Source organism: Pyxicephalus adspersus, chromosome 4, assembly GCF_032062135.1.
Source record: "Pyxicephalus adspersus chromosome 4, UCB_Pads_2.0, whole genome shotgun sequence".
NCBI classification, from domain to species: domain Eukaryota; kingdom Metazoa; phylum Chordata; class Amphibia; order Anura; family Pyxicephalidae; genus Pyxicephalus; species Pyxicephalus adspersus.
This window is the reverse complement of record NC_092861.1, coordinates 11,368,497-11,440,585: the sequence shown is the minus strand read 5'-3', so window position 1 is coordinate 11,440,585 and position 72,089 is coordinate 11,368,497. Positions and strand designations below refer to the sequence as shown.

At 38.3% G+C, this 72,089-nt stretch overlaps 3 protein-coding genes and 1 long non-coding RNA gene across 8 annotated transcripts in view; all 4 read right to left on the bottom strand.

Moving 5' to 3' along the window:
- The window catches only part of LOC140328067 (cytochrome P450 2C14-like), a 48,072-nt gene extending 33,738 nt beyond the window's left edge, over positions 1-14,334 (bottom strand). The window contains exons 1-3 of the mRNA XM_072407392.1: positions 14,307-14,334; positions 1,956-2,138; positions 236-398 (exon numbers count right to left, since the gene is read on the bottom strand). Of these exons, the coding sequence (XP_072263493.1) occupies positions 236-398; positions 1,956-2,138; positions 14,307-14,309 (349 nt within the window). The 5' untranslated portion in view covers positions 14,310-14,334. The remainder of the gene's footprint in view (positions 1-235; positions 399-1,955; positions 2,139-14,306) is intronic.
- Positions 14,335-28,969: 14,635 nt separating this feature from the next.
- Positions 28,970-51,485, bottom strand: LOC140328072 (cytochrome P450 2C11-like). Of its 2 annotated transcripts, XM_072407398.1 has the most exons (10): positions 51,401-51,485; positions 47,787-47,969; positions 46,234-46,396; positions 44,089-44,238; positions 42,616-42,776; positions 41,661-41,837; positions 40,492-40,633; positions 33,623-33,807; positions 32,391-32,532; positions 28,970-29,667 (listed from the first exon to the last, which is right to left on the bottom strand). In XM_072407398.1, exons 2-10 carry the CDS (start codon positions 47,964-47,966, stop codon positions 29,489-29,491), a joined length of 1,479 nt encoding a protein of 492 aa, XP_072263499.1. In that variant the 5' UTR covers positions 47,967-47,969; positions 51,401-51,485; the 3' UTR covers positions 28,970-29,488. The 2 variants fall into 2 exon arrangements, with proteins under 2 accessions (XP_072263499.1, XP_072263498.1); XM_072407397.1 differs by lacking the exons at positions 46,234-46,396; positions 47,787-47,969; positions 51,401-51,485 and adding an exon at positions 45,247-45,405.
- Positions 51,486-62,868: 11,383 nt separating this feature from the next.
- LOC140328074 (cytochrome P450 2C5-like) overlaps positions 62,869-72,089 on the bottom strand; it is a 32,411-nt gene continuing 23,190 nt past the window's right edge. The window contains exon 10 of the mRNA XM_072407401.1: positions 62,869-63,720. Within this exon, the coding sequence (XP_072263502.1) occupies positions 63,542-63,720 (179 nt within the window). The 3' untranslated portion in view covers positions 62,869-63,541. The remainder of the gene's footprint in view (positions 63,721-72,089) is intronic.
- The window catches only part of LOC140328076 (uncharacterized), a 4,396-nt gene continuing 2,024 nt past the window's right edge, over positions 69,718-72,089 (bottom strand). For 2 of the 4 annotated variants that reach the window (XR_011920224.1, XR_011920225.1), the window contains exons 2-3: positions 71,876-72,068; positions 69,722-70,085 (exon numbers count right to left, since the gene is read on the bottom strand). This is a non-coding gene — a long non-coding RNA (uncharacterized lncRNA). Of the gene's footprint in view, positions 70,086-71,875; positions 72,069-72,089 lie in introns of all 4 variants that reach the window. The other 2 variants (XR_011920226.1, XR_011920227.1) reach the window with 2 other exon arrangements.

Below are 72,089 nucleotides of genomic sequence, written 5' to 3'. Positions count from 1 at the left end.
ACTAGCTCAAGTTCTAAACCTGATCCTGATGGTGCTGCCTCTTCTCAGGAGGGAGCGGGAAATTTGTCTTTTCCTTGAGCATTTCAGCCTGAATCCCCTAAAATCCTGAATCCTAAAATCCTAGTCTGCTGAACTTTTCACGTTTTTTTACATACAATATTTGTGTTTAAGAAATCATGAAAGTAAAAAAACAAGAAACATCAGAAAATGTCAAAATGTGAAACATTTATGTTACCATATCCTTTAGTGATTTCATGGAAGAGTGGAATAATCGGTCTTCCGGAAAACGCATCCGCGTGATTTACCAAAGCATCCTTTACTGTCTCATAGCCACAGAGGATCACCATTTTTTCCTCCCCTATCTGAATACTGTACACCGGACCATACTTTTTAGAGAGCTGTAATTGGATCAAAAGTCAGAGGTAATAAAAATTAAAATTTAAATGAGCAGCATTTTCAGAAAAAAAAGTCTATATAGATGATAGATGATCTACCTAGGTTTTATTAGGGAGAGATCTCTTAGCAGAAACTCCTATTGAAGAATAGAAAAGAAATCTCTGTTAGCCGATTTTGGCCCTTTTAAAGGCCAAAAGGCAAAATAAATTAAAAGAGCAAAAAGACATGGGAAGCCTTTGGGTTCCCCCAGAGGTTGTACTGTGAGTTCTGGATATAGTAATTATATCAGGGGCTTCCTGAAAATTTTTACAACGGTTCCCCCATGTTAAAAGGTTGAGAAACACTGAGCTAAAGACTATTAGCTGAAGTTTATTACATTAGATTTATTTAATATTTATTATTACTTATAAAAAAAGAGGCAAAATAGGTAATACCATACACATAAGGCTCTAATCCAGTGGTTGCCAATCAGTGGTCCATGGAACTGGTGGTCCACGAGAAAATTTTGGTGGTCCACAGATGTATTTGGACATTATTTGTATTTTTTTTATGTTTTATTATTAATAAAACAAAAATAACATTCTAATAAATTCTTATATTCTGAATGACAATTTTGGCCTTTATATTGCACCAAATACATGAAGTGTTCTAGAGAGGGAAAAACAAAGGAGCATGACAAAGCAGCGTGACATCAGTATAGTCCTAATTTTTATGAGGTAAATGTTGCCAAGCCGTATGCTTTGATATTGTTTCAACCATTACAACAGTCACCCTGATCCGTAAATACTGATTCCAATCCGATTGTTTTATTTTTTTATATCTCAGATGCTCTTTTAGGGAAGTATACCCTTAGCTGTGTATTTTCTTTAACTGTTATATTTATTGGTATCAATAGTTTGACTTTGATAATGAAATAAACCAATAATGAGTGAGCAAACAAATATTTTGTATTTCTTTAGTAAAAGATAATGCAACTAATGATAATAGTAACAATAGTAATACTTCATTTCACCATGAGCTGATCAATGAATCAGAGCCTTCACAGTCCTTGTCAGCACCATTAGGAAGATCATTATTTTACAAATAAATTCAACTTTGTTTATAAAAATTCATAATAATGGTCCGCAGGATTTAAAATTATGAATTTAGTGGTCCCTGAGGTCCAAAATGTTGGCAACCGCTGATGCTAAAGTAGATGGTGAACATCACTCCCATTGAAAACATTTGCACCTGGAGGATTCTCTACCAAATACCGTAGTATTTTTTAAATGTCAGATTTATTGCTTTTACAATAGAGCCTATAGAGTTAATTCATCAGATTCATGCACTAAAAGGTTTAGTGAGTAGAAAATAAATAGCAAATAATGCAAGTTAATGAAAACATATATATATATATATATATATATATGTGTGTATATGTTAAGCTACACACTTCAAATGTCTCTTGCTGGATCCTAAGAATCAGTGTATATTGATTTTAAAATGCTTTAAAAAGGAAAATGCTTGCATATAATTGCACGCTGGACTCCTGAATTAGCTTTTAGAGATTTCTGTATTACCTCATGAAAGGATTTATAGGGCTTCCTATGGTTCAGGATGTGCATATTTCCAATTAGAGGTAGAGGTGTGGGTCCAGGAGGGAAGTTCGGGGGCCTTCTATTCCATCCATGAAAGATAATGACCAGAAATACACAGAGGATGATGGATAGAACCATCGTAACTGGATCAGGGACATTCATTGTCTGAGCGAGACATAAAAAAAAAAAAACATGATGATCGGGTCATAAAGCAACGTTCTGAAATCCAATTTTATGTGAATTATTTTACCTGCCAACAATGCTGTTCAGTTTTTCATTAAGTCGGGCACTGTTGTTAGGTATGCTTCAGCTAAAATACCATACATACTGAATATTATGATACCATATAATAACCAATAAGTTATTTTATTATTAAAAATGGCTTTGGAATCTTCTCATGAATCTTGGTTTATATCTTGAATATGCTTGAGTCACAAAGCTGATCGCCCAGCTTTACTGGTGAAAGTGTATCCACTCCAACCTTGGACAGCTTTAATAATTCAGGCCCATTACTGGAGTTTGTCACACACTTTACAAAAGGACACAACATCATCTATTTAATGTACAGCGCTGCGTAATATGTTAGCGCTCTATAAATCCTGTTTATTATTATTATTATTATTAATAATAATAATAATAATAATAATAATAATCTACTGGTGGCCAGTATTAAAACACAAAAGATCATTTAACAAAAAATGACCAATCATAACATTTAGTGTTTTTAAAGTTAGAATTGACAGTCACATTTTGTGTCCTAGGTTTATTCTTGAGTCATTGTGTTTTTTTTATTTTATTCAGGTAAAATTAGGTACCTCAGGTGATATTTGGATCAATGTATATTCCAATACATTTGGTAAACCTTTAACAAGCCCAGATAATTTAAAATAATTATTTGATCAGGAAAAAACAAACATAGAGTATACCTTCAAAACCACATGCTAAAATGAAAACTAGATTTGACACAAGCAGGTAATCCTATACCTAAATGTTGACTTTAACTATAAAAGTCAAGCTTGACCCTGCTTCCATATGGTATTGCACAGCATTCCCACAAGCTAGTGATTGTCAGGAAGAATGTGTCAGAGCCCTCCCTTACAACCCCTTTAACCAATGAGAGCCCTGTATACCAGTGTTTACAGCAGATATCAGTTGTGGGGAGTTTGTTTATACTGTACTAAGTGGCCACACCTTACTTTACCCTTGATTCACAGAATAACATATTTACAAATTAAAAAATGCATGCTTTTTTTTACAAGGGTATGCTAAACATTAATTAAAAATTTTTTTAGCATCTTTAGGAGCTTTTTAGGAGCAATTAGTTTGAAATAATTGTAAAAAAAGAAACCCAAAAAGGACAGCTCAAGGTTCAATGGATTGGGTGTTTGCCAAAACAAACATAGAGTATACCTTCAAAACCACATGCTAAAATGAAAACTAGATTTGACACAAGCAGGTAATCCTATACCTAAATGTTGACTTTAACTATAAAAGTCAAGCTTGACCCTGCTTCCATATGGTATTGCACAGCATTCCCACAAGCTAGTGATTGTCAGGAAGAATGTGTCAGAGCCCTCCCTTACAACCCCTTTAACCAATGAGAGCCCTGTATACCAGTGTTTACAGCAGATATCAGTTGTGGGGAGTTTGTTTATACTGTACTAAGTGGCCACACCTTACTTTACCCTTGATTCACAGAATAACATATTTACAAATTAAAAAATGCATGCTTTTTTTTACAAGGGTATGCTAAACATTAATTAAAAATTTTTTTAGCATCTTTAGGAGCTTTTTAGGAGCAATTAGTTTGAAATAATTGTAAAAAAAGAAACCCAAAAAGGACAGCTCAAGGTTCAATGGATTGGGTGTTTGCCATGTCTTAAAGTTTAGCTGCAAATTGTTCATGAGAATGTCACTATAAAAAGGTCTTTCAGAATGACTCAGGAGCTGATCAGCTTCTAGAATCTCCTTCAGCTATACACAGCCTAACAATGGATGCTGGGGATGCCATAAAATACATAGGGCTTCACGACTAAAGGGAAGCAGGGGGTGCTGCTATCTTAGTTCCTTGGCTGCTGCAAATTACAACAGTGGACAGAATAAACAGTGTTTTATACTGCAAAGGCACATGGAGTGGCAGACAGATAAGCAACTTCTAACTCCAACTTTTTCCTAAAGCATTCTATAGAACTTGCTGAAACTACGTCCTGAGGGAGATAATTCCACATTTTCACAGATTTTACAGCATAGAACTCCTTCTGAAGATTAAAATTTTCTTCCAGATGCAAAGAATGCCCTCTAGTCCTTCGTAATGATGAAGTCTATAATCGGGAAAAGAGTTATCTAAATGGACCATTTATATATTTATACAAGGCTATCTTTTCTCCCCTAAACGTCTCTTCTCAAAGGAGAATACATTTGGTTCAGATAATCTTTCCTCCTAGCTAAGCTCCTCCATTCCTTTTATTAGTGTAAGTTTTTTTTTGTAACTATCAACAGTTCCTTTAGTTCTATTATCTTAAACAGTACAGTTCTTGTTTGCTTTTTTGCAAAATTTAATACTGACAGGAAATGCCTAGAAAATCTAGCACAAAGCAAGACATTTAAATAATCTGAAAAGTAAAACATATCAACTTGAGTGTGTTTATTATTCTAACAACAACCATTATAGAATGTTGTAACAGAAACTTCTTCATACTGGTCACTGCCTTTCTATGTTAAAAGGCACTGGGCCGGTACATGCCAGTGGGTAAGTTCTATTACCGTGAATCGGGCCAGAGTTCTAGTGAACTCATCTGCTGGTTTCCTGCAAAAAAGATCTTGAATACGCCTATACGCCAGGAGATCAGCTCCTGACTCATTCTACGCCTATTAAAGCAATTAACTTTCAGCTGCGTGATTCAGGAGGTGATGTTAAAGTCCATAGTGAGGTGAAAGCAATTGATTAGCTCACACCTGCTTCCTCTTCTGTGTGCACCGCCAGTCCATTTTACAGGTCAGTTTGAATCTTTAATGCTTGATTTTTTTTGTGTAAGTGCTACTTTTTATGTTACATGCTACTCATTTACAAACTTGCTTCTTTTATAGTTACATTTTTTGAACTTGTTGTTTTGATACTTTTTCTTTTGGTTGCAACACTGCAAACTAATTTCTATCAAGCTGGATATATGCTGAGTAGCACTTTTAAATATGTCATCACACAATAATATGACTATTTAAAAATATGTGAACAACATTTGTGACCTAATTTCATTCTAGTTTGACTTTAGAGCAATCAAATATTTTAGTAAAGGATTATAGGCAAACATGTTATAATACATCAAGGAACATTTAGTGATTTCACTTGTGTGTGTATGTCAAAATACATTTAAATGTATAGACATACATATGTATTTTCATTAGTACTATTTTAACTGGACTGGTTTGTGGGGGTGGGGGGTTTAAGGAAGTTTGCTTGGATGGTATGCATTGATGTGATTTTTTGTAATCCTCATGACTGTTAGTTTCATCTGTTGCTGCAATGTTTTTGTGTCTGGTTTGTAATGACAGTTTCTGTTGTTTAGCAATTCTTAAGCCATGTTTTGTCATTTTTCCACAAGTATTGAGTACAAATTTCTGCATGGTTTCCACTCCAAAATGCTACTTGACCCCTCTCGTTGCCTTTGTCCCATTGTCACATATTGGTATTTGAATGTATTATGTATATAGTCCTTTTCTGAATAAATTGTCATGAGAAACCAAAAAAAGCTTTTTCTTCTCTACTGAGAAGGAAAGAGGAGGACCAGACATGACAACCTCTTGGTCAGGTATTTGAAGCCCTGTTAAAAATTTCAGCAAAGGCCCGGCTGACCGCCACACAGCCCATGCATATGGGCAATTCTAGAAAGGGTGTATGGTTGATTCCTCAACCATACATCCAGACTGGGGACATACAGGAGAACTCACAAAACCCCTCCTATATAGAAAGGCATGCAGAGGCAGGCACTCATGGACACCCTGCCAAGCAATATCTTTTATTTATTTGATAAAAAAATTTTGTCCAGATTTGTGCTGACGTAACTGTGTCTGTAGTAAAAGTGGGTATAAGCACAATTTCCTCCTCTGTTTTGATGAGTTTCCTAATTTTGTTTGCATCCAATAGGGTTGTTTTGGTCCAGGTTTTGTAGGTTCCAGATAAGGACTCATTTTTCCAAAATTACGTACAGTTTTGGAAGAATGATGAGTGTTGTAACTGTGTGGGGTGGTTGGTACCATCCTCTCCTCCTAAACACATTTTTCGTCCCCCAGTGTCCTGCTGGTCCTTGCAGCTCCTCCAGACACGTCCTCTTCCTCCGATCTTATCCCGGCATGTGCAGAGATGATCTCCAGACATTGGTGCAGGTGGGAGGAGCGGCGGAAAATAAAAAAAACACAGTTATATTGCATGTTTAACTTTTTTTTTAACAGTATTTTGTGTTTTTTTTTTTTTTAAAGTTTATTATAAAATGTAATAAATTTAATAAATATTGTACATATTTTGGTGAGTTATGCCTAAGAATTATAGGCCTACAATGTAAAATGAATCTTTACTCTTACTCAAAATTTAACTCTTTTTGCATGGAAATACGGACAGAATTAGAACGCTAGGGGGGTTAAATAGTTAAATATTGCTGCCCTCTGTACAGAGCTTTTCCTACCCTTGACATTAAGGGAAAACATTTTAAACTCACCTATTTTTAGTGTGGTAGGACTCTGACAGACACTGGGTGCTGGACTGAAGGATTCCGCTTCTGAGCTAGTCAAAGGTAGAATTTCCACAGATGGAGGAACCTGTTGCCTCAGTACCGTCAACTCTTCAATGTGACCTGAATGAAGTTCCTGGTCACAAACCTCTGCCGATACCCCAACTGCAGAAGACTTTTTACTGCAGCTGCACTTTAATGTGGTTTCTTCCTTGTCTGAACTGGACCGAGACTCAGGCCTGGTCCTCCTTAGACCAGGTGCTGGGAGGTCAGTCCCTGCAGATGCCTCCACTGGTCTGGGTTACCCATATGGAACAACTTCAGGATTGCTTGGAGAGGCTTCCATCTCCTCCTCTTCATCCACCAGCTCCGACTGAAATGGTGCTGCAGGGGCTTCAGACACTGGGTCACCCTGAAGGTATGCAACTACTTCCACCATATGAGCAGTGACAGCACCCACACCCCCTGACCGCAGATCTTTGGCTGCTAGTGCAGTGGAGGCGACATCCACCAATGACCTCTTACTCTGTTGTGGACACCCTTTAAACAGATGAGCAGAAATACAGGTTACACACTGGTTTCACAGGACAGTTTTTAGTTTGATGACCAGTTTTGTTGCATCTTTTGCAGAGAGAAAATTCTGAGGTGCATAATCTTTATGTATGTGAATATGACCCACAATTTCTACAAAAAAGTGGCATCCCAGGGTAGAACAGTGAACCTCAATCCCGCCCCAGGTCAAAAGAGGAAGGAAGGTGTTTCAAGCCTCCAATCCCCCCATGGTCAGACATGAACTTGTCTCTATACTGAATTTTGCCATTCCATATATCACAGATATTGTAAACATTCTTGGGCTCAAATACAGAGGAACAGTAATTATAGAGGAAGGTTGTGATATCAGCTTCTTTACAAATGGATTATTAAAGTGGTTTGTTAATAACACTTCCTCGAGTACAAAAGTACAAACTCCCTGCCATCAAAGTCCTCATTTTCTAGCTGTTTTTTTCAGATTATTGTGTAGATTATTGCAAGCACAAATTCCAATAAGTGACAGTCCTAAGTAAAATGACTTTACCTTTGTTCTTGCAGGCAGTGGATATCCTTTTTGTTTACTTTCAGTTTTTCCACTAGTTTTTGCAAGAGGAAAGCTCCTCTTTCATTTTTTCGCCACCAGAATTCGGAAGGACTGGCAAACTTTCCCATCCTTATCACTTGCATATGAGATTATAGGCCCTCTCCTCTCCTCACAAGGTCTTCAGCTATGATGCAAAGTGATCTGAAAAAGTTAATCTACACAGAAATAAATCCTGGTAGTAACTCTTCACAAATTTTCAAATAGCCTGTCCCAATAGCCGCATGGGGGACTTGATGTACCCCCCAAGGCCGAGACAGGCTAATCCCTTGCTGATCCTCCATCACAGGTAAGCCCAGCAGATGCTATACCAGGCACTGGTGACTCGGAGCAGACAGACTTTAAAGTCCCAGCAGCAAATAGCAGTGCAGGGCTGAGTCAGGAGTTGATCAGCCACTAGAATCCCCTTCAGCTGTGCACAGCCTAACAAGAGATGCTGGGAATACTCGGAATGCCAACAATCCATCAGGCTACACGGCTAAAAAGAAGCAGGGGCTGCTGCTGTCTTAGTTCTCCTGGCTGCTACAAATGACATCTCCATACAGAACAAATAGTGTTTTATTTTGTAATGGCACATAGCACAGAGTCGTCGGCCAGATGCTGTCCTAACAGGAGGATTCAGAAATTCTGCTCCAAAAGTCCAGTGCTTACTCACTTTTCAAGACCTAAAACTAAGAAGACATATTTCCAGATCTTGGCGTAACAAAACTTCTAAAGCCTATTCACACCTGAGAAAGAAGTGACTTAGACTCCATTTTGTTGTAGCCTCCATTTTTAGCAGACCCATTAATGATAAATATATCAAGCAATCTGACTGCATTGTGGGGGAAGTGAACATTCTGTACAACTGATTGAGTTCCTTTTCTTTGTCTGAAGGGTTAATAGGAAAAAAATGGAATTACAAGTGGTGGGTTACAAGCTCCATCACTCGAACCTAAGCTGTTAGGAGATGTGTACACATGTGTGTGAAATGTTTACTTTGGTGTGTTGTGTATCTGTGTAAGTAATTGGTCTAAATGTCCTTAATGTTTTTCACTTTACTAGCCAGGTTGCTAAGATTGAGGTTGGGTCAATCATCACAACTATGGTTGTCTCGAGCAAGCAGTAACGTGACCTATGGCTGCATTTTGGTAAACGGTCCTGGGAGTCACATGTTAGATTATTATCAGTTTTGTAACACGTGTATGCACAAATGTCTTTAGATTCATTGTTTGTTTGGTCTGTCATGATAGTCTATATTAAGATGATAATGTTTTGGGTGATATTCTGTATAATAGTATAGGAAGGATTGCATCTGCTCTATTCATTTGTGAACACATTGGTGGTGAGTTGGTTGGTCTGTGGATGTCTGTGCATCTGTGTGTGTCTATTTGTTAGTGTGTGGAGTATTACCTTGTGATTACTATATACTTTAAGGGAGAGAGAAATTGTTGTAAAAGCCTTTAGTATTTCCCAGGAATTCCCAAATTGTGCCTGGTGAGCAAACTTGGGTAAAAGACTGTCTCCAGGAGGCAGGTTAGATACAGCAATATATGAACATATTAACAAAACAAATGCTTTGTTGAAAATATTTTCCAGGTTTGTTGGATCCCCAATGGAGACCTTTAATAAATCGGGCCCAGTGTGTGAGTGTGGGTATAGGAAATGGGGTGCATGAAGTGGGTCTAGGAGCCTTAAATATTCAGGCCCATTATGTCTTGTACTCCCAAAATATTTTAAACAATAAAGAAATATGTTAATGCTGGCCTTCTGTTGCTTCCAGTGTCTCCTGTGTTCCTGCATCTGCCGTAGCCCCTGTGTCACCGGTGGCTATTTGTTGGATCCCTGGTATTTGACTCCTGGCTTGTGACCTGACCTCTCTTGCTTGCAGCCTGCCTCGGCCGGGCCTTCCTTGACTACATTTCTGCTTTGTGATTTTGGTACTGTGTTTCATATTGCCCACCTTGGTGTGCCCATGGACTGCAACCTGGCAGTAAGCAGAAGTGCTGTATCCTCACCATCAAAGGATTTTTATTAAAACACTTTCTATGTTAAAATGGGAGAACAAAATGGGCGTGTCCATATCTGCCAAATTTTGGGAAAAAAACAATATCTAAAACCCAGAAGGTCACTAGTTCTGCCAATGACTGGGAATTGTTGAATAAAATAATGAATTATAGCCCATATTGCAATATAGGTGGCATTATACACTTTGCAGAATTTCTAAATTCCTTGCAAATTATTCTCCCAATTGCTGGAGACAATGTGGAAAAGTGGGTTCATTGTCACATATGTTCTGGTACTGTCCATCACTAAATCATGTTGTATAGTAATCTCAGAATCTCCCAATTGTTCCATCACTCCAATTAGCAATACTTCATATAGGTATTGATCTTTTCCATCCAAATACCTCTCGGGTGTTATTAGAGATACTTATCTATACTGTGCTTATGAACGAATGTTCTCAATTTTGAATAACGGAAGTCATAACTTTACATGTAGTTGGTCCAGATGGTTGAGAAATACAAGATGCAAACTCACTGGCCTTTGAAACGATGAATAGAATACGTATTTAATATATAACAAACTTACATGTTTTCTTTTTTTCTTTCCTTCTTTGCTTTAACCTTATTTTTCCAATCTAATATTCTTTCTTTGTTCATTTTTTTTTATCAATATCCTCATTTTGATATTTGATAAATGTGTAATATTTAATTATGGATAATATACTTTTTGTTGTTACAAAATTGTTTATTATAAAAAATGTAATAAAAATGAATAAAACAGAAAACTGGAAGTCTGACTGAAACATTTCCTTGTGGGAATCAAAGTCCTTGTGTTTCAATGGCAGTAATTGATTCCCACCATGGAATGTTTAAGGGAATGTCAGATTCACAGTTTTATGAATAGAGCCCTTTAAACAGTAAAGCTTTTTTTTAATAAGGATGAGTGAGAACCCATCTAATTATTTTTAGCTGTCTGTTTCCATCCAGGGGAGTTTCCCTCGTGTCTAGGAAATGCAACCAGAAATGAGAGCAAATCTCTCCAAATTTAGTCATAAAAAGAGGTTTTCCCATTGCAGGATATTCCCTTTCCTCCTTAAATTAGATGACAATGGTCACCTAGACAAATACAGGTAGTCCCTAGGTTAAGGATATCGGACTTATGAACAACTTCTAAATTCAAATGGGGCTTCCCTGCAAAACGGAGGCTGAAGGTGGGTGGTTTGCATGACTTGCAGGTGAAATCTTTTGCAAAACACACCTGAAGTTCTGGGTGATCTTAGGGGGTGCAGCCTCTTGTAACTTTTTAATGACCAAGACAAACTCTGCAGTTGTTTTTTTTTTTTTTTTTTGCATATCAAAGCACAGCTTGCTCCAGAGGTTAATGAATGTCTAGGCTCCATAAATTTTTTTTTTTTTAGTTTGTTTGTGATTAACTCACAGTGAGGATTTTCTACAGTAACTGACACCACAATGCCTAATAATATGATGAGACAAACATCTGTCCTAATTGCATTTATTAAAATAATGCACTTGTTTCGACTTACATACAGATTCAACTTAAGAACAAATGTACAGTCCCTATCTCGTATGTAACCCAGGGACTGCCTGTATATGGGTTAATCACTCTAGTGAGGGTGATATGGTATAAGAAAGGCACAGAGGGAGATTAAAAAAAAACAATATTAGATATTCTAACATTTGCTTATTGTAATAATAATTTTTTTCCTTTAAAAGTCTATCCAAAAACAAGTTTTGTTCAAATTGGGCTTTAAACCAAAGACATAGGCCACACTGTGTTTGGTATTTGCAGAATTTAAAGTGGCCCTGTCACCTTTCCAATGCTTGCTTTTATTTGTACAGATAACAGAGCACTTGGAGATCGGAGGGGTATTTGCTCCTTTTTCCTAGCTGCAATACTGTTATTCATGCCAGCTATCCTGTCCTTTGTGCCATTTTAACAGCTACAGCTCCTCTTTTTGTGAAAGGATATAACATATTTTCTTCTTGTCTTATGAAATCTTATTCTACAAGGATAATATATACACACAGTGAATATGTTCCATGCATCCAAAGGTCTAGCTATAGAAACAATTTCTGTAGAGATGTATAGGGCCAACAGATCTACAATCGGGGCTTCCAGTATTGTACAGCTATATATTCAGAAAAAAAAAAAAGAGACCTTAATTTTGTAAATGAAAAATTATTGTACTTTCCTTTCTAAGCAGCTGTGCATTTGGCCAACAATCTGATAACCGAGTCATTGGAGCACTGGCACTTTTTCCTAAAGATTGCTATTTCTATTGACAGTACTAAATAAAAGAGTAGAATGAAAACTGAGCTATTTCTCATAGCAATCACTTATTTTTATCGCCCTCAATTTTCTAACTGGTGGCTTACATCAGATCCTGGACCTCTCAACCATGTACAAACCCAGTAAACTCAAACTGAGTATATCACAAAAAAAACAAACACACAAAAAACATTCACTCAAAAGCACTTGCTAAAATAATAAGTAGATCCTGAGATATAGGCAGCTATAGTTATACAAACGTCTTGATCTTTACTGCCCCAGGAAACCCAAGACCATTACAGATTCCCTGTACATGATACCGATTTTTAAACACTATGGTAAATAAACATGTTTATTACACAGGCCTTCTGCTTTCCAGTGCTACACATGGGTTGAGTCTTACTGTTCCTTCTTGCAGCGTAATTCTATTTGGTTGATTTATTACAGGCATAGAAAATGTTCACTTTGTGTTTTGAACCAAGACAGACAAAATTTTTACAGACAGGTAATTTATTTTTAAGAAGAACTGTACAAATCAATAAAATAACCTGGAAAAGTTGAAAAAAATATGTTTATTGATAATGTAGTTGACATTCCAACAACAGTTTTGAACTTTGTACTTTATTCTGGTCAGTGCCTTTCTACTTGTTTGTTAAATAACAGCCTATTAATAAATATCTGTGGGGTCATCTAAACTGACCCACACTTATTAATAGATGTGTACAGGTAGTCTGTGGGTTACATACGGGATAGGAACTGTAGCTGGGTCTTACGTTGAATTTGTATGTAAGTTGGAACAAATGCTCATCTCAACATATTATTAGGCACTGTGGTGTCAGTTACTATAAAAAATACTGACTGTAAGCTATTCACAATCAAAGCAAAAAAAAAAAAAAAAACTTTATGGAGCCTAGACATTCATTAACCTAGTCATTACAGAGTTACAAGATGCTACAGATCAGCTCAGCTCTTAAGATCACCCACAACCTCAGCTGTATTAAGCAAAAGATTTCTTCTGCAAGTCATGCAAACTGCCCCCTATCAAGCCTCTGCCCTGCACAAGAACAAGCAGGGAAGCCCCATTCATATCTAGGAGTCGTCCGTATGTTGGATGTCCTCAACCCGGGTACCACCAGTAGTCCATACTTGGTTCTAATCCCATGTGTTTGAATACACAGGGACTAACAGGGGAAGCAAAGAAGGGATTTTTGTTAGCTCTCAGCCACCAGCTTTCTTACAATAGGAAAAGATATCTGCATGTTCGGTATCCGGCCTTGGTTTTTACTTTTTATCAAAGGAGAAACTCAAAAAAACTATGTTAACCAGTGTGGCACAGATGTATCTTGGCATGTTAGCCAAATTCCAAACTGTTTTGATTTGCATGGATCAGTTATTCGTCAACATATATGGAATAATAGAAAATAGACAATAAAACAACAATAAGCAAGAGATTAACAAGAAAAATGTAAAGGTATGAGTGTTAAGAACTTTACATGTAAAAAAAAAAAAACAACAATTTCCATCATAATATAGATTGGGGGTTTGTGGTGAATTACTAAATTATAGATCCTTGTGGTAAATTAGATCCTTTTCCAGGAACTGCATAGCTTGGAGCCTAGCCTCCAGGTGTGCATGATTGACATCTTGTACAAAATTCTTCCCCACTTGATGAGGGTCTTAAACATCCCTTATCACTTCCAGATCAATTTTCTAATGATGCATAAAGGGGACTTTTCTGTAGGAATGAAAGAGAGAAGTGTAAGTAGGTGGAGATGTGGCCACAGATTTGAAAGAGTCCTTTTGGTAAAGCAGTCCTCAATGTGTCAGTGTCCTTGTCTTAGCAATGAGATGAAATCAGTGAGAGTGGTCTCTGCTGGGTTAACATGTTTTTTTCCATGCCAACAACAGAGGTGGGAGTAATAGGACCATCCAATGATTGCAGGGTGAGGGCTGTCTCAGGAGCTATGTCCACATAGATTAGAAAGCTTGTAGACACTCAAGATGCCCTTGTTTTAGAAATTATTAATAATTCCCTAAGTACAGGTTTTATGAAATACCAACCCCCAGGTTATTATTCATCACAAAATAAGGAATTCACAGAGACCAAACTAGGCATGTCTGGGACTTATGGTTCACCAGAACAGGCTAAATATGGTTTCCAGGCTTTCCGCCTATGAGAATAGTTCTTGGTCTCAAAATGCTCACCATAACAATCCAGTTACCAACAACACAACCAATACTTTATACAGAATGGCACATTAGAAATATAACGCTTTTTAATACATGAGTTTCAAAATACAGCTCAAAGTTCAATCTGAGACATTCTTTAGCCTTATCTGAATTCACAGCACGTGTTGTGATTAGAGGGTCTGGATGTACCTTGGTTGTCAGATAAAGAAATACCTGATAAAGAAAATGTATGACCCTAGTCTGCTAGAGAGACAGTTTCCAGAAAAAGGCATTTTAAAAGAAGACAATTTTATATTTAAAGGTAAGATCAAGAATTAATATCATACTTCTTTTTCACTACAAGTGCACTGCTAAAAATCTTACCCTAGTACTTACCCCAGGCTCTTCACAGTGTATATTCACAATGCACAATAACTCCACAATGACTACCACACTAATGTAATGTGACCTGTGGATGTAGCAGGGTCCCCTGAAGTCCTGAAAGTTATTTCAAGGGGTTCCACCATGTTATAAAAATTGATAAAGGCAGCTCTAATGTTAAAGTCAAAGACAAAGCACAACAATTTAGTATACATATAACACACTAAAGAACCATCCAAATTCTAACTATTGAAAGATTCAGATGTAGACATTTATCTTGGAAGGCTCAGTAGATAACATCAGTTTAACCTCCTGGGCGTTTCACTGATGTCTAGATTTCTGTACCCTTTGTATTGAATCCAATACAAAATATTTGAATTTCCCGCTACGACCCCCATCGACGGGCGCATGCACGGACATCATCAGAAATCGCCGAGGGACACGTATGCGAACGCCGGGTGTTCTAATTCTTTCCAAACTTCCGTACTTCCATGCAAAAAGTGGTAATTTTTTTGCATGGAAATTTATTTTAGATTGTAGGCTATAATTCACCGAATTACTCAATAATTACTTATAATACACCAAATTACCGCATAACTCACCAAAATATGTGCAAAATTTTATATATTTAATAATAAATTTTTTTTTTATAAAACATAAAAAAACTTTAAAAAAAAGTGAATAATGTAATGTACCTGTACAGTAGTTTATATAATATATATATATATATATATATATATATATATATTAATTTTATATAAGGATTTCTTTGTATTGGACTCAATACAGCTTTTTTGTATTGAGTTCAATGAAAAGCGATTTGAATTTCCCACCCCGCCTCCTGCCCGCACCGACGCATGCAGTGACGTCACCGGGAAACCCCGGAGATCGTCACTGCACACGTCGGGAGAAGACAGAAGAGGACAGATGTGTCCGGAGGAGCTGCGGGGACAAGGTAAGTAGGCCTGAAGCCAATTTGGTGGAGGGCCTCATGACAGGGGGGAAGGGAAGGCATAGAGGCAGGAGTTAATAATAAATAAAAAAAAATAATAGGAAGAAAGTGCGGGAAAATTAAGGGATTGGATTGGTGGGGAAAAGGAAATAAAAGGGGGGTGACAGAGGGGGTAGACAGCAGTTTGAGTGAAGACTGAAAGCCTCCCACCCGCCTTCCCTAATTTATATGCAAAAAATATTTTGTTATAGCAGCTGGAGGGGGCATGTTATTGTTAAGTCCATGGAAGTTAGAGCTCGAAAAGGGGGAATTTACGGGGGGTTGGGACCCATAAGGGTACAGGTACTTCGGTTATGGGTTGCCTTGCATGACACTTGGTAGTTGTGGGGGCTAAATTGTGGAGGTAGATCCCGCTAATTGTCCCCGAGGCAGTGTACGGGCGGCTGGGGGCCGGGAAGCGGAGTGGAGATGCTTGGAAAAGAAGAGGTTGGAGTGGGGGCGTTCATGGACTAAAAGGGGGAGTGTTTGCCCACTGCTTGGCAGACCTAAAAGGTTCTTGTTTCTGGTTATGTAAGATGCTCTTTTATTATGTGTTATTGTTAAATAAAAGGGGCTGCTATGGCCAATTTTTAACAACAATCAGTGTCATGTTGTTTTTTTAGTGGTACAGGTGAAAGGTGGGTGGTAATATTTGGTCATGGTTTAGCAGCTATGGCTTCATCTGAAGTACCCTATTCAAGTATTTTTTTAGAGATCAACGCTGGAACAACAGAACAGATGATCACAGCGGGGACCAAGTAAGTGAATGCGTTTAACCACCTGACAAAAGTTCGGGTTTACCACTTTTTGCAAGTGTTTTAACCCCGAACCAAAGTAGGGATTAACGGACGGGTGGTTAATATTTGGCCTAAATATGATTAGAACATAAGCATTCTCAAAAAAATAACACTGGGAGAGCACTAATGCAGGGTGACAGTAAAATAAGATTCAGGAAAATGCCAAAATAATGGCACGTAATGCAGGGAAAAATGTTGGTATCGGGAACAATACAGTTGAAATCCACAACATGATTTGAAAATGTTGTAGTCTCCAAGCAACTAGTCACTGTATAAAATGAATTAAATATTGTTGTTTAGTTTATATCCATCAAGCTGGTTTACCTACTTATCCAGAGAGATTGGAAAGGCTTTACCCTTACACTAGATGAGGTGAGAATAAAGGTAGATTCTCTCCAAAGGAAATATTAGAGTCAATTATCTAATTTGAAGATGTCATTGTCACAGATCCTTGCAGGACATGGGGTTCTGTGTCATTATCAGCTCAAATCACCCTGCACCGCTCTCTAGCCAGCAGTAGCTCTGCCCAGGCTCCCGTGTTATCTTTACCTCCTGGTCTGCGCCATAATCTTTGAAAATTATCTCCTTGCCTCAGGACTAGTATTATCTCTAAACGCACTTCATTTGCTGGTGCCTTACACTCAGCTCTCCCTCTAGTGGTGGGATACATTATCCACCTGTCACATGGTCTTTTCCAAGTCACATGAGCCCACCTATTTAAAGAAGTGACAGGCTACAGGTTTCAAATTGTGGCTGTTCCTGACTAAACCTTTGACTTTCAATTTGATACCTCTGGTATACTGATCCCAGTTCTATCCAGACTGTCCCATCTGCCCTGAGCTTGGCCTGTGTGACCATGCTTTTGCAATTTTTTTTTCCAGTACATTGCCTTGGCTTTACCCAGCCATCTGTTTCCAGATCCTGTGTACAGGGGCCAAAACCTAGACATTGCCTCCCAAAGCCCATAACCTCCTTGCAGTGTGCTCTGATGTAGCTCGAAGTTGGTGCCCTAGACTTTGCACTGTATTGCCTGCTCTGCCATGTGGGGCACTGATACGCAGGGTTCGCCATCCACCTGTGAGTACAGTGACAGGCATCCAGAGGAAATTGGTTGACAGTGACAGAACTTCAAGGTTGTGGCTGGAGAATCATAATTGAAGTAAAGGAAGAAACATCAAACACTCAGATCTTTAGAGCTTACACTACTCTTATATCACTCAGAAAATTCACCAAAGATATTTAATGTCAAAGAATCATCCACTCCTTCTGTGGACCTAGACCAGCTTCTCCCTTGTATCTCACAATTCACTCAGGGAGGTGTAAGGCCCTGGTCAGTATCAGTATTCTCCAGACACCAGTCCCCCAATCTATTGCTGCAGTCTTCACCTACAGCAGTCCCCACTCAGCCTCAATCGACTGGTTGCATCTCCCAGCACTCAGTTGCCCTCAGGACTTACTGTGCAAGGTATGGTGTCTGGGGATAGGCCGGCAGCCAACCAGGAGCCCAGCGATACAGAATTACCAGGAAATCCAGAAACAACCCGAAGTCAAACACAGAAGATCAGTCCACCAAATGAGGTACAGAAGAAGACACAAGCAGAGTTGGGGTCACAGGCAAAGGTCGGTCCAGGCTGAGTTCAAGCAGATTGTCAGGAACCGGCAAGGGTCAGCAACAGAAAATACTGAGAATCTCTCTTTTTTTTTATTAGAAAAATATTATCAGCTTATTTACAATTAAAAGGATTTTTTTTTTGCCAAGAGTACAAATAATAGAAACAGATACACAAATTACAATAAAATACCAAAGTCTATGATCCAAGGCTAAAGTAAAAAAGTCTGTTTTGTAGCAGAAAAAGGAACATAAAGTCCATTTCGTAGCAGAAAAAAAAGAACATAAAGTTCTTTCCTGACAGCAAAGTATGGAGTTCGTTTGTAAAAGGCAAAACAAAAGCATTTTTTGGAGTAAAAAAAAAACATATTTTGGTGAGTTATGCCTAAGAATTATAGGCCTACAATGTAAAATGAATTTCCATGCAAAAAAATTTAACTCTTTTTGCATGGAATTACGGACAGAATTAGAATGCTAGGGGGGTTAAATAGCTAAATATTTCTGCCCTCTGTACAGAGCTTTTCAGACCCTTGACATTAAGGGAAATCATTTTAAACTCACCTATTTTCAGTGTGGTAGGACTCTGACAGACACTGGGAGCTGGACTGAAGGATTCCACCTCTGAGCTGGTCAAAGGTAGAATTTCCACAAATGGAGGAACCTGTTGCTTCAGGGGCTTCAGACACTGGGTCACCCTGAAGGTATGCAACTACCTCCACCATATGGAGTGCAGTGGAGGCGTTAACAACTTTACATGTGGTAAATTACTAAATTTTAGATCTTTGTGGTAAATTAGATCCTTTTCCAGGATCTGCATAGCTTGGAGCCTAGCCTCCAGGTGTGCATGATTGACATCTTGTACAAAATTCTTCCCCAATGATGAGGGTCTTAAACATCCCTCAATGACAATTTGTTAGACTTGGTTTGGAGGCATTTGAAGCAGAGGGAGAAAAAACTGGACCACAGAAAGATCTTAATATCCAAAAGGTCTTTACCCCTATTTGCCTTGCTTTTGTGCACAATTGACCTAATAATTTTTTCAACTGTTAAGCTCTTGAAACATTGAAGATATTTCTGGTGATTTTTTTTATTGTGGAGAGTGATGGTGGATAGACAGGGCTTATGTATTCTAACTGAGGCAAAAGTATTGATTTTACAACAAGTACTTTACCTTCTAATGTTAAGTTATGTAGTTTCCAGAATTAAATTTTTTTGTTTTGTTTTTATTCCTTGGACAATGCTCCAGCTTTGGTGCCCGTTGTTTTGATGGTCAAAAAACACTCCCAAAATTTTGATAGCTTGATATGATGTTGCAATTTTTAGATGTTGAAGCTGCCATTGGCCAAGATAAAGACATTTACACTTGTTGATGCTTGAATCCTGAGCCTGTACAAAACATTTCAGTGTTTAGAACTGCCCTGCTGAGAGCAGCCCCTGTGGTACAGGGGATTGTAACATCGTCCATGTATGCGCAAATTTTGGTGGACTGACCACCACCCCCTGGTATAGGGACTCCCCGGATTACCTTGTCCTTTCTTAATGATGACAGAAGTGGTTCAAAGGCACAGATAAATAGAAGAGGAGAGAGAGGACATCCTTGTTTAATTCTGGACTTGAGTTAAACATCATGTGATAAGATGCCATTGACTAAGGCTGCATACACACGTGCAATAATTATTGCTGGAAACAAATTACTAAACCCTCATTCTAACCTGTAGGGCCCAGCGATCTCTCACTGACAAGAGGATTACCGCGGCTACATTCATAAATGCAGCTGCACTACTCCTCCTCTCAAAATCCCGAGTAATGCGGCTTGCATTTATGAATGGATGTGGCTGTGGGAAAAATCGGAGGATTTTTTCCCATGCTACATTCATTCATGCGCAGCCAGCGAGACTCACCCTGTGTTGCTGGATAGAAAAACTCTATCCAGGAACACATAGTACAGGACTTCAACAGCAATCAGAGGAGCGGAGCTGCTCCACTTTCCTGATTGCTCTTGCCGCCTTGTAATATGTGTAGAGAAACTCTAAGAACACATACAACTCGTAAAGGGCTGAAAGAGCAATCACGGGAGCGGAGAACAGCCCAATTTGCTGCAAGATTGAATTAAAAAAATTTGCTAGCTCATCCCTATTCTGGATAATGAAGGACCTAGTTTTATTTTTGATGTTATGCCACCAACTTACCTAAATTGTTAGAATGGCCGGTTAAAATCCTCTGATAAAGCTCGAATTTGAAAAAAAAAAATTTTGGACTGTGGTGATCAATAAATACAGCGCAGGCTGCATTCATTAAACATTCATAGAACTCTGAGTTCCTTCCCCCTAAATTTCACAGTGGTCATCATAGCTCTCCCAAATACTATCTCAATAAATGATGAAAAGGTGACTTTGTTCCCCTTTGCAAGGATAACAATACCTGTAGCTGAATTCCCATTGTTCCCTGACCATACTTAAGGGCCGTGAGTCCAGGATTGTCTGAGGTGTTCAAAACTTGGGTAGTGGTCTATTTTGCACTCCTGAAGACTACAAATTTCACAGTAATGCTACTTAACTAGTGATAATCTTGAATGTGACTCGGGGTTGATTTTCCATGCAAAAAGTACCACTCGGGGTTGCATAAAACATGAAAAAAGCCTACTTACCTTGTCCATTTTCGTCCCCCAGTGTCCTGCTGGTCGTTGCAGCTCCTCCAGACACGTCCCATTTCTCCTTTCACACAATCTAGGTCATAGTGGGTGGGAGCACACCTGAATGGAAGACTCTAATGGACAAACTCTATTCATTTCTCTTCAGTTCATCCAGCAACCATCCTGTAAAATCTTAAATTACCACAACTTATACAACCCCTGAAGAAGCACTCGAAAATGCGTTAAAAAAGTGCAGAATGCGTTGAAATATTAGCATCTCTTCACTTCAGAGTTCAGCATACTTTTCAGTAACTGATGCTTGGCTATCTGCTAGCAACAGATGGTGAATAATTTTAGTCCATTTTGTTACGACAAATGTCATTCTTGTTTTGAACAATACATGAATTTATGTTTCACTAATCCAAAAAAAAAACCCTACTCCCCAATAGTACCTCACATAGACCTTTTGGTTGTTTTATGTAATGATCTCCAGATCTTCACAATCTGAGAGTAAAGTCTGCATGAACATTTTAGTGACTTTATTCAGGATCTGGAAATTATAGTGTTAAGATTGGTTATCCAAAATAGTTGATTTTGGTCTAAGCTGCTTCCAACCTTGTTTCCAGAAGAACTCCCTGAAACTATCTGAATAGTGTCATCCTTTTTCTGTTCAATGCATTCCAATCACTGACCAGAATTTTGGAAATATTCAGTGTTCTCCCAAGCCCCTTTTAGCCGGGTGCACCACCTGGCACTTTTCAGTAACCACCCGGCTGTTTTTGGGTAGTTACTGATGAGTTGGGTCACAATACAGGGGCTGCCACCCGCCTAAAATGTCTTCCCACCCAGCCTAAAATAATTTCTGGGTTGAGCACTGATGTTGCTTCATATCTGTCACAGAACAGCAGCCAAACTGATCTGGTTCTTGTTGTTCACCGGATATAAGTCAGATCAGCAGCAGTTTGTCTCCTTACCTTGCTTCAGGCTGCCCTGTCCAGGCCTTGGAGGTAGAGGCATTGCCGGAGTTTTCCAGCTGATTTATATGCACCTGCTCATTCAGTCCCCACCCAGCCTCACTATATAAGCTGTGTTCAGACTGACACTCCTTGCCTTTGCAATAGTGTGTTTACCTAGGGCTCCAGCTCGTGTCTGTTTCTAAGTGCTGATTCCTTGGTTCTGACCTTGACTTGTTTGAATTGATTGTTCGCCACCTACCTTGATTTGGTCCTGCTCTGATTTTCGAGCTTGCCTATCTATTTAGTTCTACACTTCGGTTTCATCTGCAGTCAGCTGCTGTCTGCACGGGTGTGTGTGGGGGCCTTAACCTGGGTGCTATCCACAGCAAAGTCCATCACCCTTTGCGGGGTGCTCTGGTGAACACCAGGCGGATCCTTAGACTATGCGCCTCAGCTCATACCTCCGCCAAATGTGCAGATTGCACAGAGGGTCCACTTTCCCATATTTGTGGCAAATCTATGACAATATTCAATGGTATTTTTGAAGTTTTTTTATCTAGTTTCCTTCTTAGCATATTAGCATCCCCATAACAGTGTGGGGAAAACTGGGGGTGTTCTTGGAAAGTAGGCAGCCTCCAAGGTTTGAAAAGGGATTTTGCAAGGAAAAACCACTTCTAGCAGCATGCCCCAAATGTAATCTGAGTTTCAGGTCTACTGAGCCTCGGTAGGCCTACTGGGGCCGGCAATTCCAAACATGGGATATTGAGGATCAGCCCCTCTTACTCTTACAGTAAAGCTTGAAAAACAGAAAAGAAAGAGGTTTGAGGCTATATTGTTTTTTGCTTAAAGCCTAATTATGTATAGATACAGGTTGATTCATACATAGTTACATCAAGAATATATACAATCCCTAGTTCTGTCACACTTCACAGGGCAGGAATGTTAGTGCTATACAAAGTCTTACTATCAAATTCAGTTTAACCGTTCGGTATGATTAATCTCGACACATTGGTAAAACCAAAAGACCTTTTAAAATAAGAATTTATGAACACATACAGTCGATTTCTGTAGGAAAATTATTACACTCATATGTCACCATGTAGGGACTAAACACAACTTTGATGCCAATGTATTACCATTTTTTTGGGTTGGAACACCTCTCCACAAACTCAAGAGATGGTGACTTAGATAGAAAAATGTTGCACTGTTTGTTAGCACAAACAAATCAAACAAAAAAACAAATGGCTTGGCTGAGCAACTACATACCTTCTTTGTGGTAGACCCTCCCTGACTAACACCAAAGTAAAGCAGTTTTCAGGAAACAATGGGCGGCAGTCTTTAGGAAAAACAAAGAAACATCGCATGCAATGCTGGCTTGTACAAGGCCAAGCTCTATTCCCTCACAGCTCTGAGAACCAACTGAGCTCCCTCCAGCTTCTTATTGGCTTGCTAAATAGTACAGCTGTGCACCTTAAACACAGGTGAAAACCCGGACGTAAATCCATTGGAAAAAAAAAGGAATGATAGAAAACTATCATTCCTTTTTTCTTAGGCCCGGCTCCAGGTCCCTTCTCTGACAGGCACTGCAAGACCCTGTCACACTGCATATTAAAGTACAAGACACAATCATACTATTCTATCAAAATATGAATACTATAAGAATCTCATTGATAATATCATGTTGATATGTTGAATAATCATATCATATGTTTATTAACCACCTGGCCGATAAGCCCGACCTTGGTACTAGGCTAAAAAAAGTTACTATTTTTGATAACCCCAAACTTTTCTCCCTATAATAAAATCATCACTTACCTGGTCCCGCTGTGCTCATCCAGCGTCGTGTTCGCGTTCCAGCGTCATCCTCCAGCGTCGATCTCCCTCTCCAGCGCCGGGTGCCTTCTCTGAGAACCAGCGGGACCAGGTAAGAAGCCGGCCGGCATCTTCTGTTCCGCCGGCCAGCTTCTTGTTCTCCGCCGGCCGGCGGAGAAGAAGATGCCGGCCGGCGTAGAAGAAGATGCCGGCTGGCGGAGAAGAAGATGCCGGCCGGCTTCTTACCTGGTCCCGCTGATCATCTAGCGTCGTTCCCCTTCCAGTGTCGGGTGCCTTCTAAGACAAGAAGCCGGCCGGCGGCGAAAAAAAAGCCGGCCGGCTTCTCCCTGCGTGCGTGTCCCTTGGCGATGACGTCGGCGCGTGTGCGGGAAATTCAAATTCAAACTCATTCAAACACATTTTGTATTGGATTGAATACAAACTCCTGTATCCAATCCAATACAAAATAATACAAAATAAATACAAAGTACATACCTGGTAAATTCAAACGCTCATTTTGTATTGGATTGAATACAAACTCCCGTATCCAATCCAATACAAAATAATAAAAAAAAAAAAGTAAAAGTAAATACCTTGGAAATTCAAATTCATATTTTGTATTGGATTGGATACAAACTCCCGTATCCAATCCAATACAAAATAATAGAAAATATTTTTATGTGGTTTTGTCTATAGGTATGTGACGGACACTAGGGAGGTGTTTTAGAAAAAATATATTACTATACAGTATACCGAATTATCGCATTTTCAGTATTTTTCATTTATTTATGTATTCTTGTTTAAGCTGATTTTTTGTGTCTTTTATTTAATTTTATTAAAAGTAATTTTTTTTTTTTACATGATTGCGTGTTTCAAACATTTTTTATATTCATGATATCCACTAGAACCCTTGTTCGGACATATTTCTGTAAGTTACAGGTCTACAATTTAAAAAAAAAAATTCATGAAAACCTGTAACGCTTTTGGAACAGAAATCTAGACCTCAGTGTAACGCACGGTAATAAGGTAACAGGAATGTTTTGTGTATATTTTATATTTATTTGCTCATTGAATAAATATGTACTTTTGAACCTTGTTTGGTAATTGCGACCCCACATAACAATATATGACATTTCTTGTATGCATGTGTACTACTACTTTATATGATATGGTTCATACTATACCTATATTATATGTTTTCATAAAATATATTATGATTTCACATTGCTCCCCGCTCCCCCCTTTCTTTTCTTTTTTCCCTCCTCCCCCTCACCTCTTTCATCCTATTCAACTCCACATACTAAATAACAATCACCCTATGCAACACAGATACTACAATATTCCCAACCACTTCACACACTATAAGCTCATCTTACTATATCACCACCTATTCTACCTCTCAGAATGTCCCCCTGCAATTCATGGGACTTGCAGGGGATAATGCAGCACTGCAAAGTGGTGTAACAACACACCACCGGGTACATTGATTTTACCCTGAGATAAGTGAATATCTCCTTTGTATGATTCGCCACCTACTGGAGGATCTCTAGCCCTGATTTACTAAAGTTCTCCAAGGCTGAAGAGAATACACTTTCTCTTGTATTCTCAGAAATGAAATGATCAGGGTGCAGAAACGATCAGAGCAGCAGATCTGTCAGCATAGTTTCTGATCGTTTCTGCACCCCTGGAAGAGCTGTGACATGTGTAATACATGTCACAGTTTCTCTAGCGCTGCAGGAGCGTTCAAGGTAGCAGAGCTTCCAGCATAGTAAAGTTCTGCTGATTGCTTGCTATCCTGATTGGCTGAGGAAAGGGAAACCCTGATGATGCTTGAGCTGTCATCAGGGTTTCCTATTTCTCAGCCAATCACAGAGCAGTAGAGGTATGAATGGAGATAGTAGCTCCATTCATCCTCTATTGCCTTCCTATTGCCTGCGATTACAGCAAATTGAAGGCACCTGCTTTCAATTAGCTGTGACCGCAAAGTTCCCACGGTCCAGGAATCCCACAATGACATTATGATTCATAATGTCATTGTCGGATAACCTGTAAAAAATAAAAAAGAACAAGTTTAAAATAAAAAACACATACAAAAAAAAATTTAGAAAAAAAAAAAATTTTTTTTTTCCTCCCGAATTTTTGCTGTCGAATGCAGCAAAATTCGGGGTCTGGTCTATCCGAATTCGAACAGCCATATTCGGGTCGAATATAGGGACAACCCCAATTCGAACATCAACACTAATCATCTTCTCCAACCATGGTTGAATTTTGCAGATAAACCAGACCAATGAACCATCGAAGCACTAATAACTACAGCACCTATAAGTCCTTTTTATACATGCCATATATTTAGTTTATTGATACCTTTTTATCTACTAAGACCACTCCGTTATATATATAAAAAAAATGTATTCTTCATTTATTTATTCTTCATTTAGTACTAACAGCAGTCAAAACGTTCACACTGTGTATTCAACCTATCATTTTTCTTCCTAAATACTGTCAATCATCACATTCAAAAAAGTAAGGTCATTTTTGTTGCAAAATTTTTTTATTGAGATATGGATTTTGTCATCAATGAATAGGACACATTGTAATACACATAAATGTTAGGGATGAGCGAGCGAGAATATTAAGTTCAGTCTCACAGCGAATCGGGCCTCTCTCGCTTACCAAAATGTTAGTGAGAACAGTCTTCTGATTCTCGAGAGGTCGAGCTCTCACCTAACAGGAGGATATCTAAGGCTGCATCATGCAGCCCTGGAAATCCTCTGCAATCCCCAGGCACTAGAGGTTAATTAACCTCTAGTGCCCCCTGGATTGCACACTCAATTAATAGTCACAGCTGCAATCATTGAGAAGATGCCCAGCACAGAACACAGAATGGAAACATTGTAATATAAGTATCTCTTACAAATGATACATTTGTATCTGTAACAAATGTATCATTTGTAGTAAATACTTATATTACTCAGGAGGTTCTTATAATATCTCAGGAGGTCCTCCTTTGCAGGGCATCTTCTTAATAATTGCAGCTGTTGCAGCATTCCTTGAGAGGAGTTTCATCCATTCATTGTGCGATTCCACGGGCCACTAGAGGTTAATTAACCTCTAGTGCCCGGGGATCGTGCTAACAGGAGGATTTCCAGAGCTGAATGCAGCTCTGGGAATCCCCCTGTTTTAATTTCCTCTTCCGATGGTTTTGCGAAATCAGTTCGCCAAAATTTCGCCGAACCATTGGAAGTTCGAGATCCCAAATAAATGTATGATATTCTAGTGAAAGCATGATAGGTATAAGTAACTGTATTATGTAAACATACACTTTTAACTAATATTGATATCTTTGCTTAAACTTGTATATTTATTTAGAGAACCTACTGTTTTCTTGTCTGATTTATGTCTATGATATACATATGTTCTTTTTTTGAATGTTTTTGTTCTCTTAAAATCTTTACAGACCGTACAATCCTGTACAAAATATACCCATGAGGAAGCGTTGGATTCAATCAGACTAAACGGTTAAACTCTCTTTGTATACTTATATTGTAGAGTCTTTGTATAGCACTAATATTGCAGCCCTGTGAAGTGTAACAGCACTGGGGATATTGTATAGATTCTTGATGTAATTGTGTATGAACAAACTTGTATTAATACATAATTAATACTTTAAGCAAGAAAACAATATAGCCTCAAAACTCTTTTTTCTGATTTTTTTTTCAATATTTATATAATTAGGAGGTAGCTACTGGCAATTTCTACAAGGGAGTCTGAGTACCCTCTAGACTTTACTTTTTCCTACAGTAAACCTCTTTGTAAGTCCTGTTCCCTGGTTGTCCTTCATCTGACTTGATCAGAGTCCGAGAGGCTGGACTGGTGGGTTGTATATAGCAGTGTTTTTCAACCATTTTTGAGCCACGGCACATTTTTTTACATTGAAAAAACCACAAATCAAAAATGTTACAAAATGACACTCTGTAGCTAATTCTTTTGTCTCTAAGAATAAACAAGAAAACTGTTACCTACTGCCACCCACTGACATGGAAGAGTATTACATTACTCTGCCAGTCACTACAGCACAGACACTCAGACACAGACACAGCACAGACAATGGTAATTAGATAATTTCCCACGGTACACCTAAATATCTCTCATGGCACACTAGTGTGCCGCGGCACAGTGGTTGAAAATCACTGGTATATAGGATTGCTATGTGCTGGAGCTGCTGCCATCTTCAGGCCAGACTGAGGTAGCTCACTCTGGCCTGTCAGCTGGAACTGTCACAAGCCTTCCTTCCAGATTTCTTGATCATGGGCACCTACCAAAGTATCATTTCTGGTGGTTGAGATGGTAAAGGATGAGTGTGATGATGAACGTCATAGTTAGTCATAAGAGGGTGTAGGATCTCAATAGGTATCTGCCATCCTAAGTTTACGAATAGCCTAAATGTAGATAAGCAATAATAAGTAGGAGAGCACTGCAGTGTGACAGTGAAATTAAAAACAAGAAAATGACAGAATGCCTAATATTGACACCTACAAAACCTAGAAAAACAAAGGTGGACAAAGCAATGTTGGTGTACAACGCAGACTATTGTGCTTTGCCAATGAATAAAACATTTACCAATTACACTGGCTAACAATTTTAAACACATTTTTCGTTGACTTCAATTTTTAAGCTTTTTTACACTAAAATAGGTATGCTGGTTCTGAAAGTGCAGTTAATTTTTTTCTATCATATCAGTTTTTTTTTTTTCTATCGCTTATAATAATGCGATTACTGTAGCGTGGATTTGTATAGGCTATTCATTAACAAGCCTGATTCATTTTGTTGTACCTGTGGCAATTTCACCATTCCCAGTCAAAGGGCGAACATCAGCACATTTGTGGAACAAGCCAATTTGGCATATATCAAAGTTAAACTTGGTGATCAAAATAAGTCTTGGGCCCCTCTTAAGGTGTGCAGTGTGTTGAGGGTTTATGGATGTGGACAAAGGGCACACGTGACAAGATGCCATTTGGCATACCTATGGTTTAGTGAGTGCACGGAGATCATTTCAGTGACTGTAAAGTGAAAACTTCAGGATATAACAAGAAAAATAAATGTAACATAGAGTATCCTAGTCTACCATCAGCTATACGCCCAGTGGCTCATTCAGGTGAAATCCCAGTGCTGGTTTTCATTATACTACTCTCTCTTGAAGAACATGATTATGGTGATGAACTAGGTGACAACAGTTATGAAGAGTTGGAAATTGAAGAAGACTCTGCGAATGCTTAGATAGTGCTTAACATTATGTTATGGAGTTTAGCGAGAGGGTCGGTCCTGTCCAACGTGACAAATGATCCTTTCACAGTGAGTTTATGTTAGCAGGCATTTAAATAAATCCATTGAATTGTAAAAATTGTTTGGTGGTGGAAGACCATAAACTTTAAGCCTGGGGGACCATAAATGGTGATAATAAGGGATACAAAAGTTGCAGTACCATCAGTTATTTCAAAATAAATGAATACACAACGCAATATAAGGAAGTGAAATGTAAAGCAAAAACATTTAATTAACATTAATTTAACATGTTAACAAACATAAAAAGCAGATTTTTGGTTTACTTATACAAAAAAAGCAAAATACAAATAAAAGCAAATTGTAATGAGCAGTTAGATTGAGCAAATACATGGGAAATAGGGTTTAATGTTGACAAATGAAAAAAGTATGCTTTTGGGGGCTAAAAACTTGCATGGTATATACATCCTAGGGTGAATACGACTGCAATGTCAATTACATTATGAAGACACTCCTTGGATCTGTTGTGGGTAGTGACAAGGAGGTGAAAAAAACTTGAATAGTATATTTAGGAATTTTGTAGATGTACGCCCAAATCTAACCAGGCTGGTCAAAATTGTTGAGGTTCCTCTTCTTATTATGCTTGGTTTCTTTCAGAGATTGCAAAAATAATTTGTAAAATTTCTTGATGATCAGCCAGATAAAGATAAAGATAAAGTCTTTATTTTACATATTTCTTTTACATTGTCATAACCTAGTATTACACACGTGGAATGGCACAAATTTCATGACTCACTGGACAGCGCGTGAACCCAACTGCTGCTTTAAGGTCCAGCTTAATCCCAGGAGGAGCCTGGAAGTTGAAGTTCTGCAGAAGCACCACAAAGAACAAGAACAATTCCATTTTGGCCAATGTTTCCCCGGCACAGGTTCTTTTACCTAAAAAATATAAGAGATCATAATCAGGTGATAAGATTTTACATTCATAACTATAAATTGTCGGTATATTAGGTTTAGTGGCCAAATAAATGTCATCCAGGTGACACTGCTATAAAATAAATCCTGATATCCTAATAGGCGACATTTATTACATTATTCCCTTTATGTTCCTCTTATGAGTGGGGTTTGTTAAGCCAGATTAGCTTGAGGCTATGTTTATAGTAAATGAGGTTGCAGTACAGGTAAGATATCCTCACACTAATAAACCGTTTCCTTGGCTAAGATGCTACATGTGGCGTCTCACCTATGGTGCACACACAGGTGGGTTGAGGGTGGCTGGCAAGGTGTCAGCCACCAGGAGCTTGTAAGCACTTGTTCTCACCACGGGTCTTAAAGTAGCCTAAATTATGCAAATTTACCACCAGAAGTTACTTTGTTAAGACTACAAGAATCAAACTTTCTAACTTCAAAATCAGATTGCAACTACCTGGCAACTACCTGCAAATATTTGCCAACATATAGGGTTTATTGGTGCTAGCTAAGGTATATAAATATATATAGCTTCTGTATGAGATTGTGCTACCAGGAAAGGGAGGGAGTAGGTGTGTCCTATAGAGCTGTCAATCAGCTGTGACTGTTCCCCGCCCACCTTGTACTGTGAGAAAATACCAGCAGCATGAGAGCCGTGTCTGTGTGCATGCTGCTGTCAATATCCCCATGTATAAACCTTCATATTATCAAGGAGCCCTCCTTGAGAAATTGAGATTAGGATATTTCAAGACCAGGGTCCTCAAACTGAGTTTACATGTTAGGAAAAATAAGCATAAGGGTACGCCCTCTGTGCTGTGGTGCACCAAACATTTACTTGGTAGCTCATAAAACTGAATGCCTTTCGCGAGAATGAGAAAGTTTCCTCGATGTTCCGAAATTCCATCGGAAATCCAGGAAATCACTATAGGAGGATTACCGCAGCTGCATTCATAAATACAACCGTGGGAATCCTCCTGTCAGTGAAAGATTCCTGGCAAGCCCTCATTCTGACCTGTAGTGCCCGGGGATTTTTCTGTGCTCCATTCATAATTGCTCCTCCAGAAGGATTCTCATGGCTCCCTTCATAAATGCAGCCGCGGTACTCCTCCTCTCGGAGTGAGTCATGCGGCTTGCGTTTATGAAGAAATGCGACCATGGGAAAAATCGGAAGATTTTTCCCACGCTGCATTCATTCATGAGCAGCAAGCAAGACTCACATTGTGTTCCTGGATAGCTCAGCTCCACTCCCCTGATTGCTGTTGCCGCCCTGTAGTATGTGTTCGTGGATAGACTTTCTCTATCCACGAACACAGGACTCCTGTGTTCTTGGATAGAGAAAGTCTATCCAATAACACATACAACTAGTAATGGGCTGCGTTAGCTCCACTCCCCTAATTGGTCTTGCAGGTCCCAAAAATTCAATCTCGCCAGCCGAATTTACAAAGGTGGCTCTCACCTATATGTTTGGTTAATGAGAGCAGCCCAATTTGCCACGAGGCCGAATTTAATAAATTCGCTCACTCATCCCTACTCAGTACCACTCACTGCCAACCTGGAATAAAATCTGCAGACGCTGCAGTGTGATGGACTGAGCAGCTGGTAGGGTGCCTGTTATACAAAGCTGGCCACTAACCATCAGTGACCCTCAACTTCTCTGGAACAGGGCAACTGGAAATGTGGGAGCGAAAAGGAAATGTCTTTTGTCCACCCCCCCCCCCAATAAAATGTTATACCCATCATATCATGCTACCTTGTCAGAAATAGCTATCACCTTACTCTCTATGAACCCTCTGAATTTCTCTGTAAGAAAAATGGAAATGTAACTGTAAATGGGGGACTCTTGTTGCTAAGGCCCCCTAAAATTTTATTACTATGGTGCTTTCACATGATATGAAAAACTATACCTGTCATACCGTTCTACCGTTACACATAGCTGTGTAAGTATTAAGAGCATGTACCCCTTGGCTATCTGTCACATTAATTCTATTTCTCTGGAAGTATCCATTGCAGAGATTTTGGGGTACAAAGAAGGTTAGCGGCCCCCTATAACTGACAGGACACACTGTATGGTAAAGTTTCTGCTATTTGGTGCAGGAATGGTGAGCAGGGATCAATATATCATCAGCCGGCACTGTATGATAGATTTAGTTTTGTATCTTTCATTAATAATATGTCACATTAATAAAATGATTATCACATGATGAGTGCAAAGATTTTTAATTTGGTATTTTATTTATTTTATTTTATTCTTTTATTTCGTGCATGTACGTAACAGTATCGAGAAACAGTTCTCAGATTTTAGTTCAAGTATGGAAGCTTAACATTTGATATTGGTGTTACCGAGGGTGCTCCATGCGCAAATGCAATCTGCCTAGAAGCTCCTCCAAACTGACATCCAGCCATTAGAGTATTTTAATATTTGTATTATATTTGTATGAGCTCTTTTTAAGGGCTAACCCACTTATTACCATTGAGAAAGCTGTAATGATTTGGGGGAGTTACTTATAGCATTTTGCTGCCCCTTCAAAAAGACACAATTTGTTTGTGTTGCATAAAGAAGGCAATCAGTAATGATGTCAATTGGTCTAAAAGAAGTATGAAAGGTAACAATTTTATTCAACAATCTAGTTGGAATGTGGATGGGGATAAGAATAGAAGAAATATAAACAAATTAAACTTCAGCTTTAACTCACCAGCTGAAAATGGCATGAAGGCTTCATTTTTCAAAAAATGTCCACTAGCATCCAGAAAATGTTCAGGATAAAATTTATTTGGTTTTCCAAAGTGGGCCTCATCGAGCAGCACAGATGTCAGCAATGGAATTACATGCGTTCCCTCAAAAATATCAACATGTTATTAGTCATAATGCTTTAAAAAGAAATTCAATAACATAAATTAGTCTGTTGATGATCAAGAGTCTAACCTATTGTAAACATAAATGTAAAACTAATTGCACACTGATATTTTTCAAAGCCCATATAATTGTTTTTTTTACTTCAATTCAAATGCATAAAAATTAAATCAAATATAATCAAATTAAAAAGATGGAAATGTGATTTATACCATATGATCCAAAAATTGTGGGCACGTTAACCCTACCTCTGTATAAGGTTGCCTCAAGTAGCATTCATTGCCAGTCTAAACAATGAGCATTAATATAGAGTCACCTTCCCTCACCTTTGTTTCTGTACCAACCTCTATCTTTCTGTCTGGAGTTTGTCTGTAGGAATTTCCATCCATTCAGTAAAATTAACACTGGTAATGCCAGGTTTTAAAAATTTTTAGGTTTTCAATAAAAATCTAGTTGCATACTAATAAATCCCTAATGTGTTTATTATTATTAGGGTCAGGGCTCTGTGTCGGCTCCACATGTCTTTTTTGATTTGGCCTTGTACACAGAGACATGGCCATGATAGAGCTGAGAAATATGCATTTAATTTTGCAAATGATACAATTTAGCAGGCATAGTTTAAAGCAGCGGTTGCCAAGGAAGATTTTGGTGGTCCGCGGCTCTGGTCGGTGCACCCCCTGGTCAAGACACACAACCTGCCCACTCTCCCATCGCAGGCTCAGATCTGTGATGGCAGAGTTGGGTGAGGTTACGGTGCTATGACATCCATATGGGGGAGGTTCCTCTCCTTTAATTGACAATCGGCTTCCCACGCATGCGCGGTCAAGAGCTGGTAATTTAAGTGGTCCGCGGGACCAAAAAGGTTGGCGATAGCTGGTTTAAACCATAAGTATTAGTAGTCCCAAAGCAGAAGTTCATTTTCCTATATCTATTTTACCACATGGGCAAATTCTGGGTTACCAGCCACAAATCTTGCCCCCATTCCTAAGCTCCTCTGTCAAAGGTAACAAATACAATGTTGTAATTTCCTGTAAAATATAAAATACCAAGGCACAACTGCAACTTGCAGCTTACTTTTGGAAGAAAGTAACCTCTGAAGTTGACGTCTTGAGTGGTGGCATGTGGGAGGTTGTTTGGAACAATATTTCCAAATCTTTGAATTTCATGAATAACGGCATCTGTGTATGGCATGTCCTTACGGTGGCTTGCCCGTGGTGGAGATGATCCAATCACTTTTTCAATTTCATTTTGAACTTTCTCTAACAAAATAAAGCAAAACAATAAAAAGCAAATTTTATATCTCAAGAAATTTTAAAGCAATTCTAACAATTCAAAGGAAAACAATTTAAAGGCAGGTTCACATGTGCCGATTGATTGATATTGTGTGGCTCCCCGCATCTGTTGGCAGCAGTGAGTGGTACTAGTACCACTTACTACAGCCCATAGTCATTCACTATGTTGGCTGCTGTATGGACTTATGATGTGCCCCCATGTAGCAGAGCTTCCTGGCATGAGGATGTGGTTAATGCACCGCCACCTCACTACTTACTACTTTTTTGAGTGAAATACAGTTATATTGTTGCAGAGTTTCTACAGACTATGATATATTTTAGTTAAAGGGAAACTGTTTTTGTGCATGATTGGATGGTCCACAAAACTGCATCTCATTTACTAAGCTAAATGAAATTTCTTTTGCAAGGGGAAAATTCACATTTCTATATGAACAGCCTGCTTTCCTTTACTGAATCAATACTAGTGATTCCTCCTCTTGTTACTGTTAGTCTACATAAAACTATGCTGCTCAAAATGAATATTAGGGATAGTAGGAACAAATGAGCACTGAACAAAAATCATTGTTTATATGGAGCGGGACAAACAAATGCAAGGCACCTCCGTTGCTCCTCCAAGGGTAACAGTGGCAGTCATTAGCTGTTGGTAATTTAGTGATCCGTTGGTATGGATTATGTAAGTTGGTTAGATTTCTAGATGAGTAGATTAAAGTATCTGTACTTAATTTGAATCTAAAATTTTGCTAAGACTCTAACCCGACTCAGATCAAATTGAAACCCAATGATCCCTCACATCCAATTGAAAATCACCTGTATGTATAAAAATCTGCATCTCCAAGTTAAAAACACGCTGCTAGGTCATTGAAATACTTTATTTACCCAAAACCTTCCCTAAACCATACAGTCTCCTGTTGGTTATGCTGTAATACATAGTTACATTGTTACATAGTAGGTTAGGTTAGGTCAGAAAATCATCCAGCTTTTTCCTAAAGCAATCTATAGTAGCTGAAACTACTTCCTGAGGGAGCCGATTCCACATTTTCACAGACTTTACAGTGAAGAGTCCCTTTCCTTACCCGGAGCTTAAACTTCTTTTCCTCACCCAGAGTACCCTCTTATTCTTTGTAATGATTAGTGTTGAGTGAACCCAAACTGTAATGTTCGGGTCCGTACCGAACTTTACGATTTTGGGTACCCTGACTCGAACCCAAACTTTGCCAGAAAAGTTTGAGTTCGGGCATTTAAAAAATTCTGTGAGTGACCTATAGCGATTTTATTGTGGGTGCAATCCATTATCTTTGCACCCCAGACACAAAAATATAATAGGTAATCTCTCTGTTATTTCAGTGGGTGACATATTCCCCTTTTTTGTGTGAGGTACACCTACATTGCATACTTGACAGGGAAATTAATATAGTTATTCTGTCTGTTAGTTCAGTGGGTGACATATCCCGAATTTTTGTATGAGGTACACATGCAATGCATACGTGACAGGGAAATTTTTATAGTTAATCTGTCTGTTAGTTCGGTGGGTGACCTCAAAGAATGAGGAGAACATCAAATAAGGGACATGGCCCTGGTCGTAGTTCTGCTGGTGTTGATGGAGCTCCTGTTGCAGGGAGAGGATGTGGTCGATCTGTGCCAGCTACACGCCCAAATGAAACACCTTCCTCAGGAGCATGTAGGCGACAGAACATTCAGTGTTATTTTGCAGGCCCGAATACCTGTGTACAAATGGTGAGGCCAGAACAAGTAGAGGCAGTATTAGAATGGGAGGCTGACAGTACCTCCAGTTCCCTCACATTTTCTCCCACCTGATTCCCTGCTGAAAGCGCAGAGTTGGCACCTGCAGCCCATGGGCATCTGTCTTTCACCTGACCCCCTTGCAAATCAGCAAAGCAGTCTGAGCCAAGTCATGCAGCAGTCTCTTATGCTTTGAAGTGGAAGAGATTGAGTGCACCGATGGCCAACCACTTATGTTTAAGGATGCGGACATGGGTGGACCACCGCAGCAAGTCTCTGATGATGACGAAACACAAGTGCCAACTGCTGTGCCTCTCTGCAGTGTGCAGACCGAGAAGGCGGGCAGGGTTGAAGACCCCAAATGGAATCATAGTCATGCGAGTGACGTGTGCAGTTCCGAGGAAGGGGTGGAGGTCGCACAGCGCCTGCCGCGCAGCAAAAGAGGGAGCAGGGTGCAAAAACAGAGTGGCCATCCCCTAGCCAGGACACCTGCTACTGCCCACCGCACCCAGGGACTGAGCACAGCAAAGCCAGCTCCAAGGAGTTCCCTGGCATAGCAGTTCTTCAGACAATGTGCGCACGACAAGACGAGAGTGGTTTGCATGCTGTTTGCACGCAAACCTGAGCACCACATGCATGACTAGGCATCTAAATGCAAAGCACTAGCTGCAGTGGAATAAACACCTCAAAAACTACGAAAGATGTCAGGCTCCTCCTGCTCCCTCTTCTGCTGCAGTCTCGGCCTCTACCTCCCCCTCTGGAGTGACAGTGGCACCTGCCAGCTCGCAAACAGAGGATGTGGCAGCAACACCACCACCTTCGTCACCGTCATGAAGCATCTCCACACTGTCCCATGGAAGCGTTCAGCTGTCCATCTCCCAAACACTGGAGAGAAAGAGGAAGTACCCCCTACCCACCCGGGATCCCTGGCCCTAAATGCCAGCATTTCTAAATTCCTGGCCTTTGAAATGCTGTCATTCTGTCTGGTGGAGACAGAGACTTTTAAATACCTTATGGCGGTGGCTGTCCCACAGTACGTGGTTCCAAGCCGCCACTACTTTTCCAGGGGAGCCATCCCTGCCCTGCACAACCAAGTGGCAGACAAAATTAGGTGTGCACTGCTCAACCCCATCTGTGGCAAGGTCCACATAACTTCTGATATGTGGACCAGTATCCAACGGCAGGGACGTTATATATCCCTAACTGCACACTGGGTAAATGCAGTGACAGCTGGGCCTGAGGCGGATAGCAGTTTTGCGCATGTCCTTCCAGCACTGAGGATTGCAGGACATTTATCTTTGCCTCCTGTTGCCTCCTGCTCCGCTTCCTGATCTACCACCTCCTCATCTGGTCAGCGCAACACCTTCATCACCAACTTCAGCACAGCCTGGGGGAAAAGACAGCACGCTGTTTTGAATCACATCTGTTTGGGACTAAAAACCCCACATTGCGCAGGAGCTGTGGACCGGCATGGAACAACAGACCGATGAGTGCTTGGTGCCACTGAGCCTCAAGCCCAGCCTGGTGGTGTGCGATAGCGGGCGAAATCTTGCAGCAGCTCTGGCCCTAGCCAGTTTGATGCAGGTCCCTTGCCTGGCTCATGTGCTGAATTTGGTGGTTCAGAGGTTCCTGAAAAATTACCCTGATATGTCAGAGCTGCTGCAGAAAGTGTGGGCCATCTGTGCACGCTTTCGGCGTTCTCACCCTGCTGCTGCTCGCTTGTCTGCGTAACTTTGGCCTTCCCACACACCACCTCATATGCGATGTACCCACAAGGTGGAACTCTACCTTGCACATGCTGGAGAGACTGTACGAGCAGCAGCAGGCGATAGTGGAATTTCAGCTGCCGCACGCACGGATGAGTCGCTCTGTAGACCAGCACCACTTCACAACCAAAGAGTGGGCCTCAATGCCGGATGTGTGTGCTCTGTTGCACTGTTTCGAGAACTCTACCAACATGGCCAGTGCTGAAGATGCTGTCCTCACCGTTACTATCCCATACTAGGTCTGCTTGCAAAAACACTTCAGGTTATGATGGAAGAGGATGCGGCACAGGAGGAAGCGGGATCATTTCCACAGTTATCAGGCCAGTCATTCACTCAAGTGGCTCAGAGGATGGGTGCACCAACAGAGGCCAGGTACACACTTGTCCAGCCAGGGCACAGTTCTGGAGGAGGATGATGAGGAGGAGGAACCGTGAACACGGTTCACGGTGGCACCCAAAGCAGCTTATGGACATCACTGGAGCATGGCTGGGGGGATACAGAGGACACAGACGATACACCTTCCACAGATGACAGCTTGTTGTTGGGTGGGCACCCTGCTGGATCCCCACTACAAGGACAATGTTCCATCCTTAATTCCGCCACTGGAGCGTGATTGGGAGATCTGCGAGGAAAAGTGCACGAGAAAAAGCTCACGCTGATGGCATTCCCATCTGACAGCGGGGGCTCAGTGGAAGCACAAGGCAAAGACAGAGGAGGAGGAAGAAGTCGCCAACCCAGCTGGGGCACCGCCATCACCTCAGAAGGGAGGGTTAGCATGGCCGAAATGTGGAAAAGCTTTGTCAGCATGCCACAACAACCAGCACCACCAGCTGATATGGTATGTTTATTAGGAGGCAGCACTGAAGCAACATGGTGCAACAGTACATGTGCATACACCTACACGTACTTGCTGATGGGCGTGCCACATTCAACTTCTGGGTCCCTAAAATGGTTACATGGCCTGAGCTTGCCCTTTACGCCTTGGAGGTGTTGGCCCCTGCCCTGTGGCCAGTGTATTGTCTGAACGTGTGTTTAGCACGGCGGGGGGGGGGGGGGGGTAATCACAGACAAGTGCAGCCGCCTGGCTACAGCCAATGTAAACAAGCTCACGTTCATCAAAATGAACCAGGCATGGATCGCACAGGACTTGTCCATACCTATTGCTGAATAGACAAGTATACCGGCTGCACCCAGCAATTGTTATACTTCAGCCCACTTTCTCTTTGCATTCTCTTTTCTATTTCCCAATGTTTTGGGGTCTTCCCAAATTTATAAAAAAAAAAAAGAAAAAAAAATAAAAATAAAAAAACAAAAACAGTGTTAGCTACCTCCTCCTCCACCACCACCGCTTCTACCTACACTGCTATATCCACCGCCTCTTCAACCTCCTACTTCACTTTGACCTCTGCCTCCTAGTTAAGGATTATTATTTTTTAATTTTTTTCTATTCTATGTTATTTTATGTCATTTCCCTATCCATGTTTGTTTCCATGGCAATTGTCCTGCTCTTACCCTCTTTTTGCTTCGTTTTGCAAGGACCCTCTAGCCATTACTATGACTATTTTAGAGGCATTTTAGTGCCCCAAAGTTCGGGTCTCTATAGACTTCAATGGGGTTCGGGGTCAAGTTTGGGTCCCGAACCCGAACTTTGAGCCAAAGTTCAGCCGAACCCGGCGAACCCGAACTTCTAGGTGTTTGCTCATTCCTAGTAATGATCTCAAAGTGAATAGTTGGGAAGAGAGTTCTCTATATGGACCATTTATATATTAATACAGGGTGATCATATCCCCCCTTAAAAGTCTCTTCTCAAAGGGAGAATAGATTCAGTTCAGCTATTATTCTCCAGCAGAAATTCCTCTATGTGGTTCTTTATGAAACTCTCTAGGACCTATCCAACTATTATTGGCCTTAGGCCAATCCATCGGTACCATGCCAGCGACTAAAGAGTCTCTAAAAAATTAGAAATAATGGCTTTTAATTAACCAAGCTCAGCTCTTTGAGGCCACGTGGAAATCCATCAGGTCTGGGTGCCTTGGAAACCTTAATTTTTCTCAGCTGTTTCTTAATCATATCAATTCTGAGCCATTGTGACTTATTTAGGGCAGTGACATTGTTATTATGAATTTGGACTTGAGCTCTTCTATTTTCCTTGAAATGCCTTTCATTTTGAAGTTTTGCACATTTTATCTCCTTTTGTTATATTCTTTATAGTTTTCAAATAATAAAGTTGATCCTTCATTTTTGTGATTCTGGAATGCCATTTTTTTGTTCCTTATGGCTTTTTTTTAACATCAGCTTTGAGACACATAGGTTTTAATTTTACCCTCTGTTTCCATAAGGAAGTCAACTCCATTGTCCTTTATACAGAGCTGGACTCTCTAGTGGTTATAAACTACTTTATGAAATATGACCGTCAAAATATGGCCCAAGTGTGGAAACTATACACAGCAAGTTAAAATAATTTCTTGCTTTTACATCAACATCACAGTTGTACATACAAACATAAGTCATTGCAGCCACAAGATTACTAGTATTTCATACATTAAATCCAGGAAAATTGGCACAGGAAATCCCATACTTTGCCTACACACAACATAAATAAATAGTGTGTACAATGATGCATGATTCATTTGCACACCAAAGGCTTACTGTAAAAAATGTAAAAAAAAGGAAATTTTACATCAACACTAGGAGCCGTGACACATTCTCACAAAGGTGCATTTTTATAAGGATGCCCGAAATGCACAATTGCCCTGATTTATTAAAGCTCTCCAAGGCTGGAGAAAATATACTTTACCCAGTGAAGCTTGGTTATCCGGCAAACCTGGAAAGGATTTCTTCAATGCCATTTCCTATTTGCTAGCAAATGCTTTGAATCCTGGACCAGATCCATCCCAGGTTTGTTGGATCACTCAGCTTCACTGGTGAAAGTGTATTCTCTCCAGCCTTGGAAAGCTTTAATAAATCAGGGCTAGTGAATCAAGGCTCCTATTTTTAATGTTTGTTTCCATGTGCATACCTTTTATACAATAAACTTATAGTGAGCAGAACTACAGCATTTCATCATTGTGGAAACTGGTTATCTATTCAACACATATGTATGCTGGATCATGGAGAGTGTAGAAAAGCTCTGCTTTATTCTTACTTTGAATATCTGGGTTATTTATCATCAGTAGAATTCCCCAGCGAAGGGTGGTTGAGGTGGTCTCCATTCCAGCAGAAAAAAGGTCAGTTACAAGCATTGTCAGGTTTTCATTGGTAAAAAATGACTCACCATTTGGTTTATTCTGAAAAAAACGAAGTTTGTTAAATCATTTTAATCCAAGTAAAATTTAGCTATAGTGACACTAATTTCAAAGTAGCTTGTGTAGCCTACACTGGTAGTCCCTGGGTTACATATGAGCTAGAGATTGTAGGTTTGTTCTTAAGTTGAATCTTTATGTAAGTCGGAACAGGTACAATATTTTATTAAATTTATTTAGGACAGATGTTTGTCTCAACATTATTTTGGGCAGTGAGGTGTCAGTTACTGTATAAATCCTTACTGTCAGTTAATCACAAAGCAAACAAATAAGAATACTTCATGGAGCCTAGACATTCATTAACTTCTAGAGCAAGCTGTTCTTTGATATGCAAAAAGAAAAAAATGCAGAGTTTGTCTTGTAAATTCAAGAGTTACAAGAGGCTGCAGAAAGAGCTCAGTCTTAAGGATCACCCACAACCAAAAAAAGCAAAATTTTTGCCCTGAAAATGCTATCAGGAAAAACTGGTTTATACTCAGGTGACACCTAATGGCATGTCCTGGAAATACATTTGTCTCTGGTTTAAAAAATGAGAGCTGTCAAGGACTAGTTTTTTCTTATACATCAAAAGAAAACACATTGTTATCTTTTAGTGGGCATCAATAATGAACAAAAGATTGTTAAAGAGCATCTGACCCATCATAATCAGTACAGTACATACAATAGACAGTACATACAATTATAGGCTAAACCCATGTGATTTTAGTTTGTGACCCTTGAAATAGTTTTGTTTAAATAACACACCATATATGTATTTATTCACAATAATTTTACTAAACTTTCTGCTGATTACTATTCTGAATGTTAGCAGTGATAGCTGTATTGTGTGCCCTAGGTTTATACTTGATCCACCTCGTTTTTTTTTTCAGACCAGTTTATATTCAAGTATGTATGATAATCTTTTGTTTTATTGGCTTCATCTGTTTTCTAGCCTGAATTTGGAAATGTTGCCTCACCTTTGTATTATTGGCTTCATCTGTTTACAGTCCAGAGTCTGGAAACGTTTCCTTACCTCTTGTTGTTTTACCAGAAATGCATCAATAAGATTCCTCTGGTCATTGGCATCTAGTGATTTTTTTTGGGTGGTAAAAGTCTCCCTAATAAATACATGCATTTCATCCAAATTTTTCTTTACTGTTTTGTGTTTTCCAGGCAACCGACGGATCAGGGATGGAAATGCATTATACAACTGCAAAAAAAAAAAATACTTATAAGCTTATAAACAACACCATACTATAAACATTTCAAACTTGGCTTCTGAATATAATACAAATTATTTTGTGACTCCTAACTTTATAATTTATTTTTTTAAAGGATTTCGTTGCTACTTTTTGTAAATGTGAATTAAAAATTGTGCAGGAAGGAGTGAAAAAAATGGTTGAAAGCTAAATTGCAATCCTTAATCTTCCCAGTGGACAGAAACACATCTCTAAGGCTGCATACAAACGTGCAATAATTATCGTGGGAAACAAACGACTAACGACCGTTTGTCCCATAATCGTTAACAAAATAAGTGCACAACGACGCTGATGAATGAGGATTGTTGCTGGAAATGAACATCCGCCCCAGTGGATCTGATTGGGGGGCCAATTGTTCACAATCTATTATATGTACGGTCGTTCAGTGATCATAGATGGTTGTGCAGTACACTTTCTCCATTACATGTCACTTCCTGCATCGTTCAAACTATTGTATCTAGCGTGTGTACATTATTGGTGGAATTTATTTGAAGGAATGTATTGTTACAGCATGTACATAACTATGCACAATACGATCGTTCAAAATATTTGTGCATAATCGTTGATCTTTCGTTAGTCGCTCGTTTTATAACGATAAGTATTGCACATGTGTACCTAGCCTAAGAATGAAGGAACTGAAGCCTATCATAGGTGCAAACAAGAGTGGTCTGATAAGATTGTCTGCCTATAATGGTCTGCATCAATTGTTTGTTGAATTTAATTGCTTACCAATACTGTTGGGCTGCCAATGATGTGGATATTCTCATTAACTATTTTCAAAAGCCTTAAAAGTGTTGGATCTTCATAATCAAATCGATGGCTCAACAATATGGAAACTATTACATTGGCTACTGCAGCATTTATGATCATTCTGTTCTCAAATGGTTCTCCTACAATACAGAAAGAATAAAAAAATTATTTTATGGCTGTGCTGTCAGCTCAAATCCCATACCAAGTGCTTATGATGCCCCAAAAATTGACAATTTCTAGGGGGGAGTTAATTAACCTAACCCTTTTTTACAAGTATGTGGGAAGTAAAGACAACAGACACTGTCGATCCATGGAACATCCGGGTTTAGGAACAAATTTTTTTCCCCTGTTGACGCAAATTGAACCAGGCTTTATAAGAGTTTTGTTTGCTTTCCTCTGGATTAACTATGTCTATAGAGCTTTATCTGGGAAATGTTTATTTCCCTAGTTGTTGAACTTGATGGACTTTTTTCCACCTAACTTTGAAACCAAAATCATAGAGCTTAGAAGAAACCAACACAAACACTCTATTCAAGAACAAATACAGTAAAGGGCTGCAAAAGCAATCAGGGGAGCGGAGCTGCCCTTATTGGTCTTGCAGGTCCCAAAAATTTGGTCTTGCCAGCCGAATTTACAAAGGCTACATGTTTGGTAAGAACATGCAATTTCCTTGCAGATATTGTCCTGGCCATAAATCAACCATTTGTGTTGACCCTGATACTAGGGATGAGCGAGCAATTTTTTAAAAAATTTAGTCTTGCTGCGAATTGGGCAGTTCTCGCTTAGCACACATATAGACGAGGACGGTCCGTGTAAATTAGGCCAGCCAGACCAAATGTTTGGGACCTGCAAGACCAATCAGGGGAGTGCGGAGCTGTCAGCTCCGCTTGCCTGATTTCTCTTGCAGCTCTTTACTAGTTGTATTTGTTCTTGGATAGAGTTTCTCTATCCAGGAACACAGTGTGAGTTTTGCTGTCTGCTCATGAATGAATGCAGTGTAGGAAAAATCATCTGATTTTACGCACAGTCCCGTTCATTCATAAACGCAAGCCACATGACTCGGGACTCCTAAATGAGGAGTATCGCCGCTGCATTTATGAATGGAGCTGTAAGATTCCTCCTCTCAGTGAGAGATCCTGGAGACTACAGGTTAGAATACGGGCTTTCCCCTTATTCTGACCTGTAGAGCCTAGGGATCGCTCATTGACAGGAGGATTCCAACTTCTGTATTTATGAATGCAGCTGTGATAATCCTCCTATAGGGATTTCCAATAGTATTCCAATTCCTATAGTGATTTCCAATATTTCAAGGAAATTCCTACCTGATACATACTGCATGTAAATTTCATCTTATCATTATGAAAGATGACATGTCTATATATCTATTAATTTAGATAATAATAAAATGTTCTTTATAGGAATAATATTCATTTATTTATCCATGAGAATGACCTTTAAATGATTTGATCTTTTTCACTAAACAGTCGCATTCTTCTAGAATTCTGTCTTCAATCGTCTTTTTCCCCATTCCAAAATCTCGTAACGTTGAAAGGGTAAATCTTCTCATTACTTTCCAGTTTTCATTGTGGGCAAAAATTACTCCTGAGTGAGAGAAAGATAAAAATAGTCACCCACACATGATAAACAAGTGGCCCCAGCTAATATTCTAAAACACCAGCTATTTTCCTGGAAGTCCCATGAAACCAAGAATAAATGGTATCATCAAGATCCTAAACTGTGTCCTCCGCAAAATAGCAAAGCTGTGTAGGCAGATACAAAGCCTTCTTAGTATTTCACCACTTTTTTTCCCATCTTTAAGGTGAAGGACCAGCGGTGCCCAGATTACAAAGGTGGTTGAACCAAATTAGTCCTGCAGTTCCCATATATTTATTCTATGCCTCTATTTAGCTGTTTAGATGGTGGTCTGTGTTATTGAAGGAAACCTTTACCAAAATAAATATGGGGCTGCAATTTCTGACCTCCTGTGGTCCTGGATGTCTCTGAGCTTGTGAGAGTGCAAACCAAACTTCTGATCTGTGCATTTGATAAAAGTAAATGGCTTGAGGTATAATTTTTGTTAATATTTGACAAAGCTAGTAGTGTGTGTTAAGAATGTCCTAAATTCAATTTAATGGTGAAAATGCCTTGGTTACATTTGGTCTCAGGAATGGTTCTTCTCCAATGACTGGTAAAACAAACATTTCCAGTTTATTTTATAAAGTATAGCAAAAATAAAATAAATAAAAGATAAATAAAAAATAGGGAAGAATGCAGGGCATAAATCAGTATACTAAAAAAGGAGTTGGTGCAAATCACCGCAATAGAATTTAATTTTTAATTTTAAAAATAACACATGTTTCACATTGGTTTCAATTACAAAATGTGTGATCAACTTTCACCCATGATTTGTAATTTTAGAATCCACTTTGAAAAATTTAGCGTATTCCAAAATCCTTCTAGTTAAGTCTCTATTCTCAAATCCTGGTCTGCTCAACATAACACCTTTTTATCTGCAATATTTTACATTTAAAAAATATAGAGTGGAATAAGGAATAGAAAAATGTGAAAAAAAAAACATGAAAATGTCAAAATGTGAAACATTTATGTTACCATATCCTTTCGTGGTTTCATGGAAGATTGGCACAATCGGTCTTCCGGAAAATGCATCCGCGTGATTTACCAGAGCATCCTTTACTGTCTCATAGCCACAAAGGATCACCATTTTTCTGCCCCCTATCTGGATACTGTACACCGGCCCATACTTTTTAGAGAGCTGTAATTGGATCACAAATCAGGGGTATTAATAAATTAAAATTTAAATGAAAAGCATTTTTAAAAAAATCCAGATTTCTATATGGGTGATCTGCTTAGGTTTCATTAAAAGAGATCTCTTTTAAGACCTCCCACTCTCTATCATGACCTCTGTTTTCAACACGTTGAGAGCAGTGAATAACACACAAGCACCTCAAGCATGTAGTTATATCACTTCTTCTTAAATCTTTATTATAACATTGCAGTTTATATAGTCACAACAATGTGAAGGACACTTAGTAGTTAGTCAATAACAAGAAACTTAATTAACAACTTCGCTGAGCAAGATGTTTCAAGGTAAGAATCTTCAAAGTAAGGATGGAGCAAATATTGACCTCCTGATAAGGAGGTTATAACTAGTTTCGACACAAATCAATTATCTGCAAAATATCTGCAAAAAAATACAAAAACAACTTAACTTCCAAACTCAGCAAAATATATTCCTTTCATCCATTGAACTAAGAAAAGGGAGTTTTTATTACCTGATTTGGACTTTTTATAGGAAGCTGTGCGCTGCCAATGGGACATGTACAAAAAATGTAGAAATAAAACCTAAGCTCAAAACCAGTGTTTCGCAACCAGACTCCCTCAGATCCCTAGGGTTCCTTAAGCAATGAGCAATTTGTGCCCCTCAGGTCAGCTGTACCAGTTGTACCAATTATGTTTTGGCCATCTATAAGGATAACATTCTTTCCAATAGCCTGCAATGCAAGAGACATTATTTATGAATAATCTTAGATAGAAAAAAAAACATGAAAATGTCAAAATGTGAAACATTTATGTTACCATATCCTTTCGTGGTTTCATGGAAGATTGGCACAATCGGTCTTCCGGAAAATGCATCCGCGTGATTTACCAGAGCATCCTTTACTGTCTCATAGCCACAAAGGATCACCATTTTTCTGCCCCCTATCTGGATACTGTACACCGGCCCATACTTTTTAGAGAGCTGTAATTGGATCACAAATCAGGGGTATTAATAAATTAAAATTTAAATGAAAAGCATTTTTAAAAAAATCCAGATTTCTATATGGGTGATCTGCTTAGGTTTCATTAAAAGAGATCTCTTTTAAGACCTCCCACTCTCTATCATGACCTCTGTTTTCAACACGTTGAGAGCAGTGAATAACACACAAGCACCTCAAGCATGTAGTTATATCACTTCTTCTTAAATCTTTATTATAACATTGCAGTTTATATAGTCACAACAATGTGAAGGACACTTAGTAGTTAGTCAATAACAAGAAACTTAATTAACAACTTCGCTGAGCAAGATGTTTCAAGGTAAGAATCTTCAAAGTAAGGATGGAGCAAATATTGACCTCCTGATAAGGAGGTTATAACTAGTTTCGACACAAATCAATTATCTGCAAAATATCTGCAAAAAAATACAAAAACAACTTAACTTCCAAACTCAGCAAAATATATTCCTTTCATCCATTGAACTAAGAAAAGGGAGTTTTTATTACCTGATTTGGACTTTTTATAGGAAGCTGTGCGCTGCCAATGGGACATGTACAAAAAATGTAGAAATAAAACCTAAGCTCAAAACCAGTGTTTCGCAACCAGACTCCCTCAGATCCCTAGGGTTCCTTAAGCAATGAGCAATTTGTGCCCCTCAGGTCAGCTGTACCAGTTGTACCAATTATGTTTTGGCCATCTATAAGGATAACATTCTTTCCAATAGCCTGCAATGCAAGAGACATTATTTATGAATAATCTTAGATAGAGTAATTATAGAAGAGGTTCCATGAAAACCGGAAAATTACTTCTAGGGTTCCCCTATGTTAAAAAATCACTGAACTAAAGACTACAAAACTTCAGTTTATTTAATTTTCTTTCTAATATACTATATTTTGTGGTTTAGGAACACCCTAATATTGTAAAATGCAGACAACTATCTTGGTGAAATACATATTACATAATATTTTAATACTGCAAATTAGGTAAAATCGTATACATAAGGTTCTAATGAAAAAGCAGAGAATCAGATATTTACCACACATCCTATGGTGGCTCGCTCCTGCAAGATTCTCTACCAAATAATGTTTTGTAAATGTCAGATTTAAAGCTTTTTTATTACAGCCCATAGAGTTAATCCATAAGATTCATGCAGTAAAAGCTTTAGTGAGTTGAAAATAAATGGGTCAATAATAACAATAGCGAATAACACAAGTTATTGATAACTCTGTATATGTTAGGCCACACACTTCAAATTTCTGTTGCTTGATTTTTTCGGATCAGTGTATATTGATATGTTTTATATTGCTTTAAAAATCTAAATGCTTGCATATACTTGTACACTGGACTGTATTTGTTTTTGTAGATGTCGGTATTACCTCATAAAACGATTTATAGGGCTTCCTCAGGTTCAGGATGTGCATGTTTCCAATGAGTGGTAGAGGTGTGGGTCCAGGAGGAAAGTTGGGGGGTCTTCTATTCCATCCATAAAAGATAATGGCCAGAAATACACAGATGATTATGGATAGAACCATTGTAATTGGATCAGAGACATACATTGTCTGGGGGAGACATAAAAATATCATGTTGATCAGGTCATAAAGCAACAATTTAAACTCTAAATGTATGAGAATTATTTTACCTGCCAATAATTCTATTCAGTTTTTTTGGGCACTGTTGTAGGTATGCAGCAGTCAAAATACCATATATACTTAATAATATACCAACAGTTAATTTTATTTATTTTTTTATTTTATTGATGAATCAGGGGCAGTGTGATAGTTGGATCAGTTTAAACCCAAATACATTAAGTAAACCTGTAATGAGCCCAAATAACATCCTGTCCAATAAACGTGCAATTAGCAAATTAGAAACAAATCCTAACACTTGTTTTTCTAGGAGCTGTTTGAATTCTTAATACCCAACTCTCAACTGAAGTTTGAGTACAGTGACATCAAGCACCCTGCTGCATGTATTCATTATAAACAATGGGACATTTTAAGATTTTTGGCATTGCACAGAATTTCCATTGGCTGGTTGTTGTCAGGAGGCAGTTGTCAGAGCCCTCCCTTACAACCCCTTTAGCCAATGAGAAAAAATCTGGTATACGTTGACAGTGTTTACAGAAGATATCAGTGGTGGGGAGCTTGTTGGTACTGTACAAGTGCAAGTACAAGTGGTCAGCTGCCACACCTTACTTTAACCTTGATTTACAGAATAACATATTTACAGATTACAAAATTACATGATTTTTACTAGGGTATGCTAAACATTAATTCTAAAGAATTAATGATTTTTTTTTTTCATTTTTCACATGTTCCAAAATGCTCCTTTGACAATTGCAATTGCAATTACAAAAATGTCAGTTTTTACTTTCCTTATCATTTACATTTAATAGCTGTAAACCAGCCATGATTGGCTATTCACAAGATATCATTAAGGACATGTTCAGACAACTGCATCCAGCAACTGGCATCTTGCCAGCCGCCCCAGCCTCTGCACTGGTTCCTAATGCTGATATATCAGTGTATTCTGCTTTTCTCTATCTCAGTGTGTACTTGAGATGTTTGGCTTATGGCAAATAGGTATATTTTTGTGTGAAACTTTAAGCAAGTAGGAATTTACATACGCATTGTATATATGAAAGATTGTTTCCCATTAAGCAATTATGGGAAGGCTGCTTCTTGTCTAAACATAGACACGCTGTCTGTCTCCTCTCTAACATCCGGACTAGATTTTCATTACCCTGGTTTTATATGCACATTTTGACCCTATTACCTCCTTGAACAAAATATACACTGTCTACAAACGTGACTGTATTCCAGAAGTCTTAATCTACATTTTTCTGCTACTTTCTCTAAACGCATTCTTCCCCCCTAAAAAAGTCTGTCACATACCCCTGAGGAAGCCTATGGGGTAAAACGCGTCAGGTAACAAGACATTTCTTTCTTGAATGTTTGCACTACAGAAAATACCTAGAATAAGTGCTCTATGTATAGCCCAGTAGCATCCTTCCCATATTTCATTGCCTAATGGGAAACAATTGTACATATATAAAGTGTCTATGTATATCCCAGTAGAATCCTTCCCATATTTGATTGCTTAATGGGCAACAGTTGTACAGTGTGTGTGTGTAAATTCCTACTTGCTTAAATTTTCACACAAAAATATACTTATTTACCCTAAGCCAAACAAACCCATCTCTTTTTCTTTCTTTCAAATTTGTCACACATTACTGGTTTTCTAATAAATCATTACTATTATTTGGGCTTAACAAAAAAAAAGCCCCCCAAAAAAGAAGGACCACCACCACCCCAACCACATACGTAAAGTTGCATATTATTATATTGCACATGAATACATAAATAACATCTGCTTAAAGTGGAACTAAAGTAAACTTTCCAAAAGAAAAACAAAAACAAAGGAAAGCCATTATTCCCCCTGTGCTCTTAATCCAGTTGGTCCAACAGCATCCTATTTTCCTCTTTCTTTCTGGCATCGGGCACCACCTTCTTTTTTCCTTCTTATGTCACCTGGTCATGTGCAAGATCAGGCAATGCACCTTCCCTAAAAAAAGTTCCAATATCACTGCACATGTGTAAGATCGGCACTTTTTATTACATTCCAGGAAAGCTTCTTCCTGTGCATGCTTGAGATCAGACATGCTCACAAGCAGCAGCTCAAAGCCTCCTGGGATACATGAAGTAAGCAAAGACGAAAAAGGGATAGGTCCTCTCTTTCAAATTAAAAAAAAAAAAGAAATTATATAATGTAAAAAAATTGGTGATATGTTTGCTTTTACACATTTGGTATCATCCTGCAGGCCTGGGTGAGAATATTCCTAGGACCTTTATGTAGTGTTAACTAATAAGCAATTTACAGCAATTTATCTTCACTTTACCATATCACACACAATTTACACAACACAGTTTGATCTAATTTTTGCATAGCAAATTATAATTTCATTGTTACTGCATGCACTAAAATAAATTCAGTGTCTTTTTTTACTAAAAACAATATTTTCCATATACATTTGCACAAATACTGTGCAGCATAAAAATTTGCAACTCAATGATTGAAACTGTCAATGATTTAAACTTTTATGCCTAAAACGCCTGTTTATATGTTGCATGTATGCTAAGAAGGTCCATGCATGCTTTCTGATAGAAAATCTAACACTATATAGAATATTAAAAAAAAACCTGAATTAAGTTTTTTATCTGTCTGTAATCAAATGGATTGATCATGCAAACCAAACTTAACTTTCACTGGATGGTATGAATTTTTTTTTTGTAACTATCAACATTTCCTATTATAATAAACTGTACATATATATTAAATATACACACACATATATAAAACTGTACAGTTTGTTTTAGCTTGTTACATACAGAAGGGTAATGCCTTTGTAGGAAATCTTGCACAAAGCAGTACAAAAATCTTCAAAGTAAAAGATATAAACTATGATGGTTGATATTCTAAAAAAAACAATTATAGAATGTTCTAATATAAACTTCTTCAAACTGGTCACTACATTTCTATCGGTTCACCAGACAATGGGGGACAACAACTTGTCAAACATTTGCATACATCTATTTTCAGGACATCTAAACCGTGCTAAAGCTTTGTACTCTTTGGCATAGGGCTGATGTTATGAGAGAGGTAATCCATACATCCATATCATCTATATTACACTGCTTCTTTATGCTAAAAGGCAATGGGGATCAGAATATTAATTAAAAAAGGAACCATATCAAGATTACCCCCCTTTCAATATAAATAGGATATCTGTCCACCAATGAACCAGAAGACATTGCCTACCTCATAGACAATTATTCTCTAGTTTCCACCCTCTATAATCCCAGTGGGATCTGCCTTGGTCTGCATAAATGGGTAATACTCTCTGGTAACAGCTGTCAAATCATAAATAATATATTGATAACCTACCTCCTAACTACCAGAGCGTTGTTAAAAATCTTACCCTTATGCTTACCCTTAGTCTCCAAGCTCTTCTAAATGTATAATCGCAGTGCACAATAACTCTGCTTCACAGTATGTGAAATTAAAAGGTAATATCAGGTTTTATTTAACCTGTAATAGAGCCAAGGTCATGTTGCATAATGACTTTTTTTATTGTTTTGATAAAATACCTTAAACTAGGTTGATCTTAAGCAGTTTTTCTCAACCAGTTTTAAATACTGTCATTTAGTTTACATGCCCTGTGCGGCATTGTGGCTCATAGGTTAGTGCTCTGGCCTTTGCAGTGCTAGGTTCAAATCTCAGCCAGGCCACTATCTGCTTAGAGTTTGCAGGCTTGTGTGGGTTTCTTTCCACACTTCAAAAACATGCAGTTAGGTTAATTGGCTATTTCTCAGTTATTATTACTAAACAGGATTTATATAGTGGCAACGTATTACGCAGCACTGTATAATAAATAAGGGTTACAAATGACAGTTACAAGTGGAGGAGAGGCCACTGCCGCAAAGAGCTTACAATCTAGGAGGTGGGGGAAATAACACACAATAGGTGAAGAGGTCTTCTATGGACTTTATACAGCACTGCATAATATGATGGCGCTATAAATACTGTGTATTATTAATAATATTAAAAATGCATTGACTTGGTTTTCCTGCTTATCCAGAGAGATTGGAAAGTCTTTATCCTTACGTTAGATAGGTGAGAATAAAGGTAGATTATCTCCAAAGGAAACATGAGAGTCAATCCTCTAATTTAAAGATATGCATCATGACACCACTGAAAGTGATGTCATGATGGCATAAGCCCGCCCACTCTGTCATCGCAGACCTGAGCCTGCGATGGGAAATGGGCCAGTCATTCCGCCCACTTTCCTTGCCTGGGATTGTAAACAGGGGACATGGTCCATGGCTCTGGCCGGTGCGGCCCCCAGAGAATTCCTGCCCCTGACTCCACTAGGGGGGTCATCGGCCAGAGCCGCGGACTGCAGACCGTTTTATCCGGCCCGTTTTATCCGGCTTGATCAATGGTTTTTCCTGATTATTTTGAACGATCTTATTGTGCACAATTCTGTACATGCTGTAACGATACGATCGTTCAAATATAATCCACCAATAATGTACACACTAGATACAATCGTTGAACGATGCAGGAAGTAACGTGTACTGGTGAAAGTGTATCACAGGACAATCCACGATCACCTAACAACCGTACAAACGATAGATTACGAATGATCATCGCCCAATCAAATCCCCCGAGGCGGTCCTTCATTTCCAGAGAGATTCCTCGTGCGTTGGCGACTTTGACCAGTCATTGTGCACTTTTTTTTAACAGTTATCAAGCGATCTTTTGTGGATCATTTGTTTCCAACGATAATTATTGCAAGCGTGTATGCAGCCAAATCTCTAATGAGTTTGAATTTTATTATTGCAATGGGACCTTATTATATACAGCAAAGTCCTTCCATGGTTTTCTGCAAGGGTTTTTATCTTTTTACGTAACCTTTCACTAAAATGTTTGAATAGAGCTAATAATTAACCTGTAAATAAAGTTAAAAATTATTTAAACTCAAATTTGCAAGTCATCCCGACTCCTACATTCCAATTTCAATTAAAATTGAATGCAAAATTTTTAAAAAACAACAAAAATCAAAAAACAGTGCAAATTACCAATACTACTACTGCTAATAATATTATCACTACTACTAATAAAAATTGTAAGTAGTATTATTGTTGTTGTGATTGTTACTATTAATATTTTTTAGGTGTAATGTAATGTAGCATTATATGTAGTGTAATTTTTGCACAAGCGTTTTTAGACATGCAACACCAATAACAGTGGCAGAAAACTGCCACTGCCACATGGAGTGTCCAAGAAAAAAACATGTGGCAACACTGATGCTTTTCACTGTCTGTCAAATAAAGGACAAATTCAGATCCCTTTGGTAAAATATTTACCTTTTTTTACCTTCCTCTGGATTAACTATGTATGTAGGGTTTTATCTGGAATATGTTTATTTCCCGAGTGGTAGAACTTGATGGACTTTTTTCAACCTAACTATGTACCTATGTAAGCTTTTTTTTCAAGCTCAGCTTCACTTGTAAAAACTGCAGGTCTGAACATAGCATAAAGGGTGTGTTTAAAAGAGTAGAACATAAAACATTAGTTATTCAACCATTTAGGGTAAGGTGATCAGATTTTTAGCAGTGAAGGCAGCGAGTCTTATGACACGTGGTGCAGAAAGGAGGCAAATTTATTAAAGCTACAATTTATAAAGGTACACAGTAAGCTCTTTTAGGCAGAGTCCTCTTCTCCTTCTGTGTAATGATTTATATCTGTCTGTCATTGGCAAATTCAATTTATTGTACAGCTCTGAGTAATATGTTAGCACTTTATAAAAACAGTTTATTTTTTATGATAAAAATAATATTGTTATTATAATATTACACAGCTTATCAGGGAAGAGATACAGCCTCACTTTTGTGTCTCCTTGGAATAAAAGTCACTGTGTCTTCGTGTCCATTGGTCAACACCATACAGTTATACTTACAACAGAAAGTGAGGGGATATTTTTCAATGAGTGCAAAAACTATTTGGCTAACATACTAATGTGGGAACTGGATGCATAGCCCTCAGAATTTTTGCAGAAGGACATGGTAAATGGTAATTGCAGCACAATGCAACTCAAAAATGTATACAGCCTTTATTCTACAGCCAGTTGTGGGGAACAGTGTGGCCGATGTGCTGGCACTGCGTACTACAGTGATAATAGGCATACCCACTGATGTCCAGTAGAACTGCTTTCTGAATTCTAGTTTACTGTAATTACCTGACCTATTTCATTGTAAAAAATAATGATAAAATAGCCTGTCACAAAAGGGAAAGGAAAGATGAAGGAAGTTAAACAGAAAGAAAAGAGAGAGGCAAAGAAAAAGATAGGAAATGTTAAAGAGAAAGGCAAAGGAAAGGAAAGGAATGGAAAGAGAAAGGACATTGAAAGCAAGGGAAAGGGAAAAAAAAGAAAATGAAAAAAAAGGAAAGGGAAAGGCAAAAAAAAAAAAAAAGAATGGAAAGGGAAAGGCAAAGAAAGGAAAAAGGATAGAGAAAGGCAAAGAAAAAGAAAGTAAACCGGAAAGAGATAGGCAAGAAAAGGAACAGAAAGAGAAAGACAATGGAAAGCCACGAGAAAAGGAAAGAGAAAGGCAATGGAAAGGAAAGAGAAAAGGAAAGATAAAGGAAAAGGAAAAGAAAGGAAAAGGCAAGTAAAAGGAAAGAGAAAAGCAGGGAAAGGAATGAAAATGGAAAGTAATACAAAGGAATGAAAATAAAAGAGAAAGGAATGAAATGGGAAAATGGAAGTAAAGGAATGGAAAAGGAAGAGAAAGAAAAAAGGAAAGGAAGAAACTAGATCCAATGATCCTGAGTGCTAAAGTCCATGGCACACCGGTCAATAAGAACTGAAGAATATTTCTAGGTACTAGATATAGCACAGATCATATGTGGTAATGAGGTATTAGTGAACCCCAGTGCAGGGATTAGTTCCAGATCAATGCCAGGAGGTGCCTGGAAAGTAAAGTTTTGTAGCAGTGTTGTAAAAAACAGTATCAGCTCCATCTTTGCCAGGTTTTCTCCAGCACAGCTTCTTTTACCTAGTGAAAACAAATATCAAGAATCCCAGTCACTGCTAAGATTTGTAAATATCACAGGGAATCTGATGAGCTGCATAGATGAAAAAGGAATTATTACGCTGCGAGAGCAAATTGGCAAACTGGATCACTGCAAGATTCGCAAATCTGCAATGGTCCCCATTTACTGGCTTTTTCAAGCAGATATGTAGTTAATAGGGTACTGTATTACAAGGAAACGTTGCATTATATTGCCAAATGTTTGTCCCATGGATCCGGTCAGTGTCCTGAATTTGAATGCCGGAAAAACTCTACACCAACGTATATACACCTGGGTAGAATAATTTTCTATCTCATAATATGCCCATATTCCTGACAGTGATGTTACCTCACAAGCAGCCTAACGAGATACAGAACAAAACAGGGCACAGGTATGTCCTCTGCTGTTTCCAATGACCACCAATTTCTTTTTAAGGAAGGGGAATCACCACTGACCATGCTTCTAAAGGGGAAAGAACTAGCGATTGACCCTAATACATAGCAATTTCTGAAGTATAGAATATTGTAATAGTTAATAGCTTACCTATTTTTTTAATCAATCATCCCTACTTTATTTAACTGCATAGTTGCAATTATTGGTGCAGTAACAACATTTTTTGTAAAGAAACTTATAAAAGACACCTGTGTGTACCCAGCTCTAAAGATCTTAACCCCAAATCAAAAATGTAATAGTTGCTCTTCTGTGGTCTGCTACATATACATTTGATAGCTTTTTGTTTTATCTGTTTGTTACCACCCCCCCAAAAAAATGATCTTGTCAGAAATCTTGGAGCTGATAACTTCCTGTGGTTTCTAGAGACTGACTCAACTCAATACATTGTTCTCCAGTATCTCTATGGACGTTGAAACCATGCCTTTTTATGCTATTAGAATGGCAGGGATTTTTTCTCCTTTTTCCCTTACCCTGATACAAAACAGTAAATGAATTGCTGTGAGACTGGAAGCATGTTACAAAATTACCAGGTAAAAATTCAGAACAAAAGGAAAGAAAAAAGAAAGCTAATGCAACAATCACAGTCTATAACTAGTAAAATGCAATATAATATATATATTTTTTAGGTTTAGATACACTGTATGGTACCTTCACACATTAATGAATGTTTTCCCAGTCCCTGTGTTCATTGGCAAATGTTTGTATATTTGTAGGTACTTGCACGACTTTGGTCAAGACTTCTCATGAAAACAAAGCCGATCAGTCATTGATCATGTGTGCACCATGAGAAGCCAATGCAGCAGCTCTACCCTTTTCCTCATCTCCAGACACAAGCATGCAAGTTTGCTTGATGGGAACTTCCAAATGTACAGAAGATAATTTATTTAAAAAGATCCTTTAGAGGTTGCGTCTTGCATACATGGATGACCACTATCAAATATTTATAGACAGCTTGCTACAAGCCATAGTGCCTATTATTGCACAGAGAAGGTCTCCCATTTGTTGGTTGGCCCCAATATGAGAAAGGAAATGGGAGGATTAGGAATACTTGTATTGTTTAAGTAGAATAAGACTACATGGTAGAAACAAAGCCAAACTCATGCTGTAGCAATTTGAATGTTCTGCTCTGAAGCAGAATCGGAAGCCAAACAGTAACTCTGTCCACCAGATTTCATCTGTAAACAGAATTCCATTTGGGTGCACCAACTATTTGGAAATACACTGCTCAAAAGAATTAGGGGCACTAAAATCAGATAACAGATCTAGATGATAGAATAGCTGAAATATCAAAATAATTTGTATACTTTTTGCAGTAATTTGAGAACAATATGATGTAAGAATGGTCAATGGAAACCAAATTCATAAACCCACTGGATTCAAAATCACACTGAAAATCAAAGTAAAACACTTAAATCACAGGATGAATCATATGTGTGGTCCAGTAATGTATATGCCCCCATGTGCCTGTATGCACTCCCAAAAAAGTTTGGGTATGCTTCTAATGAGATGGTGTGTGGAGCTCTGGAGGACCTTCCTCCAGGCCAGGACGAGGGGCATTGGTGAGCTCCTGGACAGTCTGTGGTTCTAGTTGGCACAGTCTGATGCACTGATACATGTCCAAGAAAGTCTGTTTAGGATTAAAGTCTGGGTCAGTCAATGACATCAATGCCTTTATCATCCATGAGTTTCCCACATATGATGGGTACATGAAGCCAGGCACTGTCCTCCACCAGAAAGTTCAGGCCCAGCATTAGGTCTTAGCATTTCATCCTGATAACCAACAGTATACAAGGTACCATTAGCTAATGCATGAAGTGCACAGATACCACTACAGGACATCAGGCCCCAATGCCACCCTGTAGAGAAAGTTTGATCAGAAAAAGGCATACTGGTAGCCTGCTGGAGATCATGGCAGAGCTCCCTGTGTTCCTCCTAACATAAATATGCAGATACTGGTCCGGCTGCTCAGTTGTTCTCCATCTATGGCCCTTTTCAGCTTTCCTTTTGTAAATACCCGTTTCCTGGTATCCCCTCCACATTCTTTAGGCTGTGCTGGGAGACACAGCAAACCTTATGATGGCATAAATAGATCCTGGAGGATCTGTGGGCTGCAGGTGTCAACTCATGCTACTGTCTAGTACCTGAAGTGACAAGGGCACTAGCAAAATGCATGACCAGTGAAAAATAAGAATAGGAAAAGAGAAAAATTGTTTGTGGAAGATTTATTTCCTCTTTGGAGGTTAGCTTGCTGTTGCCTCTCCTATTGATCTGTTTTCATTTGCAGCAAAACAGGTTAAACTGATTGATAATTACTTCCTAAGTACACAGATCCTTCCTAAAACCACAGAGGTTAAATGATTCATGTTGTACTGTGGTGGTTTAGTTTTCCTTTAATTTATTGATCATTGCATTTGTGGATCATCAAACTTGTTGATGTGACATCCAGAAAAGTGGGTAGGTTTAATACAAGTTGTTATGAAAACTACACTTTACCCAATGCTTGGTGCATTACAGTACATTTTGGATTGAATTTAGCTTATCGTTATTGGATCTCCAGTTTCAGAATCTATTGTGATTATTGTTCAGAGAAATTTGATGACATCAACGAACACCTGCAATCAGTATTACCTTTTGAGAAAGGTGAATGCCTTGTTCTTCTTCAGGTTTCCTTGTGAATCGAGGAAGTGTTCAGGGTAAAACTCATCTGGTTTTTGAAAGTAAGCTTTATCCCTGAGAACAACAGGATAGCAGTGGTTCCCTGTGGGCAAAACACAGTTATATAATTTTGTATTTATCAAGAACATTACACATATAAGTAAATATTAATGGAGTTTGGATAAAAAATACTTTTTCATCGGACTAATTACAACCAATATAATAAGATAAGAAAAGATAAAGATGTAAAGATAATCTTACAGCTGAATTCACAGGATGATTCCCACAGCTGCTTTCATTCATGAGCACAGCTGCAGGACTCCAGTGTTCTTGGATAGAGAATCTCTATTCATTTAGTGCATATATAAATAATGAATGTGTGGTTCAGGTTTTTAGGTTTAACACTTTTAACATTATTTTAAAATATATTAGCTAACAGAACCAAGTAGGATGATAGTGTGCATGCACTGGGATGGGAGTAGGCTGATCCAGGCTTCATCCAGGCTCACCAAAGCGTTTCACTTTTGCATTACTAAAACATGTATACATGGAGCAGGAGGCCCACTAACTATGTGGCTCAGAAATTTCTAATGGCCCTGAAATGAAGTGATTGAAAGTCTGCAGTTCAATTGCATTTGAGTTGTTTCATTTAAAATTACTGTGGTAATGTACAGAACCAAAATTAGAAAAAAGTTGTCTCTGTCCAAATATTTATGGACTTTATGTAACTTTATGAACTGTAGGTGTATACCCTGATTGATTCAAGTATTATTATATATCTGCAGATCCCTCACTAATATTAAGTACTTTCTCATCATCGAAAAAATACATTTCCTTTTTATACATATTTTGAATCGATAATTAACTGAAAAAACAATAATCGATAAATTCCATCAATCATTTTATTAGGATACTGCATTACTGCAAATCTGCCTACCTGCAGATACCCCATTCCATCACGTTATATAAAGTAGTAGATTATATCTATTAACTTGTATAATACTTAATTTGATCTATGATAAATCATATCATGATTATCCCACTGTTTTAAATCTAACATATTTATATATATATATATATATATATATATATATATATTAAATGTGTAAACCATACTAGGAGGTATTGTCAAAGCAACCCTAAAGTAAGTGTTTCATCACTTCTTGAGCACCTTATATAATTGATATTATTAATCATAACCTTTGATAAAGCACATCTCTACATTCGCTTTATCAGTAACAATCTATGTTTTTTTCTTTGCCCCTGAGGAAGCCCAACAGAGCGAAATGTGTTGGGTTATTTAGCCGGCAAAATTGACATTTCCACCACCTATCGCACTACAATCAACAGCAGAAACCATGTTTGTGAATTTCCACTATTTCTACCTCAAATTCCCATAAGCGTCACTGGGATGAGCAATTATGACTTATTTTGTATAAAATTCATGTATACTTTGTGAATTGTGAATTATGTCTGCAATAATCACACCTTTTTTTTAATATATATTCATGCGCTTTTAAACAAAAAAAAAAGAAACCCTGCGCTTAGCCTTTTCCTTTCTTAAATTTTTCAGTTACGTGAAAGTGATTTTATAATGGACAAGATTACAAGGCTGCCAAACCTTCTGAAAATGCTATTCAATTGACTAATATGCTGACCTCTAACTTAAAGTTGTAGAGTAAAGTTGTAAACTCAGAAATCAGAAAAATTCCTTTATTTTAACACATTTGGAAAAATCCCCTTTTTTGGGGTATATTTTTAAATCAGTGAATTTTAGTTTCACTTGTTTCAATGGTAGTAAATTATTCTCCATCAGGAAATTTTTCATTGAATGTTAGATTCACTGCTTTATAAATAGACCCCTTTGGGATTCAGCAGTTTTAGATGTTTTTTTTTAGATTTTTTTTAGATGTTTTTTTAGCTGTTTTAGATGCTTAGCTATCAGTTTCTCTGACATTCAGGAGCCAAAGTGGTTACTTTTCATGTTATTGTAACGTGAGCTCTGACTTAGTGATAAAGTGTAGGCTTGAGTATTGATAAAAATCAAGCAGATGAACACTGCCACATTTTTGGTGGGGGGTTCTGCAATGCCACTTATTTAATACTGTAACTTTATAGCACAGTTACATTATTTTGAATAATTTAAAATTACAGCTATTACTATTTGATTCCACAGCTTTTCGATCGAAGAGTGGGATTTTGCTCAGGTGATTGAAGTCAATGGTGGGAGAATTAGCTTATTTTTAGGAACTATTAAGGGCTGCAAAAGCAATAAGATAAGAAGTGCAATAAGAAAAACTGTTTGAGCAACAGTAAAGTAAATCAAGGAGCATGTCTTACATTCGGTGCAGACTTTAATCATCTATGCACAAATCCCCTCCTGCAGCATTTCATGAAATCTAAACTGGGATGAACTGTCCTAAATGCAACCGAGGCACAGAAATCCGGTTTCTGGTTACGTAGGCGTCACACACCTACAGCTGGTGTAAACATGTGGAAGCTGAAGTATATAATTATAATCCCATGACTGGGACTGAGATATTAAAAACAAAAATTTGCAAAGAGGAAAAAAATGATTCTTGCAACAAACAAATGCCATGGTATATAAAACCACAGGACAGAATGTTTTTCATGTTCTTCCATTTATTTCTTTGCTTAATTTGAAATGTTATTAGAGAAAAATCTCCCTGAGGGTATCCTGAAGGTAACTCCAAATGTAACGCTAGGCAAGCATACACTAAGCATGCAATATTTTCAACTGTTTGCAGCTTCTTGTACAATATACATTTATTTAAATATAGGAAACACTATTTTAGTGTAATTTAAATAGGACACATTCTAGAATAAAATATTTGCTTTTTATTTACACCTACTACCTTTTTTATTAAACCCTATTTACTATGGGAAAAATTAAAATGGTTTTTTATGTTGTCTTTGTAGAACACAAAAATAAAATAATTTTCTAATATTACAAATAGAAGTTTTACAAAAAGCAATAACCTAGTTATAATAACCTAAGCTGAAATGTAAAAATTGCTCTTGTTAATAAGGTGTAAAATTGTAGAGCTAAATTGTTAATATAATTCATCCAAGGGCCTTTCTTAAATAATTTTGAGCTAAAAATGTCTGAATGTTGATTGGAAAATGGCAATCAATTAACAATTAATAATCAATTATTTGTGAAAGCAGAGTATGATTGACAAATGCAATTTTTTCTGATCAAGCCATGCAAAGCTAGCAATGGCTGTGTTTTGATTGATGGCAATTGGTGGCAAAATAATTAATATTAATCGTATAACTGTATGTACAGAATTACTTGGGCAATGAATTCAATGTGAAAATAGTTATTTCAAATATTGCTCGGGGTGACCATTTTAATACTGACTGGCGAATGGCGAATACTGGCGAATGATCCTCAAGATTAATAGGTGGAGCATGGAGAGAGGTGGGTGTTCCGGATGGCCAAGTGAATAAAGATCATCGGACACCCTTCAAGAAAATGTTTATGCCTCAGGCATCCTGTAATGGGAGCAATAATTTGAGGGCCACCAGTCATATTTAAGTGTAAGTCAAGCTTAACATAAATAGTATCTACTTACTCAATACAACCAACCAAAACAAAAATTGTAAATTATTGGGTGTCCCAAAATAATTTCAGTGTATTTAATAACTTAGGAGAAATTTGATTTGCAAATATTATGTTACATCCCAAAATGCAACTAACATCATTTTGTTCTACATGACCTCTGCTTTCATGTACATCTGCTTTGAATATTTTTATGCAAATGAGAAATATAATGTTCTATTATCGATAGTGTTAAAGAAATATTTTACTGTGTCCCACTGGTACCTGGTTTCCACTGGACTTGCGACATTCATTCCTGGCCTCGCAATGTTTTTGGGGCTGCTCTCACCTGCACTCCTATTACACATATGGTAGCAGTGTTCAGTATTTTCCTCCTTTTGGTCCAACGTTTACTGTATTTTTTACTTTATTTCATAAACATATCCCGCAAGACCCTATTTTGTAAATACCTTCTTTAGGAATTTTTGTGTCAATTTAAAATTTTCAAAAATGTTTATGGCCGTACAGTTCAATTACCAGACACCAGGCCATCTAGTCCATATGGATTCAGCAGTATGTTATACCTACCTCAGATGCCTGTCTCATTGATCTCTAAGACTTCCTTCTAATACCTCTTGCTTAAACAGACCGCTCTGTTTCCCCCTCTCTCCCTTCACCTCCCCTAAGCATGTTCCCTTACATTGTTTATCCAAATCCTTCTTGCTTCATTTTCCATTCTCACTTCCCTTTTCTGACACCCTTTTGACATCCCACACCTGAATTATACTAAATATACTCTTGTTAATCATGGAAATGTGCACCTACACTATAATATGACTTATACCCCAATGGCATAGGGTTTCCTAACTTTCAGATCTGTTAATGTCACTCATAATTGTTGTCATTGCCTTATTTTAATGTCCCCTAATATTTTTTTATTTAATTTTGTGCACTACTTTATATTTCCTATTGGATTCAGTGTTTCATAATCATTTACAATGTTTTCTATTTCCTTCTCAAAACTTCCTATAACATATAATAAAATTATTAAATAGGAAATATTTCACTGTGAGGAAATTCTAATTTATTCTGGACCATGATATATCCCAGCAATATAACAAATTGCAAGGCTAATTAGGCTGAACACATTTTTTTGCCTTTATTTCTCTTTATTAATAGAAAACAATGTTTTACAACCTGTTAAAGCAATTACTAATCTGTACAATTGTACATGTGTTATATATTTTACAGGTAAAAAAAAACAGCATATATACAGATTTTTCCTACATAAGCTGAGAGTAAAATTGTTCTTTCTTTAACCTGACATAAAGGTTAAAGAATTGTTATTTCTAGGTTTTGTAATACAAAATTCCATTCTCAGAACTCACAATATTACAAACCATCTTTTGACCCTTTTATATTCTCTCTTCTTCCTTAAAAAAGGAATAATATTTCCAGTTCAGTTGACGTAACAAATCAACAACTGAATGAGTAGTAAATCATTTTTTTTGTTTCTCCTAAATCTCCTGCAAAAGGCGACAACACAACTGTACTCATCAGAGAAGACAGAAAAATAATTAGGATCTACAGGCCACAGCCAAAAGTGCCTTGAGCAAATCAGATTTTCAATACAAAAACCATTTGTGGATGCAGGCAAACAAGTCTGCAGAACATCACAAGCAGGAAAGGTGGCTTGTTTCCACACATATTTGCAATGTGCAAAATTTCTTATTAACGTGTCAATTATTTCAAATTAAGACTTTTTCCTGTGCAGGTCAACTACACCAGTCACAAATATTGACTTGGTTGCTTGGCTATGGTCTAACTGCGAGGTATAGCACAGATCTTATGTGGCAATGGGGCATTGGTGAACCCCAATGCAGGGGTCAGGTCCACATCAACATCAGGAGGGGCCTGGAAGGTGAAGTTTTGTAGCAGTCTTGTAAAAAACAGGAATAGCTCCATCTTTGCCAGGTTCTCTCCAGCACAGCTTCTCTTACCTAGTTACAGAAGGGAAACAATGAAAGTTAATCACTTCTATAAGAATCAAAGTCAGCTATCTAATTAGACAGAAAACTTATGTTTGCTATTGCAATTGTGAACTCTTTTACAACTAATTATAGTCCTTCTATAAGATTTATGATGGAAGGGGTCAATAAAAGGATTAAACGTCTAGAAATGTCTGTTCCAAAACACACAATATACATTTATCAATAAAGTCTAAAGGTCTTTCAATGCACCTTCTGTCCTGGACCTGGTAACAAGTACGGCGTTAAAGCTTGAAGAGCTACTGATTATTGCTTCCTGGCAGTATTTTAGCAACCAATTTACAGAATACATTAAAAACCCTTACTATAACAATACAATGATTTTGTTGAGGTCACCCTAATTATCTACCAATTTGCTGTCTGCTGGCCTCCATCACCTGTTCCATGACTTGCTGACTTGCTAAAGGAAACAGAAAGTTCTTCTAGACCAAGAAGAGTTGGAATGGTCACATTTCAACCAACTGGGCACACCTCATGGAGTAGTTTCATGAGATATCTTCCCCAATACTTAAAAAAAAAAAACTATAACACTTATATAAAAAACTGTGTAAGCCCCCTCCCTCCCTATTATTAAATACAGACTCTTTCACAGGATCAGAAATAGGGGGCAGCAAGTGTGTGAGCCCTTCAAGCTATAAAAGGTCCTCAGGAAACATATTTCCAATAAATGAAGGAGAAGAAAAGTTCAAAGCTATATTCTTTTAGACAAAACCAGGCTTTTTCCTTGCCTCCAAGGTTCCCTAGTTTGGACAGCTGCTGTGGGTCCACCCTTCAAATAGTCTGGTTTCACTGCATCAGAATCGTGCACTTTAGGATTTAGCTATCCATATTCTGTTGTCTCTCCACTCCTACATGCTGGTTCCAAACACAGCTTTTCAGGCTCTAACCGATTATCCGTTGATAACAGTTACCATACATGATTAAGTGATGGTCCTGTTGAAATAGTGAACCTATAACCTATGAATATCTGAAAAAGAATCACACAAATTTTATCCAATTATCTATCCCACACTGATAGTCACAAAAACACAATTTAAAGAAACATTTAACATATTACCAAGTTTTTACCTCAGAGACCCAAAACATCTTAACACTTATGCAACTGTTCCCTCAAAGAATCCAAACACTTACGTGATTGTTACATCAACTGTTATTGAATTGGCCTGAATCAAACATTATATTACATCCTAGGGTCTCTATATCCCCTGAGGAAGCCCATCTTGGCGAAACGCATCGGGATGAGACCCCGTTCTCTGTCTCACTATCTATATGGAAGTCTGTAAACTTACTTATCAACTAATATAGTGTGGATAGAGTCCCCTATCATGCCAATCTGCAACATGATTCAATAATTGTTTTAAAGTTTTTTTTGTACTGAATATTAATAAAAAGTACACTATTTTTTTTACATAACTAACTCAAGTCTATGGTGCCTTTTGAGAAGCCTTTCTTTCTCTTTCTTCCTTCTTTCCTCCAATGATGGCAAGAATTATCGGTGGTGAGGACCTCATCCCCATAACATGACTCCAGAGTTGTTGGGGTCTGTCATAGAGAAGACTATTAGATTACTATTTTCAGAATGAGTTAAATTAGGTCTAAAATAAACAGAACATGTTTTAATTCATTTTTACCTATGCAGGACGCAGCTATGCTCAAGGATGAGATCCCATAAGGATCCGCCCAGTACTGACAGGAGCTCCATCCAGCTGATGAATAAATGGGTAGAATCCTGCCTTGTTTACATGTGACTCAATGGGTCTTCTACTGGCATATGCCAAGGAGACATTTTCTGGAACCCCACAGTACAACTTGGACCTCAGTAAATTACTCAATCACTCATGTTGTAGTAGAAGCCGTTAGAGTTAAATGTAAAAAAAAATTAAATCTCTTGATATTGAAAGTTCTGTGTTTGACTAAGTGGATACTCCTTTCTTTTATTGTATAGAAAAATAGTGGTGGTCACATAGTTCTGATCAGATTTGTATCTGGCTCAGAACAGGTATTAGTAGGCCCCTGGGCGATGACAGCTGTAATTGTCCAAAATACAGATTGGCTGAGCCATATATATAATATACATGCCACTATCAGGTATAGTACGGCTCTTAAAAAAAAAATACTAATTAACAGGAGGCCCCATCGTAAAGTGGTGGATGTTGTCTCCATCCCAGCAGCAAAAAGGTTGCTCACCAGCATGGTTAAGTTTTCATTGTGGAAGTACAATGTTGATTCTGGCTTCCCCTGCACAACATAAATGGACAAGGCAAAATTAATAAAAATGAATGTTCTGTCAATGAGGGTGCTTTACTATACATAATGGATATAGGCTGCTCAAACACCAAATAGAATTATTTACAACTGTTATTTCACTTAGCTTAGTAATGAGAGGAAGCTCTTCTGACTTCAACTATCCAATGCGCAAAGAAAAATCTACTTGTTGTTTGATTTCCTTGACCATGGTTGGGTATTCTTTGCAAAGTGACTTTTCACCAGATTTAAGCTTTGAAGTATCCTTCACAAGGTGACTATGGGCAACATTTACATCAAAAGGCCAGGGGCCAGCTGGTTGGGGGGTCAGGCTAATGCTTCAACATAAAATGTAACAATATCTTACTTATTTTGTTCCACCCCATTTCCACCTTTAGATTTTTGTGTCTAAATTCAGCAAGGAATATTATTAGCAGACAGAGGGCTTTTTATAGTTCATTAAACTTAAATCTATCTCTTTTGTTCGATAGTCTAAACAGTTGAAAAGTTTGTTCTGACTGCAAAGCAGATCACATAATGAGCACAATAGGGAAAAGAAAATCTGAAAACACAGAATATATCCTTGCATACGATATAATAGTTGTAAGTCAGGACAGCGTCACCTCGTTTACTGAGCTACATGAAATTTTGCTTGCAGGAGCATATTTTACTTAGCTATGTGGATATTGCTATTTGGCAAATGGACTCCAATGACCCCAATTGTACCCGGTAATATTAGTTTTTACTTACATAGAAGTCTAAGAAGATCTATCTACCAGCCCCTTCAAAGTCTTTGGGGTTGAAATGCAAAGGCTGGTAGGCAAAATGGTGCCGGATGTAAGCAAGCAAAATGATTTTTTGATTGATCAAGAACTTTTACTTCTGGATCTTTGTAAGCATAAATGTGTGTGTGGGATATTTTTTACCTGTACTGTATATGAAAGGTCAATCATTCTTTAAAGTGGAACTAAACCCAATATTCTCACCTGTCCATGTTTTGTTGCAGGGCCCCACTAACTTTGCCTACGACTGCATGAAGTCTAAGTACAGCCCTTGCATAAAAGGGTATATGCTGAACCTTTCAACACAGGCAATACTGGCAATACCTTTATTGACATGCTTGCCACTACCTCTTTACCAATTCAAGTCATTAAAAAAATACAGAATACACAAGAGAAAACACGTATTTAACCTAATTCTAATTACATATTTGCTGAGATGATTCTGTTTAATTTTAGGCCGATCAAATGTTCGGCCCACATAAAAGAAATAAAAAAACCTGTTGTTCAAACGAATTAATGTTACCAAAATGACCAAACATTCCATTTGTGTTGGAGATTGTGTGGTCAACCTTGTGTATATTTTTTAACAATGCAAGAGTTTTGATTACACCTACTCCTGCCTTAGTACTTCTTCATCTAAGGATTGAACAATATCCTCTGGAATACAGAGCTCTATTATCACATTTCCTAAGCGCTACCTGCCAAAAGATTTTGGCACAGGATAGAGGTACCAAATCTGTCAGATATCATTGGCAGACCTAACATAATCACTGGTCAGCATGGTTGGTTCAGTGTTTATCATTCTGGCCTTTACAGTACTAGGTCACAGGTTTGTATCCTGGCCAGGACACTATCTGCCTTTGCGTTTGTATGTTCTCTCTGTGTCTGTGTGTGTTGCCTCCCACATCCCAAAAAAAAAACATGGAGTTAGGTTAATCAACTTTTCCCTTAAATATTATCCTTAGACAAAGGTAATGACATATAACAATGGGGGGCATTAGATTGTGAGCACCTTTGAAAGACATTTAGTGATATGACTATGGAAAAACTACTGGATAATATGTTGGCGCTATATAAATACTGGCTAATATTAATAATCTTCAATTTGAAAAGATGTCTTGCTAATAACAAGGACCAGGCTATTAGGTTTTACACACTTTGATCTCCTTGGTTATACCATCCCAAATGTACAGTTCGCTCTTTTAAATGAGCAGAAAGTAGGAGCAAGCCGAATAGGACAAAGAAGACCATTCCAGAGGGTGAGGGCAGCTCTGGAAAAGTCTTGTAGCCGTGCGTGTGATAAGGTTATGAGTGAGGAAGTCAATAGTAGGTCACTGGAAAAGCGAAGACAGCCGCTAGGGGAGTATTTTTTTTTACCAGGTCAGAAAGGTAAGTGGGACAAGAACTGTGGATGGATTTGAAGGCAAAACACAGGAGCTTGTATTTGATTTTAAAGTCAAATGGAAGCCAATGAAGAGAACTACAAAGAGATGCAGCAGAAGAGGAGTGATGGGAAGAATGGATGAGTCTAGCTGCAGCATTCATAATGGGTTGTAGAGAAGAAAGTCGGGTTAGTGGAATACCAGAGAGGAGGAGGTTACAGTAGTCCAGACGAGAGATGATAGGAGCGTGTACAAGGAGTTTGGTAGTCTTTGAGGACAGGTAGTGGCAGATTTTGGAGATGTTGCGTAGGGGAAAGTGACAGGACCTGGAAATGTTATGAATATGGGGGGTAAATGAGAAGGCAGAATCAAAGTAGGCACCAAGACAACGTGCCTGAGGGGAGGGCCGAATAACAGTGTTGTTAACAGTTAGGAATATGTCGAAGAGAGATTTGGAATGTGAGGGGGGGGGATGATGAGTTGATGAGGAATCTGTCAGACATCCATGGTGATATGGCCGACAGGCAGCATAAGACCTTATCCAGGACTGAAGGAGACCAGTCAGGGGTGGACAGATAGATCTGAGTGTCATCAGCATACAGATGTTACTGTAATCAAATGGAGAATATGAAACTACCCGTACAGAGAAAAGAGAACTGGTCCAATGACTGACCCTTGGGGAACACCAACAGGGAGGAGAGTTGGAGAGGAGGAATTACCATTGAAAGTAACTTGAAAGGAGCAGTCAGACAGATAGCAAACCAAGAGACAGAGATGCTGATGAAGGGCATGATTTGTAGTAGAAGGGGGTGTTAAACAGTGTCAAAAGCAGAAGAAAGATCAAGGAGAAGGGGAAGGGAAAAGTTGCCTTGAGACTTAGCTCTGATGAGGTCATTGGCCACTTTAGTAAGGGCTGTTTTGGTGGAATGGCCAGCTCAAAAGCTAGATTGGAGAGGGGCAAGGAGAGAGTTGGTGCTCAGGTAATCGGTGAGTCATTTGTATACAAGGTGCTCATAAAGTTTGGAAACATATGGGAGAAGGAAGATAGGATGGTAGCTAGGAGGTATGGAGGGGTCTAGTGAGGGTTTCTTCAGGATAGTGAGAATAATGGCATTTTTGAAAGCAGAGGGCTAGATACCAGTAGAAAGGGAAAGTTGAATAGTTTAGTTAGGGCGGGGTCCAGGGTGGAGGAATGAGCACCGAGTAGATCAGAGGGAATTGGGTCAAGCGAACAGACAGTAGATGGAGATGATGAGAGAAGAGAGGAGACTTCATCTACAGTAATAGTGCTGAGGGAGGACAGTGATGATTTACAGGTGGAAGGGGTGGATATGGTTGGAGTGGACTGGTGAGCATAGACATCATGTCTGATTTTGACAATTTTATCTCCAAATAGGTGGCAATGTCTTGGGGAGAGAAGGTAGTTGTGAGAGGCGCAACGGTGGGGTTTAGGAGGGAGTCAATTGTTGAGAAGAGGCTGCATGGGTTCAAAGCTTGAGAGGAAATAACAGCTTTGAAATACTTTTGCTTGGTGTGTGAGTTCAGTGTTAAAGTGTTGTAGTCTAGCTTTGTAATCCAGGAAGTCAGCGCTGAGGCCAGGTTTCCTCCACTTGCACTCAGTTGCACGAACAGTCTTTTGTAGCTGTTTGGTGTGATTGTTGTGCCTGGGTTTAATATATAACACATAAGATCAAGCTATCTATTTTAAAACAGTAGGGCTTATTTTTAGAACATTCCATGATTTACCATAGCCTTTCGATGTTTTAGCAGATATTGCGTTAAGTGGTCTTTCATAAAATTCCTCGGCACGGTTGATAAGTGCTTCTTTTACAGTGTCATAACCACATAAGACAACCATCTTTTCTGATCCCAGCTTGATGCTAAACACAGGCCCGTACTCCTCAGACAGCTATAACAATATAAAATGTAAATACTACTGGTAGATTTGGAAAAACATCATGAAAATTATAACATGGATATGTAGTTAGATACCCATATGGAGATTTTAATGTAGACAGAAGCCAGGTCTTCGTTGGAATTTGTGTTTTTACCTACATGTACTAACATGTAAAAAAATTAGGAAAACAGAGGGTTTTTTTGGGGAAAAAAAAAATGAGGAGCCTACTTAATGGTGAAATGTTTTGGGAAAAAAAGACAGTTGCAAATAATGTCTTGGAAGTTTTCCTTGGACTTTCTCATGGACAAATTATTGACTTAATTTTTTGATTTTGTATCAGAAGTACATTGTCTAGTGTCTTCTTTTGGCCAACTCACATATTATTGTATCTAAAATCTTTACTAATAGACTACCATATTTTGGCTATGTAGTGAATAGCTCTTGGTTATACAATAAATATTTTGTTGTTTGCAAAAAAAAACCCTCTGTTTTCCTCAATTTTGTAAATGTTTATACTATATTTCGGGGTTGGAATTATATAACAAAAAACACCAAATGAAGTAACTCATATAACCCCAATACTTTTTGCCTACATGGACATCAGCCCTTACATGACCCCCAAATAACAGCTCATATGATCACTAGTTGGATAATGATTGAAAATGATTGATCAAATATATTGCTTTTTTTAAACCAGGCCCATCATTTACAGTATTTGAATAGAAATCTCCAAATCATTTTTTAGGTATTATCAAAATAATTTGAAAAAAACGATAAAGATAATCAAAAGGTTTGAAACAGTACATTAGAATACACATCCCTATATAGGCTGGCTCATCTGTGGTCTGCACCATTGCAGTTGTTTAAACAGTTGACCACTAACGCTTGTTTCAGACTTGCAGTTGACCACATCAGTGTGCTGCAGGCTTAACTGCGATCCCAACTTCTCCTATTCAACTGACTGTGAGCTATTAGGAACTATTTTGTACACGTTTGCATGTGGTTGTAGCTGTAATTGTGTTGGATCATGGTGCAGTCATTTCTGGCATGTGGTTGCTTTTCCTCCTCTGGAGGAAGATCCACATTGCAAATGAGTGAACCTGTGGTGCAGTTTTTCACTCTTGGTACAACGCAGAAGTTTTTTGTTCCTAGGAAAGGCAAATTGTGCATTTTCCACCACAGTCTGAATGGGGGCTAAGCCATATGAGAAATATCTGCATTACTCCCATGTTCATAAGACTAAACTATTTGCCTAATGGAAATTTATATTTGGTAATGAATTTTTTATTCTGTAATGCAAATTTACACAAATTGTTTCATGTGGCTCCTTAGTGGCTATTGCTTACTCCCAGCGTCAACAATTTGTTTTTCTAGAGTATAAAGTAGTGTAGAGACTTATGTTGTCTGTTTCTTATGGCTGGATTCACATAATTTTGCCAGTCTGTTGCCAAATGGCAAGAACTTCCTAAATTATAGCTTAGATGTATTGTACATCTAGATTGCTCAGTATATTTGGACTTTGGTGTGGGACATACCGGGCAGAGACCCAAAGTCTTTGAAAATGGAGAAACCACACAAAGTGTTTCTGCCATTAGGACTGATAATGCTATGAGAGTTTAGACAAATGCCTGACAGGTCAGTGATTACCAGCACACTGGGCATTGTTTCTGTGGTGTGTACTAGCCTTTTGTTTTGAGTATAATTACTTGATAAAAAATTTTGTTTAACCATGTTTAAGATTTGTGTTTACTGGCCCATATGAGTCCTAAAATCCCTACAAAAACAGTAGGGTGCCATCTTACCTTCATAAAGGCTTTGTGAGGTTTTTGTATATCAATCCTATGCAAACTTCCAAAGAACGGCACAGGCTTCGGCCCTGGAGGATAGTTTTTGTATTTTTCATTTTTTCGGTCATTATAGGTTTTGACCAAAAACAAGATGACCAATATAGTCAGAAGAATTGTCACAGGATCCATGGTCAACTTGTCTTTCAATCTAGAAGGAATGGGGAAACAA

Excerpts from the sequence above, each read along its gene's own strand:
- LOC140328072 (XM_072407398.1), bottom strand. The coding sequence starts at position 47,966 with ATGTATGTCTCTGATCCAATTACAATGGTTCTATCCATAATCATCTGT. Across the intron at positions 33,808-40,491 it reads AAATAACCCAGATATTCAAA|AGAAAGTTCAAAATGAAATT; the intron begins GTAAGAATAAAG and ends TTATTTTGTTAG. Across the intron at positions 32,533-33,622 it reads GAGGTTACTTTCTTCCAAAA|GGAACGCATGTAATTCCATT; the intron begins GTAAGCTGCAAG and ends GATATTTTTGAG.